This window comes from Ylistrum balloti, unplaced genomic scaffold, assembly GCF_031769215.1.
Source record: "Ylistrum balloti isolate Yb309-2 unplaced genomic scaffold, AGI_CSIRO_Ybal_v1 Utg369808, whole genome shotgun sequence".
NCBI lineage: Eukaryota > Metazoa > Mollusca > Bivalvia > Pectinida > Pectinidae > Ylistrum > Ylistrum balloti.
This window is the reverse complement of record NW_026781982.1, coordinates 116,358-188,446: the sequence shown is the minus strand read 5'-3', so window position 1 is coordinate 188,446 and position 72,089 is coordinate 116,358. Positions and strand designations below refer to the sequence as shown.

General features: G+C 35.2%; 3 protein-coding genes across 3 annotated transcripts; 1 reads left to right on the top strand and 2 right to left on the bottom strand.

The window, feature by feature from the left end:
- Positions 1 to 20,220: 20,220 nt before the first annotated feature.
- Positions 20,221 to 21,675, bottom strand: LOC132544766 (mucin-1-like). Its single transcript, XM_060208415.1, has 2 exons — positions 21,094 to 21,675; positions 20,221 to 21,018 (listed from the first exon to the last, which is right to left on the bottom strand). The coding sequence occupies exons 1-2, from the start codon at positions 21,673 to 21,675 to the stop codon at positions 20,221 to 20,223; spliced, it is 1,380 nt and encodes a 459-aa protein (XP_060064398.1).
- A 1,701-nt stretch (positions 21,676 to 23,376) lies between these two features.
- Positions 23,377 to 50,750, top strand: LOC132544731 (piRNA biogenesis protein EXD1-like). The gene is made up of 11 exons (XM_060208378.1): positions 23,377 to 23,488; positions 26,742 to 26,810; positions 35,091 to 35,160; positions 37,385 to 37,530; positions 38,964 to 39,064; positions 40,157 to 40,348; positions 41,618 to 41,698; positions 42,968 to 43,114; positions 43,398 to 43,589; positions 47,243 to 47,450; positions 48,836 to 50,750. Exons 1-11 carry the CDS (start codon positions 23,377 to 23,379, stop codon positions 49,843 to 49,845), a joined length of 2,328 nt encoding a protein of 775 aa, XP_060064361.1. The 3' UTR covers positions 49,846 to 50,750.
- An 8,766-nt stretch (positions 50,751 to 59,516) lies between these two features.
- On the bottom strand, positions 59,517 to 63,905 carry LOC132544759 (deoxycytidylate deaminase-like). Its single transcript, XM_060208409.1, has 4 exons — positions 63,840 to 63,905; positions 63,444 to 63,579; positions 62,090 to 62,303; positions 59,517 to 59,652 (listed from the first exon to the last, which is right to left on the bottom strand). Exons 1-4 carry the CDS (start codon positions 63,888 to 63,890, stop codon positions 59,517 to 59,519), a joined length of 537 nt encoding a protein of 178 aa, XP_060064392.1. The 5' UTR covers positions 63,891 to 63,905.
- Positions 63,906 to 72,089: the final 8,184 nt, after the last annotated feature.

Below are 72,089 nucleotides of genomic sequence, written 5' to 3'. Positions count from 1 at the left end.
AGATGTTGTCTTAATCGTCAAGTATCCATATCTCTACGACTCCGTTTATCAGGAGTTATCAGGACACAAAACAGTCATCAATCACATCATATCATCTTACTTTCAATGCCGTCTTCTACAGTTGGTTTGATTGGTTAACTAATTCTGAATTTCAGTTTCCTCACTTCAACTTTATATTCATGATAATACAATTTCTTAATTCAATTTGCAAATATTTCTTTACCAAAGAGTGATTTACGGTTAAATTAATTTTAATGGGTTATCGACTTAACGATCCTAACATTGCATTTTAATATAGATAGTTTGCTGTCCTTTTATTAAATCAAGGCCAGGCGTCCTTTAACACACTTCAATTCTTACTGGCGCGGCTGAAGTTTTAAAAAGTCTGACTGCAATATTACAGAGTCAATGCCGAAGAAAGACATCGCGTGGTTTCATGTCTTATTTTATTACTAACTTGGCCAAATTACCGTTACGGTCGATACAATTTTTCGTACATATGTTTCGAAGTAACAATACATTTAAATGTTTGGTAAAGTTTTTAAACATAAAAAACCTAATTATCCGACTTCGTGACAAAGAAAATACGTTATAGAAAAACATTTTCAAATGTTTAAAATCGAACTTCAATTTTGAACGTAACACCTGTCGCGTCCGTTTTCCGGTTGACAATTAGAATGGGTAACTTCCTGTTATTTCAAATTTAAATGCTGACCGGGGCCCTTCACAACTCGCACACCCAGGAATATCTAGGCGACGTGCCCAGAGTACTGATAGAATCAGATCAACTGACGGGATATTTATTCCACTTCTAAACCTTTAATTAAAAGCGTTCCCACTGTGAACTCTTGACATAATTGGAATAGTGTCGTTACAATTACATAATGAAAATATTTGATGCTGTTAAGACCACATACAAACTTTTAACGGTTTACTTTTGGATTTTCTTAAGAAAAGTAGTTAAGAAAAATTAATTTCATTCCACGAATTCGGTATATAATATGCGCTGGTTTTAATAACCTCATTTTTTTCGACGACATGTCGAAATTATTGAACGACAAATTCACCATGAACGTTGGTTATAAAATGAGTTATGGTTTTATTACATTAATGATAATAAGTTTGATATGCATAGTTTGTCACAGCTGTCTAAGTTTGAGTGAGAAAGGGTAATAATATATTTAGAGACGATTGTCATATCAGATGCTACTCACATCAGGATCCCCGGGTCAATCTTGTCTCGACTAATAACCAACAAGTCTCCCAAATTACCCCTATATACGTGTAGATAAACAAGGAATACGGGCAAAACAATTTTCACTTGTAAGCACGTGATACGGAACACTTTCACCTTTCGTCAAAGCATTGTGTGAAGGAGTTGTTTTTAACCAGCGGCCCCAAATCCGTCATATCTTTTACTCAAAAAAAAACAACATATTACCTCCCGACGTTTAGAGCTAGTAGGCATACTATTTACGATGGCTTAATTGGCCCGTGAAACTTCAAAAGAAAGCCGACAAAGACGAGTTTATCGCTCCTTAATGCAGAAACTTATTGACCGTATGTTTTTATGAAAGAGATATCAAACATTTGGCCTTGAGCTATTAAAACATACGAAAGATTCGGATTTAATGGGTTTTTAATCCGCTAGGGGGCAGGGTATCCTTTACTCCTGACGGATTAATTATCTGCGTCATAGATACGATATACAACATTAATTTTCCATTGTTAAATCGATAATGCTTTTTTATGTAAGCAATTACTCCACCATACAAATAAAAATTTGTTCTGTTACCATCCTTTTGAGCTCAAGGGGACGGGACGAACTTGATGGCGTGTGACAAATGTTTTTTCTAATAAAGACTATGAAATGTTAGAATGAAGGTATTTACAAAGAAGAGGAACTGTTGATATTGATATGCAATGTATGGTATCAATATTGTTTTAACACTGTAGTCAGATCATAAAGATAAGGATAGGAATAAAACCAATCATCCTACCGCCTCCAATAACAGTACTAGTTTCCATATTTATTTATCTATTTTTATTTTTTTAAATTAATTTATTTATTTAATCATTTATTTATTTATTACTGGACGGTGATACATTCATATTTCAATTGTGAATATATGTCAACTTTGCCCGTGTTGGGTTCTATCCTTCTCCCCTGGTCCGTATTCTATAGGGGACATTTCAAGAGGGTGAAATGCAAACAACCGAGCAACTACGTCCTGAATTTCACAAGATTTAAGTAGACATTTTTCATCGAATTGTTACACGCAGTTTTAGTATAACTTTCATCATGATATATGTATAGGTAAGTATTGAAAAGTGAAATTTATTCATTTGAAACTTCATTGGAAGCCCGACCGTGAAAGGGGTGGGTACTTCTCGAAAATTCAGATGTATTTTATAGAATAGAAGTTCTTATAATACAACCAGTAGAAGATTAAAGTTTGACGATTCGCTAAGTACAAGATCACCTTCATCAGACAAATGACAAAACAATTATTAAACAAGGATATATAATGAGGTAACACATATAGTCATGTGTATGATAAATGGGCCAGAATTCATTAAATAAACCAGTTTATGCCAATATTTTACGAATATCTTACGTTGTGAAATTATGTCAACAGATGGGATATAAACAGCAGGCCAATATTTAGAATTTTAAATTGTTTTCATCCTTTCAAAAACAAATTTAGTTTTGAAACAATATTTTGATATTTACTGTATACACAAGATACAAAATACACTCAAATGCTTGATAGTGTTAACATACAACTGTCAAAATAATTTGTGGAACAAAAGAGCAAGAAAACTAGTAGAAGTTGAAATAATTTCTTACAATTGTTTCTTACATTCAACATTAAACTTGAACCAATATAACATGAATTTCAAAGCGCATTTGTTTCTGCCGCACTCGTGTTACGATATCACTGCTGCAGAAAGTTTAGGAATAACTTGTAGAGATTATAGGGATTGGGGTTGTCAGTACTACCGTAGTGTACTTCGTCGCCGCCATCTTGAAATGTCCCCTCCGGACCATGCACACAGTGATTTTTACCTTTGAGAAATATTGGTATCATCATCACTAAGATAAGTTTAAATTCAGTCTCCTTTGTTAAAGTCTGTTGCCTAGACACGAATCGAATTTCAACAAACAATTTTGTATCAAACAAGTGACCTACATATTTGGATTCCTTGCATTTTAGTAGTACTTCAATGTAAAGTTGGGTTAGCATCGAGGCGTTATACAAACAAAACCATCTCATTGAAAATACGGAATGTTACAAAAAAAAAGAAAAACGCTCTTTTATTTTCGCGTTACAGTCTAGTCGAATTTACATAGCATTGATTGTTGCCTGTCATTTTCGCGCCAATTTGATATCATTTTAGCAACCTCTAGCCTTTTTATCACATTAAGACTCCTGGAGTGCTGTCTCGTAATACTGCCATGCGACAAAGCCTTTGTTACGGCACAAAATGGCCCACGAAATGTTAATTTAATGTTACGCAATTGTTCTTATTGAAAAGGGAAAATTCGCGGAAAAATATAAATAAAGAAGAAAGACCATTTTGTGTCAATTTGGCTGACCTTTATTGAGCCTGGGGCCTCTGTTGATTTTCTTCTTTGCACGAAAGAACGAAAGCTATCTGATCTAGACTCGAATGAAAGTTTTACAATTAAAGTTCAGCGAAGCGTGACGACATAGCGGGTTGCAGAGGGACTGGGAGCATGAAGGTACCGCTAGCCTACCGTTAGTCACTATACTAGCCTACAGATATCCTGGTCAGTGTATCTGATCATCATACAGATAACACAGTTATGTTAATGGTATATATTGACTTAGAGTATATGTCTATTTTCTTAACGCGTCAATATTGCGAGTTTTCATCCTTTCATCATCATTCCAATGATAAATATTGATTTTTGCGGATAATTATCGGTTTTCACTGCACATGTGTCGATTTTCTTCCACGACAAATCAATACTTACAAAATCAGATGTCTTTGTTAACGTTAAAAGTGACATGAAGAGTTCCAGTCTGTTAGATAGCAATCTTCATTAAACTTGAAAGAAAAAGAAACATTTCTAATAAAGACAATCTTATTTTTTACAGTTGTATCACTTCACGATTTCCAGTCTTTGATATTCATGATTTTACAATCATATCAAATTTTAAAGCAAATATAATTTTTTAGATCAAAGCTGGAGGAAAATGTCTTTTCAAGATATTTGATACTTAGCTAAAATTGGTTTGTTATCCAAGACCGAGTCCTTTATCGATATTAAGGTCTGTGTTTGACAGTAACCTATATCAGTCGTGTTAATTCAGACATGTCATATTGACTTCAATATTTGCTGAATACAGAATGCTTAGGATGAAAAGGTGACACCTTAAAACTAATCCCATTTAACTTTGACACCAATCTGTTCCCCAAAGTATCTCCGAAATCAGCTCAGAAACCCTGTGAGAGAAGTCTAGAACTTAATTATATAAAGTCTATAATACATAAATTCTCAACACAATTGAGGAGCTCGTTTTCTAGACTGATAAATTTCACAGTTTTGTAAACAGTTAAACCAGGTAAATATATTATCTCTAGATCGACAAAACAAATCCCCAAGTTTTATCTGAAATAATTCCTGGAGTTTGTGAGCGATCCACGGAACCAATAGATATTTGAGGTGACTATATATCTAGGGGATACCAGCTCCGACATACTACAGTAATCACGTCGACACCTATTCAGGCCTTAGAAGATCCAGTAGATTAGTACAGTAAATTTCGCCTGTTTGTGTTTTGTTTGGTCAAAGCTTATCTTAATTCAACAAAGTCTCGGCTTTACTTATGATACCTGATGTATCAACCCGCGCGCTTGTTTATAAAGATGACATGGTGGGGGTGCGGTGAGGTGGGAGCGTCAACACGTTAAACATAGACACAAAATGCTATCCCGGTAACCCCTCTTTTGGCAGCTCAAGTCAAGTCAAGTATTTTATTCCTAAAGTCTTTTGACTTATCAGAAGCAAATATTGCATTCATATTACATTAAAATACACAGAGCAGCTGGATTGAATGTGTTATAAGATATAGTTATTCCTTCTGCCCCTCCCCCTCCTCCCCATGGAGAAAAGCAGTGTAATAAGTTGAATTAGATACCCCCACCCCAATCCCCCTCCCCAATGGAGAAAAGAAGGGTAAGAAGTTGAATTATATACCCTGTTGTTGCCATAAAATTCTAAAATCACCAGTCTCCATGACCGTCCCCTCCCATGCTAAAGTTGTTGGGGTCGCATCAAATAACAGCCCACGTGGTACACACCTGTCTCGTTCCCTCCCCTACAGGGCCTTTATGATGCCGGTGTATCTTGTCAAACAAACATTGATTAGTGTCTAATGATAATCATGTCGTATGTTTTATCCAATATCTGTACAGGTAGTCAGTGATTACAGGTAAATTACCCATAATATTGGGCTTTATACCTATTTATTACTAATTTACTAGCGCTATAAATACCTGTCATGTCCCTCCAGTCACCCCTAAATTCTACAATCTCACAGCGGATGATTCGTGTCCAACAATACCTGCCCGGGGGGTCACGATCCGATATAGATACACCTGTTATTATAAATAACCCAGTTTTTTTCTCAGAAGAAGCCACGTACTAAAAATAAAGGCCAGTGACTAAAACAAGTGTATTGGCACGTTCTCTCGTGCACCTGTTCTATATGTCAATTACAATAGTTCAACATCGCACCATATGGTCTCCTTCCGGCACTCAAAAGTGAAAATCACTCCATACACACAAACAGTCTGATTACAGGTAAAATCACGAGCAAATGATTTTAAGTTAGCCAATTAATCCACGAATTTTAAATAAACGGTATATTCATATTTTATAAGAAATCGTTGTACAGTTCGGGTACTTGTTTTTAGTCACAGCAGCTGGCTAATGGAAACAAAAGGAGTGAAAAAAATCATAAAAGAGGGATGTAAAACAATATTCATTCTTAAGCGTCAGAGACCCAGGCCTGTTAATGTCTCTCTATGAATTATTCAGTATTATTTCTAAGGTGTTTTATCAAGGAGACGAATCTTGCCGCTCTTGTAATTTTAATATTCATATTCTATCGGTTTGTTTCCCGCTCAATTGCTCATATTAATATATCGATCCAGTTGTATTTGAAATCATACTGTATACATAAAACCAGACCGAGACCAAAACATTCTAAACTTACACCAAATATCCACATATATATTTGTAAATCTACAGTATTTTAATCTCTTTCCAAAATTACTCAATACAATAATATAAAAAGGAAATTTATCCCGCTACTAGCTCAGTTTTCATGAATAGAGCGATTGCCGTTTTCCCCCTTTTCGCTGTAAAATAACGAGACAGGGATGATGACAATAAAGTCTTTAAGACTAAAATATACAACTATGGTGAATTAATATATAAACGACCCTGACAAAGGCGTTTATTAATGCTGAACAACTCTGAACGTGTAAGAGAACCCAATCTAGTGACAACATATATTTGTCACATCAAACAATAAGCTTATTTACATGTAGGTGTAATAACTTTACGCGTGCATGCTAAAATTCCCTACCCCTCAGACTTGCCCCTTTTCAACACATTTATCTATTTAACCAGACCAAGGGTGCTATTTGCAGACAGGTGAGCTCTCCTATGGAACCCCTGTTGCAATTGTAGACAGGTAGGCGATCAATCGCCTCCATTAATTAAGGTACTGTCCAGGTACGCCAATTGTTCTTTAAAGAAAACGGAGAGGTGTGTGTCATGTGACTCACACCTAATCGGAAAGCCGATTGTGTCCTTAACGGTTTTTTTGGCCCAACATAACACCTCGTTTCATTCAATTGTGACCACAAAGCTGAATCGTGGATTTCTCGGTGGTTTGGAGGATTATGATGACGTAATCTGAAGGTTCCTAACATATGTAGAAGTGTTTTCTACAGGCCAGTTATACTGCTGAATGGAGCAGGTGCCCCGAAGTAGAAAATTATATATACATACGTAGACTGAACAGATCTTTATATAATTATTTAGACAAATATATACTTATTTAATGTAAAAAATCTTCTCTAATCCTCTTGGCGATGTCAAACTTCCTTCAATGAGAAATGGAGACTTAAAACCCCGATAACGTAAAAAAAACCTTCCTACTTTTGACACTACAAAATTTGGCAAATTCTGTAAGAATTTCTATTGATCTGTAAAAAAATTGCTTTAAAACTTTCAAAAAATATTAACTGTTAATTATAAATGTCCTTTAAATAGAATGAATAATTATTTTACATTTCATATATTGAAAATAAGTACATTTCTTTCCATTAAAAACATTGTAAGTAAAACCAATACATTTCATATCATATATGAAAAGATGTATTTTATATCATTAATATCTTCTTTTTTTCAATCTACGTCCTTCAAATATTAACTAAATACGACAACATTTAACACACAGCAGATGTCGTTAAAACCTCATATTTAGGCGCTCTATGTTAACTACTGATTGATTTTGACTCTGAAGCCCTAAAAAATCGATGACACAGCTGTCAACTTTGTGTACCGTACGCACACGTGTGTATCAGATATCCACACATTACACACTCAATTACTATAACTGACAGCAGTTATTGTAGCAAAAACGAGTCACTGTAAAAAGGAGAGTCAAAAACACGCCAAATAAATGCTAGAAAATCTTAATTCGAAAATATGTTTGAATGTATCCGCAGCTGAGACGTCCATGGCTATATTGATTCTGTATCCTCATCGGCGGGAGACTGAGAGTCGGCAAATATCGACCGGTCTATATTTCAAAATATGGACAATGGGACAAGAAAACATGAAAAATCCCCATCTTAGAAAACATGAACATCTTCAAGTTTTCACAGAAGTGACATGTGTATAACGATGTAATAGATATCGCGTGTATATATTTTACCTGTAAACATAAGAGGTCAACTTTCCACTCGGCTGATTCGCCGTTTATACACCTTGACTTACCTGTACAAGTGTCATCAATATTCTCTTTGTTATCATCTTGTAATACTTCTTCATTATCTAGGTCTTGATACAGAGTGTAATTCTCATCTCCAGCACGACGGACAAGAAATGTCCTGGGCATCTTGACCACTGTGTGACCACTGACTTCGCTTTCACGTCTTGTGAGTGTTTCACGGAAAGCTAACTGTGTTTACTTGTTTGTATTCAGCGCCGTTTCGGGCACTGAACGGACTGCGCATGCGTCGCATGAATCAAGCTGTGAGCAAACAAATTGCTCGAGCCTATTTAAATAACAATAAAGATAACGTTATAATGGCGATAAAGTAACGACTCCGCTAGCTGTCAGATGTTCAGCGTGAAAACCGTTGAAGAGACATAAAGCAGAAGAATGATGGGTAAATACTCAGGCGGGTTTCTAATTGTTACGAATTCACGTTCTTTAGAAAGGCCTGTTTGGTTAACTCGATAACAGTGTTTGTTTGCATCCTGACACGGGCAGTCATTGGGAAAACAAAGTTACAAATTTGTCAATAAAACTATTGACTTTGTTTACAGTAAATTACTGCGGAAGAGGAAATACGGCTAAAATTAATTGCAGTATCATCCGAAGTCGAATTGACATCATCTGCCATTAACAGATAAAACCAGGGCCAATTATAATTGGGAATTCGGAGACGGGACATCTTACTTCTTTGTTGATTATACATCAAAGAATTAAAACGAAATACTTGTAACACGAACTCTAAAAATATTTGCAAATTTTGTAAAGTGTTATGTACTTTTACTAGCGTTGTTCATTGTAGGAGAGGCCGATTTACAAGAAATTAATTAAATTCTCTCTCTCTTCGCATAATTATTGTATTTAAACATGTCGTCTTGTCTTGTTAATATGTATTTTGTCAAACTTTATAGGAAAGGACTTAATATAAGTTAGAGAACTTGTGCCCAATCCTACCTGTATATTTGATACCAATAAAATATGTTTGAATAAAGAAAAAACACGGATTTAGATATAGATCTAAGACTGCACATGTAATAATGATTGTTTTTCTGTGTGAAAATGTTACTCTTTTTTAATTTATGTCATAAATTAATTGTACAAAGTTGAGTAGATTTTTGGTTTCAATATCAGAAACAAATATTCAACATTGAGCAAATATGTGAGTGCCATGAAAACGCCAAGTCTGTATAATATTAATCATAAATAGTATATTCCAGGAAAAACCAAACAATATTTGTGGAATAAATATGAGTCAGAAATTCCTCACCGTCACTAACAATAGACCGCCATTTAATCAATTTGGCTATTGTTGAATGTTATCACCTATTTTTATGTATAATAGCTGATCTTAAGAAATAACGATAATGACATCCATTGGTAGTTTTTTTACAGCAATACATAATTTTGTTTAACTGTTAATTTCAACGTATAGGCAGAAAGTCTCATGGAATTAAAGAGCAAATGGGACTCTGAAAAATATATATTTTCGAGGTAACCCAAAGTATTTGTCAGGGTAAAAACCGGAAAACTACATCAAACATACTGAAAAAATGGATTTTATTGTCCTTATTTGTCTCAAGACATGAAACGGAGAATAATGTGCACAACAATTCTATATACTTTACATATAAATGATGAGGTGATTGTTTTGAGGTGGTGCTATATGGAGACAAAACCACTAAGGTACTTTATCATAATTCCAATCATTGACCATTCCAGAGAAATTCGAACAGTAATTAATTTAATTTGGCAAGAACTTTTCCGGGAGGATTAGGAAGAGTTATAGATAAATAATTGAACTGGGAAATTAGAAGTGACTTAATTATGTTAATTCTACCAATAGGATTAAAATTCCGTCTTTGCCACATATCAATAATCAAAAATATCTTTGATAAGTGTAGGTGATATGGTTTTGTATTTGTGTGTGTGAGTATTTTGTTAAGTACACGTAAGTTTGCTATGTGAGTGTAAGTGGGTGTGAATTTTGATGAGTGAGTTTGTGTGCAGGAAGTAGTAGATACATGTGCATGATGATAAAGATGATGGTGATGATGATGATGATGATGCATGTACATGTGTAAGACATATTCAAGTCATAGCACACAAGTGTGAGAGTGCGTGTGTATGTTTTTGTGTGGATTCTCTTGTATATTGTGTAATATGTAAAAAATTGTCGAAAAATAAATTACAAAATAATAATAATGATAATTGCAATCTTTAGATTTAAATCTATTGGTACGAAGTTAACAAGTAAAACGAAAGACATAGTTTCCTCGCGGCTGATTTATTTATTGTCGCTATGTGGTATTTTGTATTAGAAATATTTCAAGTGAAAAAAAATCTTTCTTTATTGAAAGTCTATTAAGTTAGGATAAATAACACAAATTAAAAGTCTTAAACACCCCTTTTCTTGATCTTTTATAAATTGATTTAAATACTCATTTTTTCGGGAGATATTTTTTACAGAATCGTAGCACATGCTTAGATCGATATCGAAAGCGAGAATTCAAACAGAAAAAATAAATCTTTGCTGATTTCAATCTGAGATTCATTGGAAATCCGAAACAAAACGATGGTTTTCCTGAAAACTTACAAGTGTGTCGTATAAAATGTAAGTGTTTAATTATTTAAATCATTCTAAGCCATTTGTAAATTGTATTAAACTTCGATTTTTAATTAAAACACAGAAATTGTGATGTTCGATTTTTAAAGAATATACAAAATTTTACACAAATGTTTAACATTGATTTGGGTTACATAGGAACAAGTAGACTGAGAGAAATGACTGCTTCAGATTCTCAATTACGATCAGCATCAGTTTCGGATTAAGTCAATGTTCGAGCTCGTTTGTACCTTTCCCATAGATGTTGATGTTCAATATTCTTGGCTTGAGATTTCCAATCATGATTACGTCATCCTGAGATTTTGCAGTTGGACGCTTCCACGTAAATAGATAGTTGATAGAATTTTTCCAGTTTTTGTTTTGTTTCGATTTTTTTTTAAGTTGGTGTCTTGGAGAAAGCAAACTTCGATTTTCTGATGTGATGTCAGGGATGGGGTTAATCAGGGGTTTTCTGACTTAGTGTTAGGGGCGGGACTGATTATAGTTCCAGATTTGGTGTTAGGGACGGGGCGGATTATAGTTCCAGATTTGGTGTTAGCGACGGGGCGGATTATAGTTCCAGATTTGGTGTTAGGGATGGGGCGGATTATAGTTCCAGATTTGGTGTTAGGGACGGGGCGGATTATAGTTCCAGATTTGGTGTTAGGGACGGGACTGATTATAGTTCCAGATTTGGTGTTAGGGGCGGGGCGGATTATAGTTCCAGATTTGGTGTTAGGGATGGGGCGGATTATAGTTCCAGATTTGGTGTTAGGGACGGGGCGGATTATAGTTCCAGATTTGGTGTTAGGGACGGGGCGGATTATAGTTCCAGATTTGGTGTTAGGGGCGGATTATAGTTCGGGGCGGGGCGGATTATAGTTCCAGATTTGGTGTTAGGGACGGGGCGGGTGTTAGGGACGTTATAGTTCCAGATTTGGTGTTAGGGACGGGGCGGATTATAGTTCCAGATTTGGTGTTAGGGACGGGGCGGATTATAGTTCCAGATTTGGTGTTAGGGACGGGGCGGATTATAGTTCCAGATTTGGTGTTAGGGACGGGGCGGATTATAGTTCCAGATTTGGTGTTAGGGACGGGACTGATTATAGTTCCAGATTTGGTGTTAGGGACGGGGCGGATTATAGTTCCAGATTTGGTGTTAGGGACGGGTCTGATTATAGTTCCAGATTTGGTTTTAGTTACGGGGCGGATTATAGTTCCAGATTTGGTGTTAGGGACGGGGCGGATTATAGTTCCAGATTTGGTGTTAGGGACGGGGCGGATTATAGATCCAGATATGGTGTTAGGGAACGGGGCGGATTATAGTTCCAGATTTGGTGTTAGGGACGGGGCGGATTATAGTTCCAGATTTGGTGTTAGGGACGGGGCGGATTATAGTTCCAGATTTGGTGTTAGGGACGGGGCGGATTATAGTTCCAGATTTGGTGTTAGGGACGGGGCGGATTATAGTTCCAGATTTGGTGTTAGGGACGGGGCGGATTATAGTTCCAGATTTGGTGTTAGGGACGGGGCGGATTATAGTTCCAGATTTGGTGTTAGGGACCAGATTTGGTGTTAGGGACGGGGCGGATTATAGTTCCAGATTTGGTGTTAGGGACGGGGCGGATTATAGTTCCAGATTTGGTGTTAGGGACGGGGCGGATTATAGTTCCAGATTTGGTGTTAGGGACGGGGCGGATTATAGTTCCAGATTTGGTGTTAGGGACGGGGCGGATTATAGTTCCAGATTTGGTGTTAGGGACGGGGCGGATTATAGTTCCAGATTTGGTGTTAGGGACGGGGCGGATTATAATTCCAGATTTGGTGTTAGGGACGGGACTGATTATAGTTCCAGATTTGGTATTAGAAACGGGGCGAATTATAGTTCCAGATTTGGTGTTAGGGACGGGGCGGATTATAGTTCCAGATTTGGTGTTAGGGACGGGGCGGATTATAGTTCCAGATTTGGTGTTAGGGACGGGGCGGATTATAGTTCCAGATTTGGTGTTAGGGACGGGGCGGATTATAGTTCCAGATTTGGTGTTAGGCACGGGGCGGATTATAGTTCCAGATTTGGTGTTAGGGACGGGGCGGATTATAGTTCCAGATTTGGTGTATAGTTCCAGATTTGGTGTTAGGGATGGGGCGGATTATATTTCCAGATTTGGTGTTAGGGACGGGGCGGATTATAGTTCCAGATTTGGTGTTAGGGACGGGGCGGATTATAGTTCCAGATTTGGTGTTAGGGACGGGGCGGATTATAGTTCCAGATTTGGTGTTAGGGACGGGGCGGATTATAGTTCCAGATTTGGTGTTAGGGACGGGGCGGATTATAGTTCCAGATTTGGTGTTAGGGGAGGGGCGGATTATAGTTCCAGATTTGGTGTTAGGGACGGGGCGGATTATAGTTCCAGATTTGGTGTTAGGGCTGGGGCGGATTATAGTTCCAGATTTGGTGTTAGGGACGGGGCGGATTATAGTTCCAGATTTGGTGTTAGGGACGGGGCGGATTATAGTTCCAGATTTGGTGTTAGGGACGGGGCGGATTATAGTTCCAGATTTGGTGTTAGGGACGGGGCGGATTATAGTTCCAGATTTGGTGTTAGGGACGGGGCGGATTATAGTTCCAGATTTGGTGTTAGGGACGGGGCGGATTATAGTTCCAGATTTGGTGTTAGGGACGGGGCGGATTATAGTTCCAGATTTGGTGTTAGGGACGGGGCGGATTATAGTTCCAGATTTGGTGTTAGGGACGGGGCGGATTATATTTCCAGATTTGGTGTTAGGGACGGGGCGGATTATAGTTCCAGATTTGGTGTTAGGGACGGGGCGGATTATAGTTCCAGATTTGGTGTTAGGGACGGGGCGTGATTATAGTTCCAGATTTGGTGTTAGGGCCGGGGCGGATTATAGTTCCAGATTTGGTGTTAGGGACGGGGCGGATTATAGTTCCAGATTTGGTGTTAGGGACGGGGCGGATTATAGTTCCAGATTTGGTGTTAGGGACGGGGCGGATTATAGTTCCAGATTTGGTGTTAGGGACGGGGCGGATTATAGTTCCAGATTTGGTGTTAGGGACGGGTGTTAGGGACGCGGATTATAGTTCCAGATTTGGTGTTAGGGACGGGGCGGATTATAGTTCCAGATTTGGTGTTAGGGACGGGGCGGATTATAGTTCCAGATTTGGTGTTAGGGACGGGGCGGATTATAGTTCCAGATTTGGTGTTAGGGACGGGGCGGATTATATTTCCAGATTTGGTGTTAGGGACGGGGCGGATTATAGTTCCAGATTTGGTGTTAGGGACGGGGCGGATTATAGTTCCAGATTTGGTGTTAGGGACGGGGCGGATTATAGTTCCAGATTTGGTGTTAGGGACGGGGCGGATTATAATTCCAGATTTGGTGTTAGGGACGGGGCGGATTATAGTTCCAGATTTGGTATTAGAAACGGGGCGAATTATAGTTCCAGATTTGGTGTTAGGGGAGGGGCGGATTATAGTTCCAGATTTGGTGTTAGGGACGGGGCGGATTATAGTTCCAGATATGGTGTTAGGGACGGGACTGATTATAGTTCCAGATTTGGTAGGGACGGGGCGGATTAGAGATTTGGTATTAGAAACGGGGCGAATTATAGTTCCAGATTTGGTGTTAGGGGAGGGGCGGATTATAGTTCCAGATTTGGTGTTAGGGACGGGGCGGATTATAATTCCAGATTTGGTGTTAGGGACGGGGCGGATTATAGTTCCAGATTTGGTGTTAGGGATGGGGCGGATTATAGTTCCAGATTTGGTGTTAGGGACGGGGCGGATTATAGTTCCAGATTTGGTGTTAGGGACGGGGCGGATTATAATTCCAGATTTGGTGTTAGGGACGGGGCGGATTATAGTTCCAGATTTGGTGTTAGGGACGGGGCGGATTATAGTTCCAGATTTGGTGTTAGGGACGGGGCGGATTATAGTTCCAGATTTGGTGTTAGGGACGGGACTGATTATAGTTCCAGATTTGGTGTTAGGGACGGGATTGATCAGGGATTCAGATTTTGTGCTTTTTGATGGTGTGTTCGAAATGGTATTTTACTTAAATGTTACAATTTGTTTAAAAACCTGTGCACATATCTTTTCGTTGAGTAATCGTAAGCATATCATGTTAATTTTCCAACCGTGCTAAAGTAGTAAGAGACAAGTAAAATAAGTCAGGTTTTTGTACTACATGGTTAAACCAACCACATTTTTATTAATGTGTCACAGTTTTTGGAAGAAATAATTGATCTGAACAGCTTTCATTTAGCCTTGTACAGCCAATCAGTCAGTTCCGTTACCCTTCAGTTTTATCTATCTGGTAAGTAAACCCAAAATTAGTCATATTCTGTTCACGCGATTAAGAATTTCTGTATAATTCATTGGCAGAAACAACCCATGATAAGAAAAGGTAGAGAAAGATGCGTCGATATTGTCCATATTGTAAATTAAAGGAAGTGGAAGATGAAAAGACTTTTCTTTTAATCATTCCGGAAGCGTATTTGTGCAACTTTAATTTTCTTGATTTTATATTTTACACACTTTAAACCTGTAACTTGTAAAAAATAAGTAAAATTTACAGATCAAAGTGTAAAAATTACAGATCAAAGTGTAAAATTTACAGATCAAAATGTAAAATTTACAGATCAAAATGTAAAAATTACAGATCAAAGTGTAAAATTTACAGATCAAAGTGTAAAAATTACAGATCAAAGTGTAAAATTTACAGATCAAAGTGTAAAATTTACAGATCAAAGTGTAAAAATTACAGATCAAAGTGTAAAATTTACAGATCAAAGTGTAAAAATTACAGATCAAAGTGAAAAATTTACAGATCAAAGTGTAAAAATTACAGATCAAAGTGTAAAACTTACAGATCAAAGTGTAAAAATTACAGATCAAAGTGTAAAATTTACAGATCAAAGTGTAAAAATTACAGATCAAAGTGAAAAATTTACAGATCAAAGTGTAAAAATTACAGATCAAAGTGTAAAATTTACAGATCAAAGTGTAAAAATTACAGATCAAAGTGAAAAATTTACAGTTTAAAATGGTAAATTTACAGATTTATGTGTAAAATTTACCGATTAATATGCGTAAAAAAAAAAGTTTGAAAGTTGCACTAATACCCTTCCGTAGATTCTATGTTGAAGTCCATGACCTAACACACACACAAATACAGTGTGTAGTGTGATGTAAAACAAATCCCGGAGAAAATCTATTAACAAAATACCGCCCGTCTTTATAGTTATAGATACATAAGTGTCTATGATATCTAGTTGCTTACGAACTTAAGGTTTATTTTCTTTCAGAGATAATTGTTGATCTGTATATACATATATAATCAAATATCTGTATTCATTTTTCGTAATATTATTTGTAGATAAATACATTTGTTATGAATATGGAGTACATGATTCAATGGACTATTTCAAGGGTTTTCATTTATTGTTCAGGGTTGGGATACTTATGGTTATTTAATTTGTTGCTTGGGACGGAGTCACTATAGAGTTAACTGATTTAGGGTCTGGAACGAGGGTAAACATCTTGGTTTTATAATCTGGTGTCTTGAACGAGGTTATACGTATTGGTTTTATAATCTGGTGTCTGGAACGATGGTATACATTTTGGTTTTATAATCTGGTGTCTGGAACGAGGGTAAACATCTTGGTTTTATAATCTGGTGTCTGGAACGAGGGTATCCATCTTGGTTTTATAATCTGGTGTCTTGAACGAGGTTATACGTATTGGTTTTATAATCTGGTGTCTGGAACGAGGGTATACATCTTGGTTTTATAATCTGGTGTCTGGAACGAGGGTAAACATCTTGGTTTTATAATCTGGTGTCTGGAACGAGGGTATACATCTTGGTTTTATAATCTGGTGTCTGGAACGAGGGTAAACATCTTGGTTTTATAATCTGGTGTCTGGAACGAGGGTATACATCTTGGTTTTATAATCTGGTGTCTTGAACGAGGTTATACATCTTGGTTTTATAATCTGGTGTCTGGAACGAGGGTAAACATCTTGGTTTTATAATCTGGTGTCTGGAACGAGGGTATACATCTTGGTTTTATAATCTGGTGTCTTGAACGAGGTTATACGTATTGGTTTTATAATCTGGTGTCTGGAACGAGGGTATACATCTTGGTTTTATAATCTGGTGTCTGGAACGAGGGTAAACATCTTGGTTTTATAATCTGGTGTCTGGAACGAGGGTATACATCTTGGTTTTATAATCTGGTGTCTGGAACTAGGGTATACATCTTGGTTTTATAATCTGGTGTCTGGAACTAGGGTATACATTTTGGTTTTATAATCTGGTGTCTGGAACTAGGGTATACATTTTGGTTTCATAATCTGGTGTCTGGAACGAGGTTATACATATTGGTTTTATAATCTGGTGTCTGAACGAGGTTATACATCTTGGTTTTATAATCTGGTGTCTGGAACGAGGGTATACATCTTGGTTTTATAATCTGGTGTCTGGAACGAGGGTATACATCTTGGTTTTATAATCTGGTGTCTGGAACGAGGTTATACATCTTGGTTTTATAATCTGGTGTCTTGAACGAGGTTATACATCTTGGTTTTATAATCTGGTGTCTGGAACGAGGGTAAACATCTTGGTTTTATAATCTGGTGTCTGGGATGAGGGTTTTACAGGCAGGCAGGTAGGCGGGTCTTTCTTTTCCAGAACCTTTACAATAACTAACATACAAATATGGTTATGTTAAAAGCAAGGTGTTAGGGAAAATTCATGTTCCATACATAATGTAGGGGGCGCTACAGCTCGGTGGGTAGATCGTCGGTCCTATGAAACCTCGTGTTCAGATCCGTGATTCGCAGTCTCATTCCTTCTTGCAGCGGGTTTATTCGGTTTCTCGGGAAAAAGAGATCGGTCAGTGCTCTCGTGGTTGTATCCTCGGGTAAATAATTCAAATTGTTTTGACTGAATTGCGACGGTATATCATGTTGTTCCATGAGGCAGTCACCAGTCCGCAATGACTTTGTCTGTTCACGGGGCGATAGACACAGCAGACAAACAACTTCATCCTCAGTTGTATTGAAAGTGAGATGGATATTGGTGGGAAGATAAGTAAGGGTACCGACAGAGTACTGTTATAGCTATATTTAGTCTGCGAGGCAGTCACGACCGACTTTTTGGGGGCATTTTGTAATATAATCCCCCGTCACCAGTTCCCTGAAAACTTTTCCACCTGTGGACGGCATATTGAAAAGAAATATTACGGTACGATCATAACATGAAATGACATATATTGTGCAAATTTGATCTCATAACCAAGTTTTAATTGTTCTCATTTGCGGTCAAATGTAACGACTGTTCAAGTTCACTCTGATCTGCCAGAGTTACTTCCCTTCGCCTCGCTTTGTCAGTATATCAGCTGGATTGTGATAAACACTTGTCACCCTGTTGGGGACCGCGAATACAAAGTATTTGATCCCATTGGTTTATTTGATAAATTAAATGGACAATAACTCGTCAAGAGGAGATGTATATCATTTGACGAATAAAAAAAACATGATTGTGAGAAAGATCTTAAGAAGATTAATGTAAAAATATTGTTTTGAACAAATTCACAGCTTTATGGCCTTTGCAGAAGGAATGTGGAGGATGAATATCGTTATAATACAGGCTTGTGTGGACATACAGCTTTTTTAACTAAAACAAATGAAGAACACCATACCATATATCCTAAACTGATAAATTCAAAACGGTTATTCACTATGTAGATAGGTAAATCGGTTTGAACATTTCCTCGGGTCACCAGTTAAGAATACTCAAGACAATATGAGTGTAATGACATTTGGTATTATTACTATTGAGTACATTTCACCGTCAGTTTTATTAAGGAATAAAGCACCTTAATGAGACAATAAAACATAATACAATTGGAATTATGACACACACGGAAATGCTCCATTACAAATAAGTATTATTTACAAGTGAGACCTGTTGTTGTACACTATGGAAAACATCGATGAAATTAACGTTTTTTTATGGTTGATAATAACAAAGGTTTTAAGGTACTAGTTTTGTGTTCGAATATCCCCTATTAGAAAGTCCTATATTTTCTGTCGTGTATGTGACTAGCTCTCAGTTCCTTATAGATTGATTGCAATAGATATGCAGGATATCACACACTTTATTTAACATACGTACTTACAATGACCATCAGCTTATGTGAGCTACTATTGCGACAAACACGGGTTTGGGAACAACATACAAATATATTTAGAGTCAATAGAATATTGTTGAATAAATAAAAATAAATAAATAAATATTTGAATAAGACGTAGCTAAAATTATAACTGGTCCATCGGTCTGAAGCTTAAAAAAAATAAAGTACATTCATCTGAACTAGATACAAGTAAAATCTAAGTAAGAAGGATATACAGACCTTATAATTATTTATCCGTGCATATCAAAGTACATTTAACTGTGTAAAGTAAGAACATCTTTCACACTCCTTGGTGGTACTCCAATGTGGGGTATTATTCGTCAGTATATCTATTTTTATGTTGTTTTAATAAGGTGAGAAACTGGCTCGTGAAATGGATCAAAAACGTTATTTGTCAATGTTTCTGATACATCGTCCATTACTTTATAAGTCATTGTTATAATAGTAATCGTAATAGACTTTATTTCATGAGGATTTAAGAACCTGTTTAACCGAGGCTAATCTTCCACAGGGTCCTCTTGTTAGTAAAACATGGAACAGGTAAAAATACATGATTGTTCACAACATAATTATCAATTATGATACATTTATCACTGGCATATAATTAAGAATGTCACAGAATGCACACGAGTATGTGTGAATAGGTTTATCATTAAAGGACAATTTGTGTACCATACATACATACTTATATAGTAAAGTGTAAAAATTAACATAGTTATACGCTAACATAGCATAAAGTAAAACATTACTGGTACTGGAAAGAAAATCTCAAAATTAGTTTGTTAAGTTTTCAAATAATAGCACACTAGTTTTTGTTTGAACATATAAAAGATGCTTCAGTTTTGATTTCATTTGGAGGTTTGTTCTATTCCTGACAGAGATATTATATATATAAATGCTTCGAATAGTAAATTGTCATGTGATTTGGAACCAAAACCTTTTTACTAGATATCTGCCTTGTTGACCGCTGATGAACATTTCCAGCCAAAATGAGTCACTGAAACATATTGTGGTACATTGATACCTTTCTTTGTCATAATTGACTTTTTGAACTGAAACTATATTTGAATTGGCATCCATTTAAAGATTCTAAACATTTCTGCTGAAGGAGCATCATATGATTTGTCTAAAATCAATCTGGCGACACACTTCTGAACTTTTGACAGTTTGTCTAGAGAAGCTTATGTACTTCCAGATCAGACTGTATTACAGTACATGAAATGAGGAAAAACACAAGCACTGTTAAATTTCAAGCGGCCTTCTATTGGTAAAAATTGTTGAATACACCTTAGTAACCCTAAACCTTGGTTGATTTTGGAAACAACCGAGGAAATATGCGCTGACCATGATCAACGGTCATCAATTTTTGTTCTAAGTGATTTTTCACATTTCACCTGGGACACAGTTGCCTCCCTTAGTGAAAGATTGAGTATCCCAAGTTTCTGTTTGGAAGCAGTAGGAATACATTTAGTTTCATTTACATTAACTATCATTTTGTTATCATTACACCAGGGATCCATATTTTCAAGGTCTTTGTGTAGTTCACTTTGTGTATCAGATACAGATGATCCCGAGTTGGTTAAAGTGGAGTCTTTCTGTAGTTCACTTTGTGTATCAGGTACAGATGATCCCGAGTTGGTTAAAGTGGAGTCTTTCTGTAGTTTACTCTGTGTATCAGGTACAGATGATCCCGAGTTGGTTAAAGTGGAGTCTTTCTGTAGTTTACTCTGTGTATCAGGTACAGATGATCCCGAGTTGGTTAAAGTGGAGTCTTTCTGTAGTTTACTCTGTGTATCAGGTACAGATGATCCCGAGTTGGTTAAACTGGATTCTTTCTGTTGTTTACTCTGTGTATCAGATACAGATGATCCCGAGTTGGTTAAACTGGATTCTTTCTGTTGTTTACTCTGTGTATCAGGTACAGATGATCCCGAGTTGGTTAAACTGGATTCTTTCTGTTGTTTACTCTGTGTATCAGGTACAGATGATCCCGAGTTGGTTAAACTGGATTCTTTCTGTTGTTTACTCTGTGTATCAGGTACAGATGATCCCGAGTTGGTTAAACTGGAGTATTTCTGTAGTTTACTCTGTGAATCAGGTACAGATGATCCCGAGTTGGTTAAAGTGGAGTATTTCTGTAGTTTACTCTGTGAATCAGATACAGATGATCCCTAGTTGGTTAAAGTGGAGTCTTTCTGTTGTTTACTCTGTGTATAAGGTACAGATGATCCCGAGTTGGTTAAAGTGGAGTCTTTCTGTAGTTTACTCTGTGTATCGGGTACAGATGATCCCGAGTTGGTTAAAGTGGGGTCTTTCTGTTGTTTACTCTGTGTATCAGATACAGATGATCCCGAGTTGGTTAAAGTGAAAGCTTTCTGTAGTTTACTCTGTGTATTATGTAAAGATGATCCCGAGTTGGTTAAAGTGGAGTCTTTCTGTTGTTTACTCTGTGTATCAGGTACAGATGATCCCGAGTTGGTTAAAGTGGAGTCTTTCTGTTGTTTACTCTGTATATAAGGTACAGATGATCCCGAGTTGGTTAAAGTGGAGTATTTCTGTAGTTTACTCTGTGAATCAGGTACAGATGATCCCGAGTTGGTTAAAGTGGAGTCTTTCTGTTGTTTACTCTGTGTATCAGATACAGATGATCCCGAGTTGGTTAAAGTGGAGTCTTTCTGTTGTTTACTCTGTGTATCAGATACAGATGATCCCGAGTTGGTTAAACTGGATTCTTTCTGTTGTTTACTCTGTGTATCAGGTACAGATGATCCCGAGTTGGTTAAAGTGAAGCCATCGGCAGTCATGTCTGTTTCAGATTGAAAGTGTAATTTTAAATCATTAATTGAAAAGTAAAAACATCAAGGGACCCAGAATTGATCTTTGAGGTACCCCATAGGTAATTTTCTTTATAGTGGATATAATCCCTGCAAAAATTACTTTTTGTGACCTGTCATCAAGATATGAATCAAACCATGTAATGGTATTTGAATCACATTTGTATGTTTTTAGTTTCTCAAACACGGTTGGTAAAATAAAAAATCTAAGAAAATAACACTGTTTACAAGAAATTTATCAAAATCGTTTGTTCATGTATTAACTTTTTTTAAAAGGACTGTTTCACAACAATGCTTTTCATGAAAACTTATTGTGAAGATACAAGGAGGTCATGTGTATCTCAATATTGATAGAGCCATGTACATGTTGTTCTAATATTTTGGGTAAAATTGGTAATACAGGAAGAATAGCACTACAGTGCTAATGTTTGTCCTGTTTGTAATATGTGTCTTTAAATAAAACTTCTTGACTCTTGAGAGATATGTCTGTAATTACAAACTTCAGAGGTGCTTCCAGAAATGTACAAAGGAATTACCTTTTTTTCTCTATTTTATAGGAAAACAACCATTTCAAATCGTTGGATAGTTGGAATGGAAAAAGTACAATCCCCAACTAGATTAATATTTACAAAATTCTTCAAATTTTAAATTGAACAATTAGTATTTCTTAAACATGATGTTAGTTTTCCAGGAACTACTGTAAAATAACTGTTGAATTGATTTGCTATTCATTTTTATCATAGATATTTTCATTTTCTACCTAAATAATTATAGGCGTGGGAGATGATTTTTTACATGCAAGATCAGGAATACATTTCCAGAGATTACTAGGGTTATCCAAATTGTTTTCAATAACATTTTTACAATATGTGGCTTTTACCTCCCTAATCAACTTAGCAATATGGATACGATGTATTCTATATTTGTCAAGTTCAACGTCACGTTTTAATTTGTCTCTCAACTGCACACTTGATAAAATATCATCATCCAGCCATTCTGGTTGTTCTAACTGTTTTATTGGCTTTTCAAGGAAGCACAGGTGCATGTTTATCTACTACATTGAAAAATAATGTTATCCATGCGTTCAATTCATCGTTTACATACGAGAATGTTTCAATCACTGACCAGGGAACATGAGACAGTCGTCCAAACAGGTAATTTCTTCAAACTTTTTAAAAGACCTATACTTAATGCTATAGTGTGAAAAATTTCTCGGGAAAATTGACGGACGATGACGCCTCGGTATGTTGTGACATAAAAGAAGTCGAAAGAACGTCGGAATAATTTGGACAAATAATTGGAAAAGAGTTCCTTTTGAACCCCCCACCCAAAATGACTACCAGTAGGCTATAATAAGTATCTAAAAGAGTTTACTTTAAGGGGTACCAAGAAAAATTAGGACATGGTCTTAAAATTAACCCTTTCAGACACTTGTATTATATTTACCAGGTAGAATAACCCATTGGTAGCCACATTGGGTGGGGGTTCAAAAGGAACTCTTACCAATAATTGTTCGCAAAAACGAAAATGGAATAACTGATTTCAGTTGGTCTACGTCAACCCTTTCAAAACGCTTTCAGTACCCGTCTTATCATCGTCAGGTCTGTGACTACTTTCACTTTCCTTTTAAGATAATTTAGAGTAATCTCCCTTCACGGAAACAACCGAAATATGGCCGAGTTCACGGGGAGACGAGTAAAGATTCTGCTTGAGAATGGGACGGATTATGAGGGATTCGTACATTCAATGGACCAATCAATGGGCAAACTTACTCTTGAGAAAGGTATATTTTGTATTAAATACATTCTGTCTTTCGAAGACTTGTATCGATCAATCGAATACGCAAGTTGTTAACTCCCTTTGGAGAGTCGAGGAGTCTAGATTCTGCTGCTCGTCGTTATATTTTAAAATTTGGTGAACTTTCTGTTTGATAGAAAAAAGTTGGAATATAGTATAAAGTGCTTCATTGAGACCCACATTTTATTTTGTGTTTACATCAAAACATTGTCGAAACAGAGATATTTTTGAAGAATGTTAATGTTTCAGCTTTAAAAAACCCACGGAAAATGCATCTTTTCTTATATTAAATACTTATCATGCTTTTCTTCATCATAGATCGGAGTTTCACGATTCAGATAAGATCGTTACCAAGTGAACTTAAATATAGTCCCAAAAATTATTTATGTACATACTGTTGAAACTCATCTCAAAATCGCTTCAGTCAAAATTCTGTTTTAGTCAAAATAATTTCCAAGTCCCGATTTTTTTCCCTTCTATATCATGGTAATTTTGGATTGGATGACTCAAATTTCATGGAGTTGAAATTTCACTTGAGCGATTTTTCAGTCCCTAAAATGGTAAAGCAAAGAATAAGTCAATGTTTCGCCTTAAAATTAATTTTTGTCAAAATATTGGCATGTCTTCAAAAGAAATCAGTATACAGTCTATTACAGAGTAGAATGTCACCTGTGTACAAGCAGGGACGTATAATACATATGTATTATACGTCCCTGGTACAAGACATGGCTAATTATGGTATATCAGTACATTGTACACACATTTGGTGTCTGATGATTAATTACCAGATTAATTATCCAATTGAAAGTTTGCTTCTTACAAAACATAATTAGTGTCACAATCCTGTAGTAGTGACTTACCTGTATGTTAAACAAGTAGCATATTTACACAAGATGTGACAACAGTTATCTTGATTGCATGCATCTTTAAAAACCTAGAAACGAATCGTAAAACCAGTACAAACTTTTTGATGAAATCTGATCCCCACATTTCCAAGAGAAACATGCTCTTTGTGTTTGTTTACTGAAGGACTGCAATCTGGTACTTTGCTAGATTTAGTACTTGGACAATGCTATGCTCAATGCTCAAAATATTTTTTTCCATTGACAGAGTCTATATCAGTGCATGATTTGTTAAATCTAGACTAGTGCTTTTATGTAACCAATAAAAAAAACTCCAGTGCCACCTTTTTCATGTCTATTCATCAGATGGTGGACTATTCAAATCGCTCTGCATCTGTGGTCAGTTGTCCGTCAGTCTGTCCATCGTCCATCTGTTGTCCGTAAACAATATTTGTTGTAGCTATTCCTAGAAAAGTACAAGATGGATCTTTCTCTAATTGCAATTGTAGGTTCCCCTTGGTCCCTAGTTGTGCCCATGTAATTTTGAGACTGATCAATAAGACAAAAAGGCTGACAGGTGGCCATCTTGGATTTTCACTTTGAAAGATTGTTATTGCTATTTCTTGAGAAGTACTTGATGGATCTTTCTGAAATTTCATATGTAGGTTTCCCTTGGTACCTAGTTGTGCCCATTGGGTTAGAAACAGTCATCTTTGATTTTGACTTTGAAAGTTTGTAATCACTATATCTTGAGAACTACTGTATAGATCTTTCTCAAATTTCATGTATAGGGTTCTTTAGGTCCTTAGTTCTGTCTGTTTGAGTTTGGGACTGATCATAAAAACAAAATGGCTGACAGGCAGCCATCTTGGAATTTTGCGTAGTGAAGATTTTTATTGCTATTTCTTTAGAAGTACTAAATGGATATCTCTCAAATTTCATGTGTATGCTCCCTTTAGTCTCTGTTTGTGCTCGTTTCCTTTTAGGACTGCTGAGTAGAAACAAAATGGCTTCCAGGTGGCCAATTTGGATTTGGCAGGTAAAGTTCATCATCGCTACTTCTGCAATGGAATGTTCAAATGTCTTATCATTAAGAGCAAAAACAGAGAAAAGAAAAGAAGGTACAAAATTCCAACTTTCATGGAGCATATGAAGATCAAACAATGGTGGGTGCCAAGACCCTTCTGAGATCTCTTGTTTATGAGTTTTGGTTGTTACAATGTGTTACAAAAAAGAAAGAAAAATGGGTTGGTTGGCGACTCTAAAAAACAAAAATTTTTGATATGATAATGGTAATTTTTTATGCCATTATGAGGTCATCATGACCTAAAGCCATCGTGCTTCATCTGTTGTCCGCCGTGGGCCATGTATAAACTTTTGATATTTTAAACTTCTTCTCAAGTTCCACAAGTGGGATGAAATGATCCAAGTGTTGTTATTTTTGGGGTATGTCTGAAATCAAGATGGCCACCATCTTGAAAAACATATTCTAAACTTCTTCTACAGTTTCATTTGTGCCATTGAGCTAAACATTGGTGGGAATGTTAAGGAAAGGTAACCAACAAAGTGTTGTTATCTTTCGGCCTTGTCAAAACTTCCACATGGCAACCAGGGAGACCATTTTGTAACATGATTGTGAAATCATGGTTTTCCTGTGCAACATCTATTTCAAACTTTTCAAGTTTCACCAGTTGGATTGAGCTCCAACTTTACTGTCAAAAAAATGGATATTACTTGTTACAGTTACCTGCTCCTCACCAAAACTACCATCTGCATCATGGAAAACAGCTTTTTAGTGAAATTTCATGCGAAGTAGAAAAAAAAACCCTTCTCCCTGCTGAAGGCCTGTGGGCTTCTTGATTTTATTTTTATTTTTTCTTGTCATACAAATGTGACACTGGCTTTAACAAAACTAAACTTAATCATTAAATATGAATATCTTACTATAGAATATCTGTTTACACTGTAATACAGAGAAAGATAAAGGTGTTTTTTTTAATACTTGTAGATAATACTCAGTTTAAATGTTCACAAATATACATCTAAGTCCACAGTGCAAACTTACACAATCTGTTAAATGATGACAGGCTATGATAACATAAAGAAAAAATAGGTTAAGTGTTGTTTATAAGAACTCCAGATTATGTTACAACAAGCTTATAATGTGATGTGTTTGTATTGGTACTACTTTAAATGGACTTAATTAGGCACAATCAAATTATGTCGCGTTGTGACTTTTTGGAAAATTAGTACAATGATGAATTTATACATCCACAATTATTGTTTTATAATATAAACAACACTTAGAAAATAGATAAATTAATGCCAAAATATATTCATTGTGGTATTGTGTTCTTGATGAGTTGAATATTTATGGTTTTGAATATTTCATTTCAGTTATCATTCCGTCATCAGGGAGGAAGTTTCAAGGCCTGAAACATTTCTTCAGGGATGATATCGTTTCAGGTTGGTTTTATATTGAAAGGAAAATGAAGGATCAATAGAGGTTATCTCCCCTTACATTTCCAAATCAATTTTTTTGTATCAGTACATACTTAGTATACATACAATGGCTATTGATGATCATAGGTGCAAAGAGACACATATTTTATGTATCTACATGAATATTGATTATGGTTTTTAAAAATAGAATTTTTTTTAAAAACATCTGAATGTTGGACACAAGAAACAAATTTGTGTTGCTGATAAAAGTAAAATGGCTTCCTTTAGACAAGACATTCAGTTTGATGTTATTTTTCTCTTTATTTCCACCAATTATGAAGATTTTAACAACAGAATAACATATGCATCCTTTTCAATTGATAGCATAAGGTATTGACATCACACTATTGATAGCATGAGGTATTGACATCACACTATTGATAGCATGAGGTATTGACATCACACTATTGATAGCATGAGGTATTGACATCACACTATTGATAGCATGAGATATTGACATCACACTATTGATAACATGAGGTATTGACATCACACTATTGATAGTGGAGGTATTGACATCTCACTATTGTTAGTGGAGGTATTGACATCACACTATTGATAGTGGAGGTATTGACATCACACTATTGATAACATGAGGTATTGACATCACACTATAGATATTGGAGGTATTGACATCACACTATAGTTAGTGGAGGTATTGACATCACACTATTGATAACAGGATATATTGACACCACACTATAGATAGTTAAAGTATTGACATCACAATATAGATAGTGGAGGTATTTACATCAGTCTTTTGAAAGCATGAGGTATTGACATCACACTATATATAGTGGAGGTATTGACATCACACCTTTGAAAGCATGAGGTATTGACATCACACTATATATAGTGCAGGTATTGACATCAAACTATTGAAAGCGTGAGATATTGACATCACACTATTGATAGTATGAGATATTGACATCACACTATTGATAGTGGAGGTATTGACATCACACTATTGATAGCATGAAGTATTGACACCACAATATTGATAGCATGATATATTGACATCACACTATTGATAGTGGAGGTATTGACATCACACTATTGATAACATGAGGTATTGACATCACACTATTGATAGCGTGAGGTATTTACATTACAATATTGATAGCGTTAGGTATTGACATCACACTATTGAAAGCGTGAGATATTGACATCACACTATTGATAGTAGAGGTATTGACATCACACTATAGATAACATAAGGTATTGGCATCACACTATTGACAGCATGATGAATTGACATCTAACTATTATTAGCATGAGGTATTGACATCACACTGTTAATAGTGGAGGTATTGACATCACACTATTGAAAGTATGAGGTATTGACATCACACTATTGATAGTATGAGGTATTGACATCACACTATTGATAGTGGGGGTATTGACATCACACTATTGATAGTATGAGGTATTGACATCACACTATAGATAGTGGAGGTATTGACATCACACTTTTGAAAGCATGAGGTATTGACATCACACTATTGATAACATAAGGTATTGACATCACACTTTTGAAAGCATGAGGTATTGACATCACACTATAGATAGTGGAGGTATTGACATCACACTATTGATAACATGATATATTGACATCACACTATTACTAGCATGAGATATTGACATCACACTATAGATAGTGGAGGTATTGACATCACACTTTTGAAAGCATGAGGTATTGACATCACACTATATATAGTGGAGGTATTTACATTGCAATATTGATAGCGATAGGTATTGACATCAAACTATTGAAAGCGTGAGATATTGACATCACACTATTGATGGTATGAGGTATTGACATCACACTATTGATAGTGGAGGTATTGACATCAGACTATTGATAACATGAGGTATTTACATCACACTATTGATAGCATGAGGTATTGACATCACACTATTGATAGTGGAGGTATTGACATCTCACTATTGTTAGTTGAGGTATTGACATCACACTATTGATAGCATGATGTATTGACACCATACTATTGATAGTGGAGGTATTGACATCACACTTTTGAAAGTGGAGATATTGACATCACACTATTGATAGCATGAGGTATTGACATCACACTATTGATAGTATGAGGTATTGACATCAGGCTATAGAGAGTGGAGGTATTGACATCACACTATTGATAGTGGAGGTATTGACATCAAGCTATTGATAACATGAGGTATTGACATCACACTATTGATAAGAGGATATATTGACACCACACTATAGATAGTGAAAGTATTGACATCACACTATAGAGAGTGGAGGTATTGACATCACTCTTTTGAAAGCATGAGGTATTGACATCACACTATATATAGTGGAGGTATTGACATCACACTTTTGAAAGCATGAGGTATTGACATCACACTATATATAGTGGAGGTATTTACATTGCAATATTGATAGCGATAGGTATTGACATCAAACTATTGAAAGCGTGAGATATTGACATCACACTATTGATGGTATGAGGTATTGACATCACACTATTGATAGTGGAGGTATTGACATCACACTATTGATAGCATGAAGTATTGACATCACACTATTGATAGCATGATATATTGACATCACGCTATTGATAGTGGAGGTATTGACATCACACTATAGATAGTGGAGGTATTGACATCACTCTTTTGAAAGCATGAGGTATTGACATCACACTATATATAGTGGAGGTATTGACATCACACTTTTGAAAGCATGAGGTATTGACATCACACTATATATAGTGGAGGTATTTACATTGCAATATTGATAGCGATAGGTATTGACATCACACTATTGAAAGCATGAGATATTGACATCACACTATTGATGGTATGAGGTATTGACATCACACTATTGATAGTGGAGGTATTGACATCACACTATTGATAGCATGAAGTATTGACATCACACTATTGATAGCATGATATATTGACATCACGCTATTGATAGTATGAGGTATTGACATCACACTATAGAGAGTGGAGGTATTGACATCACACTATTGATAGTATGAGGTATTGACATCACACTATAGATAGTAGAGGTATTGACATCACACTTTTGAAAGCATGAGGTATTGACATCACTCTATTGATAACATGAGGTATTGACATCACACTATTGAAAGTGGAGGTATTGACATCACACTATTGAAAGTGGAGGTATTGACATCACACTATTGATAACATGAGATATTGGCATCACACTATTGATAACATGAGGTATTGACATCACACTATTGATAGCATGAGGTATTGACACCACACTATCGATAATGGAGGTATTGACAACACAATATTGATAACATGATATATTGACACCACACTATAAATAGCATGATATATTGACATCATGCTATTGATTGTGGAGGTATTGACATCACACTATTGATAACATGAGGTATTTACATCACACTATTGATAGCATGAGGTTTTTGCATTACACTATTGATAGTGGAGGTATTGACATCACACTGTTAATAGTGGAGGTATTGACATCACACTATTCATAGTATGAGGTATTGACATCACACTATTGATAATATAAGGTATTGACATCACACTATAGATAGTGGAGGTATTGACATCACACTATATAACTATTGATAACATGATATATTGACAACACTATTTATAGGATTATTGATGGAGGTATTGACATCACACTATTGATAACATGAGGTATTGACATCACACTATTGATAACATCACACTGTTGATAAGATGAGGTATTGACATCACACTATTGATAACATGAGGTATTGACATCACACTATTGAAAGCATGAGGTATTGACACCACACTATTGATAGTGGAGGTATTGACATCCCACTATTGTTAGTGGAGGTATTGACATCACACTATAGATAGTGGAGATATTGACATCATACTATAGATAGTGGAGGTATTGACATCACACTATTGATAGCATGATGTATTGACACCATACTATTGATAGTGGAGGTATTGACATCACACTTTTGACAGTGGAGATATTGACATCACACTATTGATAACATGAGGTATTGACATCACACTATTGATAACATGATAAATTGACATCACACTATTGAAAGTGGAGGTATTGACATCACACTATTGATAAGATGAGGTATTGACATAACACTATTGATAAGATGAGGTATTGACATCACACTATTGATAGTGGAGGTATTGACATCACACTATTGATAAGATGTGGTATTGACATCACACTATTGATAACATGAGGTATTGACATCACACTATTGATAACATGAGGTATTGACATCACACTATTGATAGTGGAGGTATTGACATCACACTATTGATAAGATGTGGTATTGACATCACACTATTGATAAGATGAGGTATTGACATCACACTATTGATAGTGGAGATATTGACATCACACTATTGATAACATGATATATTGACATCACACTATTGAAAGTGGAGGTATTGACATCACACTATTGAAAGTGGAGGTATTGACATCACACTATTGATAAGATGAGGTATTGACATCACACTATTGATAACATGAGGTATTGACATCACACTATTGATAGTGGAGGTATTGACATCACACTATTGATAAGATGAGGTATTGACAACACACTATTGATAACTTGAGGTATTGACATCACACTATTGATAACATGAGGTATTGACATCACACTATTGATAGTGGAGGTATTGACATCACACTATTGATAAGATGAGGTATTGACATCACACTATTGATAACATGAGGTATTGACATCACACTATTGATAACATGAGGTATTTACATCACACTATTGATAGTGGAGGTATTGACATCACACTATTGATAAGATGAGGTATTGACATCACACTATTGATAACATGAGGTATTGACATCACACTTTTGAAAGCATGATGTATTGACATCACACTTTTGAAAGCATGAGTTATTGACACCACACTATTGATAGTGGAGGTATTGACATCCCACTATTGTTAGTGGAGGTATTGACATCACACTATAGATAGTGGAGATATTGACATCATACTATAGATAGTGGAGGTATTGACATCACACTATTGATAGCATGATGTATTGACACCATACTATTGATAGTGGAGGTATTGACATCACACTTTTGACAGTGGAGATATTGACATCACACTATTGATAACATGAGGTATTGACATCACACTATTGATAACATGATAAATTGACATCACACTGTTGAAAGTGGAGGTATTGACATCACACTATTGATAAGATGAGGTATTGACAACACACTATTGATAACTTGAGGTATTGACATCACACTATTGATAACATGAGGTATTGACATCACACTATTGATAGTGGAGGTATTGACATCACACTATTGATAAGATGAGGTATTGACATCACACTATTGATAACATGAGGTATTGACATCACACTATTGATAACATGAGGTATTTACATCACACTATTGATAGTGGAGGTATTGACATCACACTATTGATAAGATGAGGTATTGACATCACACTATTGATAAGATGAGGTATTGACATCACACTATTGATAAGATGAGGTATTGACATCACACTATTGAACACATGAGGTATTGGCATCACACTATTGATAACATGAGGTATTGACATCACACTATTGATAACATGATATATTGACATCACACTATTGATAACATGATATATTGACATCACACTATTACTAGCATAAGATATTGAGATCACACTATAGAGAGTGGAGGTATTGACATCACACCTTTGAAAGCATGATGTATTGACATCACACTTTTGAAAGCATGAGGTATTGACACCACACTATTGATAACATGAGGTATTGACATCACACTATTGATAACATGAGGTATTGACATCACACTATTGATAGTGGAGGTATTGACATCACACTATTGATAACATGAGGTATTGACATCACACTATTGATAACATGAGGTATTGACATCACACTATTGATAACATGAGGTATTGACATCACACTATTGATAGTGGAGGTATTGACATCACACTATTGATAAGATGAGGTATTGACATCACACTATTGAACACATGAGGTATTGGCATCACACTATTGATAACATGAGGTATTGACACCACACTATTGATAACATGATATATTGACATCACACTATTACTAGCATAAGATATTGAGATATCACATTATAGAGAGTGGATTTGATGATGTATTGACATCACACTAAAGCATGAGGTATTGACATCACTCTATTGATAACATGAGGTATTGACATCACACTATTGATAGTGGAGATATTGACATCACACTATTGATAACATGAGGTATTGACATCACGCTATTGATAGTGGAGATATTGACATCACACTATTGATAACATGATGTATTGACACCACACTATTGATAACATGATATATTGACACCACACTATTTATAGCATGATATATTGACATCACCTATTGATAGTGGAGGTATTGACATCACACTTTTGAAAGCATGATGTATTGACATCACACTTTTGAAAGCATGAGGTATTGACACCACACTATTGATAACATGATATATTGACACCACACTATTTATAGCATGATATATTGAGATCACAATATTGATAGTATAAGGTATTGACATCACACTATTGATATTAAAGGTATTAACATCACTCTATTGATAACATGAGGTATTGACATCACACTATTGAAAGTGGAGGTATTGACATCACACTATTGATAACATGATATATTGACATCACACTATTGATAGCATGATATATTGGCATCACACTATTGATAACATGAGGTATTGACACCACACCATTGATAACATGATATATTGTCATCACACTATTACTAGCATGAGATTTTGACATCACACTATAGAGAGTGGAGGTATTGACATCACACTTTTGAAATCATGATGTATTGACATCACACTATTGATAACATGATATATTGACACCACACTATTTATAGCATGATATATTGAGATCACGCTATTGATAGTGGAGGTATTTACATCACACTATTGATAACATGAGGTATTGACATCACACTATTTATAGCATGATATATTTACATCACACTATTGATAGTATAAGGTATTGACATCACACTATTGATAGCATGAGGTATTGACATCACACTATTGACATCACACTATTGATAACATGATATATTGACATCACACTATTGATAGCATGAGGTATTGACATCACACTATTGATAACATGAGGTATTGACATCACAATATTGATAGCATGATATATTGACATCACACTATTGATAGCATGAGGTATTGACATCACACTATTGATAACATGAGGTATTGACATCACACTATTGATAGCATGATATATTGACATCACACTATTGATAGCATGAGGTATTGGCATCACACTATTGATAACATGAGATATTGACATCACACTATAGAGAGTGGAGGTATTGACATCACACTTTTGAAAGCATGAGGTATTAACATCACACCGTTGATAGTATGAGGTATTGACATCACACTGTTGATAGCATGAGGTATTGACATCACACTATTGATAACATGATATATTGACATCACGCTATTGATAGTGGAGGTATTGACATCACACTATTGATAACATGAGGTATTGACATCACACTATTGATAACATGAGGTATTGACATCACACTGTTGATAGCATGAAGTATTGACATTACACTATTGATAGTGGAGGTATTGACATCACACTGTTGATAGCATGAGGTATTGACATCACACTATTGATAGTATAAGGTATTGACATCACACTATTGATAGCATGAGGTATTGACATCACACTATTGATAGTATAAGGTATTGACATCACACTATTAATAACATGAGGTATTGACATCACACTATTGATAACATGAGGTATTGACATCATACTATTGATAGTATAAGGTATTGACATCACACTATTGATAGCATGAGGTAACGACATCACACTATTGATAGCAGGAGGTATTGAAATCACACTATAGATAGTGGAGGTTTTGACTTCACACTATTGATAGTGGAGGTATGGACATCACACTATTGATAGCATGATTTTAACATATTTACTTCAGATAAAACTGAATTTAATCTTAACTCATTTATATCTTCCTCATTTTAATAATATAAGCCATCTCTCCCCTGATGAAAATCCTGCTTCAAGTTTCTGTAATTTTTTTAATGTCCTAGAAACAAATATAGTCATTTAATAACTGATAACAACCATGAATGTAACAAACTTTTTGTCATTTTTTTTTATAAAGTTGATGTCTTGGAAGGACAAATTAAATCAAAGAAAGAAGAAAAAAATGACTGTTTTGTTCCAGATAGGAGGTTTGTATAGTTTTATATTTATCTGAAATTTCTGGTTTTTGTATTGGTTACAATATTTTTATATAAATATATCAAACTATAGATTGATAGGAGGTTTGTAACAATAGATTGATTGGAGGTTTGTAACAATAGATTGGAGGTTTGTAACAATAGATTGATTGGAGGTTTGTAACAATAGATTGATTGGAGGTTTGTAACAAAAGATTGGAGGTTTGTAACAATAGATTGATTGGAGGTTTGTAACAATAGATTGATTGGAGGTTTGTAACAAAAGATTGGAGGTTTGTAACAATAGATTGATTGGAGGTTTGTAACAATAGATTGGAGGTTTGTAACAATAGATTGATAGGAGGTTTGTAACTATAGATTGATTGGAGGTTTGTAACAATAGATTGATTGGAGGTTTGTAACAATAGATTGATAGGAGGTTTGTAACAATAGATTGATTGGAGGTTTGTAACAATAGATTGATTGGAGGTTTGTAACAATAGATTGATTGGAGGTTTGTAACAATAGATTGGAGGTTTGTAACAATAGATTGATTGGAGGTTTGTAACAATAGATTGATTGGAGGTTTGTAACAATAGATTGATAGAAGGTTTGTAACAATAGATTGATTGGAGGTTTGTAAATATAAATTGATTGGAGGTTTGTAACAATAGATTGATTGGAGGTTTGTAACAATAGATTGATTGGAGGTTTGTAATAATAGATTGATTGGAGGTTTGTAACAATAGATTGATTGGAGGTTTGTAACAATAGATTGATTGGAGGTTTGTAACAATAGATTGATTGGAGGTTTGTAACAATAGATTGGAGGTTTGGAACTATAGATTGATGGGAGGTTTGTAACAATAGATTAATTGGAGGTTTGTAACAATAGATTGGAGGTTTGTAACAATAGATTGATTGGAGGTTTGTAACAATAGATTGATTGGAGGTTTGTAACAATAGATTGGAAGTTTGTAACAATAGATTGATAGAAGGTTTGTAACAATAGATTGATTGGAGGTTTGTAACAATAGATTGGAGGTTTGTAACAATAGATTGATAGGAGGTTTGTAACAATAGATTGATTGGAGGTTTGTAACAATAGATTGGAGGTTTGTAACAATAGATTAATTGGAGGTTTGTAACAATAGATTGGAGGTATGTAACAATAGATTGGAGGTTTGTGAGGTTTATAACAAAGATTGATAGGAGGTTTGTAACAATAGATTGGAGGTTTGTAACAATAGATTGATTGGAGGTTTGTAACTATAGATTGATAGGAGGTTTGTAACAATAGATAGATTTGAGGTTTGTAACAATAGATTGATTGGAGGTTTGTAACAATAGATTGGAGGTTTGTAACAAAAGATTGATAGGAGGTTTGTAACAGTAGATTGATTGGAGGTTTGTAACAATAGATTGATAGGAGGTTTGTAACAATAGATAGATTGGAGGTTTGTAACAATAGATTGATTGGAGGTTTGTAATAATAGATTTGAGGTTTGTAACAAAAGATTGATAGGAGGTTTGTAACAATAGATTGATTGGAGGTTTGTAACAATAGATTGGAGGTTTGTAACAATAGATTGGAGGTTTGTAACAATAGATTGATAGGAGGTTTGTGACAATAGATTGATAGGAGGTTTGTAACTATAGATTGATAGGAGGTTTGTAACAATAGATTGATTGAATGTTTGTAACTATAAATTGATAGGAGGTTTGTAACAATAGATTGATTGGAGGTTTATAACAATAGATTGATGGAAGGTTTGTAACAATAGATTTGAGTTTTTTTTTAATTGGTTATGATAGAGGTTTATATAAGGATATATCCTTACCTTATGTGTAATGAATTTGTAGCCACAGGGGTCTATATCAAGTTTTTTCGATGGATGAGGGATTATATGGTTTACTGTATCTACTAGTTATAGCTGTTATCATTCAGAAACATTGTTACAGGTCCCTTTGTCTATAGCTACCATTTACATGTATGACAAGATATAATACATCATATCTCAGCATGTATGGATGCTCATGTAAACTTTGTGATATTAAGAAGAAAGCATGATGCTGTTTGTTTGTGAAATTCAAGTATATTCTGTTAGAAATTCTGTGCTCCACAAATACAAATATATAAAGAATCTATACTGTATTTCCTAAACCGATTTCACAGAATGAAACTCCTGATAAAAGCCTCACATGATAACAACAGTTGATCCATTTGATTATGTAGGGATCCTGGACCACGGATGATGTCTTGTAAATACACTCCATCGTACTTGGACAAACTGCAATCATTTGATCCCAAAGATAAACTGCTGAAGCGGATATCATCAAAAGAGGATCTGAAATCTGATTCTGAACAAACTGTAAAGCCAGGTACATAATCTGGTCTCACTTGTAAGTGTACATCATATATACTTCCTTGTAATATGATGACCTCTTGATACACATTTATGGTACTGTGTATTACTGTATGCATGAAAAGGATAGAAATTATGACCAGTAAACCTTCTCTTGTATATAAATACTAAGAGGACAAGAAAAATAGAAAAGAGGAAGTAATAAAAGTCAGAAAAAAGAAGAAACTGAAACAAGAAAGCGTTTTGAAATTTAAAGATGCAAAATGTTGGTAATATATGTCATTATTGTTTCATTTGTAATTATCTATCCATCCTAGCTTTTAGAAAGGGTGGGAAACAGGACAAAATTTTTAAACTCTGCAGGTTTCCACTACACACACAATTATTTTTTCCTAGGACATACTTCAAACTTTATAAACTTCATGATTGGATTAGCTATCGGAAAACTTTTTTTATTTTAAAAGCTGCACATCTGTTGACTTGATAGTACAAGGGAGATAATTCTATTTCAAAGTACAAGGGAGGTAATTCAATTCTAAAGTACAAGGGAGTTAATTCCATTTAAGTACAAAGTGATCTTGCATAAATTAATACAGTGGCATGTTGAAACATCAAGCACGCATGCGAATTAATATCTCACTATAACAAAAGATTGGAAGTAAGACTTTTTCAATTATATGCATGATTTCTGTTTCCTGGTAGAATTGACATCAACCTCAATAAACCCATCATATCAGTTATAGTCACATTTAGCTCAGTATTCATTGAAAGTAAAAGTACTTGAACAAAAGGACTGGCAAGATGAGTCAGATTAAAAGATAGAGACAAAATTTGCTGCAATGCTAACACTGAGTAAAAAGTTTGTCATTTTGAGGGATTCTAGGAATTAGCAGTTAATTCTAAATTGATGGATTGATTTGAAATTTTGTTCTTGTGCTCATTTTAAACAAATTTAACAATATTTGTACATAAATGTATAATGTAATAAAGGGATGTGATTATACAGGGAAAAAAGGAAGTATCAGAGCAATCCAATTATAAAGGAAGTAGATAGAGTGTGAATAACATTGAATTATAGACTATGTACAAATGTAGGTCTAGGCAGAAAGTTATAGCCCAAAGGTAATAATCAACATTACACATATTTGTAGTTGTTTATCATTTACAATTACAGAAAATGATTTTCATATTGGGTTGGAATGTTTTAAGAATCTTAGACAATGGCTCCAGTGACCGGGAAATTTTAATCTTGAAATGTTTTTAGAATCAAAGGTCTCTGACAGTGACATCAGTAATCAATAAATTTCATTGTTGAAATGTTTTTTAATCAAAGGTCTCTGACCGTGACTCCAGTAATTAATAAATTTTAATCTTGAAATGTTTTTAGAATCAAAGGTCTCTGACCGTGACTCCAGTAATTAATAAATTTCATTTTTTAAATGTTTTTAGAATCAAAGAGCCCTGACAATGAGTCCAGTGACCAGGACATGGAAATTACTGACAATTTGTTTGTGGTCATCAATAAAGTGGATGACAAGTTTGATAAAGTGGTAAGTTTTCATTGTTATCTACAAGGTCTTTAAATCATTCAGGACAACATTTCCTTTCAAGTGCATAGTACCCATTAATACAAATTTAGATAAGATACAGTAGAGCCAAACAATGATTTAAACTCCTTCATACAGATACTTTGTCCTTCAAGGTCTTATCAGTGGTGCTAAGGGGCTAAATTTTAAACTTAAATGGCAACATAGGAAAACCCAAAGTGATCGAAAAAAATATCAAAATGTGCAGTAGCCCCGTTATTCAGTAAATTTCGTAAATTTTTAACTGATAATTTTAGAAGAACGTTAAGTACATGTGTATATTCTGGACTATGCCACGATTTGTATTAATAAAACACAACATCTTTATATTTACAATAGAATGTAGGTTCTTTAAATTCTAAGAACTTTCTGTACTAATGTGATCCATTTCTTTAACCATATTTTGTCATCGACCACCATCTTAATTTGGAATCTGTTATCACTAGGCTATCTTTATAGTACTGACATTAAAAAAAATAGTTCTCATGAACTGACATCAAATTTGTTTGTTGTTTTTTATCACAATTACACAAGAATTAAAAAAAAAAAACAAACAAAAAATTGACAAAAAAAATAGTTTTCATGAACTGACAGCAAGTTTGTTTATTGTTATTTTATCACAATTACACCAAAAAATAAAAACAAAACAAACAAGAAATTAAAAATAATAGTTCTCATGAACTGACAATGAAGTTTGTTTAATGTTATTTTGTCACAATTACAATAGAAGATGGTGAGTGTGAGAGACCTGTGAAAATTACTCTGTGTCTTCCAAATCAAATATTGCCAGGGTGAAATGCTATACTATTCTAAACCTTTGTCCATACTTACTTTAAACATTTTGTAAAAAATTCATAACGAATTGTCGAACAGTTGCATTTTAAAATAACTTATTGACAACAATATTTTTCATACAGTTTTGTTTACTGCTAATCTAATGAAGTGGTCTAGAGAGCTGGGCTACACTTCAAAATGTTTGTTAGAGATCAGGGGATGAGATAACACAATTAGCGGTGTAAACAATGTTGGTGTTAATTCTGACCTTCCATATTTCAGATGAGAGAGATTTACACCCACAAGATAATAGGAGTTGCATTGGAAGGTGTGTGTATAGGAAGGTCAGGAACACTCTGCTGGTTAAATATTGTTGTACGTCAACAAGTCTTTCTGTTTGATGTGCTGAAAATGGGGAAGGAATGCTTTGAGGAAGGCCTGAAGGATCTGTTAGAAGATGGTGGTGTTCTTAAGGTAATGTTGTGGGCGAATCCTTAGATAGGACATTTATGGTTGTTAGGGAGAAGATGGTGGTGTTCTTAAGGTAATGTTGTTGGGGAAGCCATAGATAGGACATTAATGGTTGTTAGGGAGAAGATGGTGGTATTCCTAAGGTAATGTTTTGGAGGAAGCCTTAGATAGGACATTAATGGTTGTTAGGGAGAAGATGGTGGTGTTCTTAAGGTAATGTTTTGGAGGAAGCCTTAGACAGGACATTAATGGTTGTTAGGGAGAAGATGGTGATGTTCTTAAGGTAATGTTGTTGGGGAAGCCTTAGATAGGACATTGATGGTTGTTAGGGAGAAGATGGTGGTGTACTTAAGGTAATGTTGTGGAGAAAGCCTTAGATAGGACATTAATGGTTGTTAGGGAGATGATTGGTGGTGTTCTTAAGGTAATGTTGTGGGGGAAGTCTTAGATAGGACATTAATGGTTGTTAGGGAGATGATGGTGGTGTTCTTAATGTAATGTTTGTATGGAAGCCTTAGATAGGACATTAATGGTTATTAGGGAGATGATTGGTGGTGTTCTTACGGTAATGTTGTGGGGAAGTCTTAGATAGGACATAATGGTTGTTAGGGAGAAGATGGTGGTGTTCTTAAGGTAATGTTTTGGGGGAAGCATTAGATAGGACATTAATGGTTGTTAGGGAGAAGATGGTGGTGTTCTTAAGGTAATGTTGTGGGGGAAGCCTTAGATAGGACATTAATGGTTGTTAGGGAGAAGATGGTGATGTTCTTAAAGTAATGTTGTGGGGGAAGCCTTCGATAGAACATTAATGGTTGTTAGGAGAGTTGTAATAATTTTTTAGCAAAGTTAAGGCAAATGCCAATTGATTTGATTGGTCTAGAGTAGGTTTCAGGAGAAAAAAACTGACTTATCACAGACTGATACACTCCTGTGAAGATTATAAACAAGTGACTCCCAACTTCAAATCCAGTGCAAGGATGAAGATTAAAGTTATTTTCATTTACTATTGCTTTTCCTATGCTAGAGTTATCTCCCCTGACTATTGGTTACCTGTATCAAATGTCATTTCTAAAGATAATAAGCCAGTTTCCATATTGTTCAATAAAGGTAAAATGTCCGACATACTTTCTAAGGAACATAGTAAGGAAACATTAATGATGAGGTTGTCTTTAAGTTTCATGAATTGAAATGTTCACCAGAAACTGTAAGAAAAACAATTTAAGATATAAGTTAAAAAAATTTGTTATCGTATCAATTTTACTAATGTTACAGGTAATGCATGACTGTCGACTTGCATCTGACCTCCTCCACCACCAATTTGGAGTTAACCTCTGTAACATGTTTGATACCCAGGTATGTAACGATGTGTAATATCATGAGTTATTTCACCTTTTCCGTCTTTTTTTCATGGATTTCTATTTTGACTGGTTTATGTATGCATATCTGCAACTGTACAAAATCTTATATGAAATTTATCTTATAAATGGCCAAACATAACGAGATTTGATCTGCTTTCAGTTGGTGTTTATAGACTTATGAATGTCAACTGAAGAAAGACTTATTCCATGAACAATATTAGTGGTTCATGATGATGGATTTGTCCATGAATACCAACTGAAAGCAGTTTAATGATTGTATTTACTAATTGTTCATGTTACAATGTATTGGACTTCTGAAGTATTTTTCTGTCATTTATAATGGAATATAACTTCCCCATGCTTTCTGGTGGCAGTCATAAGATGATGACCACCGATTTCTTTGCAAGGGATATATAGTATGAGAAGTGGATAATAATTACACTATGATTTATGATAATATCAAATTTTACACCTGATTTAATTTTCTTGGTTTGTTGTTTGCTGGGTTTATCTCCCCTTGAACAAACAGAATTATTTTTAGACAAGGTCTTATAGTAGCTGGTTGCTACCTCCCTGAACAACATACAGGAGGACTGTTCACATACCATCTGCATTAACCAAAGTAAAGTGTCTTGCCCAAGAACAAACGACTATATCTGTAGCGACATGTTCATTTCTCAGCTTCCTACTAGCCACAAACTTTACCTGATGTTACATAAGTCACCACTTTACCAACTTTATTGTCATGACTTTGAAAATGTTACTTAGTGGTTAAGATGAAAAGGTGACAGTCTTGGTCACAAAATATAAAGTAAAATGCCTGTATGTAAGATATCTGGTGAATTATTCCACAGACATCAGATAACCAACACAAGGTGGGAACATCAAATGTTGATTGCATTCTTATTATTGTAAAATATGTGACATAATGTATATCATTACTTCTATGGTCATTAAAAATTATTGTAAAATACAGATCATATTTTACATCATGATCTATATTTCCTTTTATCATTAAAAAATCAAAGCTTACATTACTCAGGCTGTTTTTAAATGACAGTGTAATAGACTTAAAATGATCTGGTTCTGAAAATAAATCACAAAAACACAATTGATCAGAAGAACTTAAGCTGATGTCCACTAAAAGACAGATTTAACTAAAATAAAACCTTCAGAAAAAGACAGAGATGAATTCCTGTTCTATGGTTTATGTCCTGTACAAGTTGAATGTCAACAATGTTGTTTTGTTTGTTTACATTTTTAGGTGGCAGATACTTTTGTTTACCGTATGTTTAGAGGACATGGAAATTGGCCACGTTATGTGCAGAGTCTGCAGGCTTCACTGTTTGACAATCTTGATCTTCCACAGGAACAGATACAGCTCATGAAAGTCCGTGCTGCTCACAAAAAGGTAGATGTTATGGTGTTATTGCACAGGTCATTATTGCTTTTTATAGAATTTTTTGTTAGCTCTTATTACTGTACAGAACTATTAATTGGAAGGAACAAAGGAATTGATATCATTTGCGTTTCGTTGTTAAAAAACAGCCAGTGTTTTGATTTTAAAATATTAATCTGAAAATTCAAACTTTGACTTGAAGTGTTTTGGAAAAGTAACCACATGCCAACAGTAGGAAAAAACTATTTTAACATGTTTTGTAAATGAGTTTTGATCAAATTTTATTTACCATCAGGAGGACCAGGAGGTATGGATGGAGAGGCCAGCAGGGCGCCCTCTACTGGAGGCAGCATGTAAAAATGTAATGCACCTTCTTGACTTGCGACTTGTCCTGATGGAGAAAATGATGGCTGAGTTTGTTGCTGGTGTTGATGTCTATCTGTCATACACTAGAGATGCCAATAATGATGAAGCAAAGAAACACCAGGTCTGTACCTGTAATTGGTTCAGCATGGTTATTTTTTAGATATTTACAACCTTATAATATGTATTTTGTTGCTATTCTGAAATATGTAGATTTCATTGGATCATCTGAACTGATGGGTCAAGATGATATAGAGTCATTCTGCTCTGTTTGTCATTGTTTGTAAACTTTTTCTTTAAAACCTTACTCCTCTTTAATGCCTGGATAGATTTCAACTAAATTGGTCTGATGCATTATTGGGTGACGGTTATCAGTTCTTAAATTCAGAATTTTTATTTGACCCCTAAGGGTCGAGAGACAGGGCCAAAAAAGGGGAGGAACTGAAATTAGATTTAAACTCCTTTCTGACTGGGTGGATTTCAAGAAGCTTTTGCCTGATTCATCAGTTAGGATAGGCAATTATTTCTTAAATTCAGTCAAAAACATCACTGAGAGTGGAGAATCATTTCTGAAGTATACGAGGTTTATTTGACTGCTAGTGAAAGGGAATGAAACATCATTTAGAGTGGAGAATTATTTCTGAAGTACACAAGGTTTATTTGACTGCTAGTGAAAGGGAATGAAACATCATTTAGAGTGGAGAATTATTTCTGAAGTACACGAGGTTTATTTGACTGCTAGTGAAAGGGAATGAAACATCATTTAGAGTGGAGAATTATTTCTGAAGTACACGAGGTTTATTTGACTGCTAGTGAAAGGGAATGAAACATCATTTAGAGTGGAGAATTATTTCTGAAGTACACGAGGTTTATTTGACTGCTAGTGAAAGGGAATGAAACATCATTTAGAGTGGAGAATTATTTCTGAAGTACACGAGGTTTATTTGACTGCTAGTGAAAGGGAATGAAACATCATTTAGAGTGGAGAATTATTTCTGAAGTACACAAGGTTTATTTGACTGCTAGTGAAAGGGAATGAAACATCATTTAGAGTGGAGAATTATTTCTGAAGTACACGAGGTTTATTTGACTGCTAGTGAAAGGGAATGAAACATCATTTAGAGTGGAGAATTATTTCTGAAGTACACGAGGTTTATTTGACTGCTAGTGAAAGGGAATGAAACATCATTTAGAGTGGAGAATTATTTCTGAAGTACACGAGGTTTATTTGACTGCTAGTGAAAGGGAATGAAACATCATTTAGAGTGGAGAATTATTTCTGAAGTACACGAGTTTTATTTGACTGCTAGTGAAAGGGAATGAAACATCATTTAGAGTGGAGAATTATTTCTGAAGTACACGAGGTTTATTTGACTGCTAGTGAAAGGGAATGAAACATCATTTAGAGTGGAGAATTATTTCTGAAGTACACGAGTTTTATTTGACTGCTAGTTAAAGGGAATGAAACATTATTTCGGGTATAGAATTATTTCTTCACAATAAAAAACAATTCTTTGTCAAACTACTTCTCAATTAAGACATGTTATTAAAAATTTCAAATAGTACTATTATCGAATTAGGGACTGAAATTATGGACAATAGTGACCAACAGCCTTGTCTACTTAGTCATACTTGTCACTCTGACAGTGAGATCATTTAATGTTAACTATAGACAATAGTGACCATCAGTCTTGTCTACTTATTCATACTTGTCACTCTGACAGTAAGATCATTTACTGTTAACTGTAGACAATAGTGACCACAGTCTTGTCTACTTAGTCATACTTGTCACTCTGACAGTAAGATCATTTAATGTTAACTATAGACAATAGTGACCAACAGTCTTGTCTACTTATTCATACTTGTCACTCTGACAGTGAGATCATTTAATGTTAACTATGGACAATAGTGACCAACAGCCTTGTCTACTTAGTCATACTTGTCACTCTGACAGTAAGATCATTTACTGTTAACTATAGACAATAGTGACCAACAGTCTTGTCTACTTATTCATACTTGTCACTCTGACAGTGAGATCATTTAATGTTAACTATGGACAATAGTGACCAACAGCCTTGTCTACTTAGTCATACTTGTCACTCTGACAGTAAGATCATTTAATGTTAACTATGGACAATAGTGACCAACAGCCTTGTCTACTTAGTCATACTTGTCACTCTGACAGTAAGATCATTTAATGTTAACTATGGACAATAGTGACCAACAGCCTTGTCTACTTAGTCATACTTGTCACTCTGACAGTAAGATCATTTAATGTTAACTATAGACAATAGTGACCATCAGTCTTGTCTACTTAGTCATACTTGTCACTCTGACAGTGAGATCATTTACTGTTAACTATGGACAATAGTGACCAACAGCCTTGTCTACTTAGTCATACTTGTCACTCTGACAGTAAGATCATTTACTGTTAACTATAGACAATAGTGACCAACAGTCTTGTCTACTTAGTCATACTTGTCACTCTGACAGTGAGATCATTTAATGTTAACTATGGACAATAGTGACCAACAGCCTTGTCTACTTAGTCATACTTGTCACTCTGACAGTGAGATCATTTACTGTTAACTATAGACAATAGTGACCAACAGCCTTGTCTACTTAGTCATACTTGTCACTCTGACAGTAAGATCATTTACTGTTAACTATGGACAATAGTGACCAACAGCCTTGTCTACTTAGTCATACTTGTCACTCTGACAGTGAGATCATTTACTGTTAACTATGGACAATAGTGACCAACAGCCTTGTCTACTTAGTCATACTTGTCACTCTGACAGTAAGATCATTTACTGTTAACTATGGACAATAGTGACCATTAGCCTTGTCTACTTAGTCATACTTGTCACTCTGACAGTAAGATCATTTACTGTTAACTATGGACAATAGTGACCAACAGTCTTGTCTACTTATTCATACTTGTCACTCTGACAGTGAGATCATTTACTGTTAACTATAGACAATAGTGACCAACAGCCTTGTCTACTTAGTCATACTTGTCACTCTGACAGTAAGATCATTTACTGTTAACTATGGACAATAGTGACCATTAGCCTTGTCTACTTAGTCACTCTGACAGTAAGATCATTTAATGTTAACTATAGACAATAGTGACCAACAGCCTTGTCTACTTAGTCACTCTGACAGTAAGATCATTTAATGTTAACTATGGACAATAGTGACCAACAGCCTTGTCTACTTAGTCACTCTGACAGTAAGATCATTTAATGTTAACTATAGACAATAGTGACCAACAGCCTTGTCTACTTTGTCACTCTGACAGTAAGATCATTTACTGTTAAAGTCTTGTTTTGTTCCTCCCTAGGTGCTATTCATGTTAAGGTTTCACTGCCAAAGAAACATCATATTATATGTCCACAAAGGCTTTCACTGTAAATGCTGATTAGATGTAAATAGCTCCTGTAACATCAGATTCAGGAAAGAGATATTAACAGTAAAATTAAGAAAAAAAAACAGAACTTAACTACAGCAAAATTCTCTTTCATGCCCAAATGATTTTGGTGTAGTAGTTCTGAACCGATTACTTGCCTAAAAAAAATCTGAACTTGGCAACTCTACCTGATATGAAAACTTAGTCATTGAAGCTCTATTGTTTTAAGGCAGCAAGATTCTGTATGTATCAGAAGTGAAAAATCATTATTCACAAGTGAATTCTTATTTTCTTCACTTTGTCATTTTTTACAGAAAAGAATTCATTTTATTTTTCCCTGCTAATGCAGTATTTTCTTCTTCCAGTCGTCCATTCATCTTCTGCCCTCAGCCTTCAGAGATCTTGATCGCCTTATGTCTCACAATTATGAAAGTTACCGGAAAACATGTTCTCAGGATACCAATGGTTTTAACGAGAACAGTCAAGGTTTGGCTGACCCTGATGTCATTGACAGTCGTGATTCAATTTGGCGTATGACAACGAAGGACAACCCAAACAGATTTAGATTCAAGGGTGAGTTAACCGACAGTCTCGACTTAGCACTGTTAGGGTCAACTGTACTCTGTTTGTCCATCTGATACTTTTAGAAATCTTGATTACTGTAAAATTGTTAAAATAAGTATAGATTTATTGATCTATATATATATATCCAGGAGTTCCTGTGTCCACAAATTGTTAAAATAAATATGGATTTATTGATCTATATATATATCCAAGAAATCAACTGTTTACATATTGTTAAAATAAACATGAATAGATTAATTGAGCTATGTTTATTCAGGAAATTGTCTGTCCATGAAATATTTTTTGAAAAACTGCAAAAGTTTTGCCCAACGAAAATATATGATTTTAAAGTATGTGTATATATGGCAAGTACTTGTTGGGTTGGTCTGGTTTTATGTTCTTACACTAGAAAGACATGTCTCCCCTCCTTTCTTTTCCATGCAGTTTCTTTTCCTATGACATATTTTTGGCTTGTAATTTCCAGAATTTAAATGTAGATTCCTTCAGAAATGTAGTGTCACAAACTGAAGTCAGATTTGCTCATATACAGAGTTGTAGCCATTTGTTCACGTTAAACCAGTTTTTCAGTAGCATGTAATTTTATACAAACTTAAACAATCAAGTGTCAAACAAAATAACATCTTGGTTTACTGGTGTTTATTTTCTCTCAGGTGGATCATTGTTTTCTAGTTTTTGGCACATTGCACAGTTTGGAAAACAGAGTTTGTTGAGATGAATCAAGATCTTGATTAATAGCTTTTGGTTATTTTGAATTTTTTTTTGTAGTGCAAATATATCCATTTTTCACTTATTTGGTGAGATGTTTGGAATACAATGGCTTTTTGTGCAAACACAGTTGAAGATGGAAAAGTAATCAAATACAAATGATGATCTGATCAGGTGATTGATAAAACGATTCCAGTGATCAATTTCTGGATGAAATCTCATTTGTTCTGCTTGTTATTTTGTTTTACAGAACCATTACTAGAATATCAAAAAACATGATAAACATAACACAAAAACAGGCAAGTGATAGCTAATTTTATTTAGATTCTGATTACCAACTGTTATTAGTTGACGAAATCATCTTTGAAGAGTAAAGGAAGAAAAAGAAAGAAATACAATCTAACAGATATGATTGATAGGTTGTTTTAGTGAAATCAGGGATGATTAGACAAATAGAAATCTGCTACCGGTGTAGTATAGTATTGTGAGGCATGGGGAAAAAAACGGGGTCAGAATACCATAACGGTGAAGTGAACCACGGCTCCATTTAATCAGTCACCAGTCTTGCTTTTTTAAGCCAATCTCCACCTTCATCAATGTCATATCACATTGGCTGTTAGGTTTAAAATGGAAAAAAATTGAAAGTAATTTAAGATTAATTGTTTCAGGAACTATGTACATGGGCAAGTTTGAACATCTGAGACTAACAGGTGCCCTTGAGGATAAGATAGGTACATCTGAGGAGGATAGGAGGAAATTTGATGAAAAGCAAAAACCTTCAGAAGAATCTGGGAAAAAAGTACGAGATCCAATTGTACCACATAGACACAGCTCTTCAAATACATACAACCAATCAGACTTTGAACCATCGAAAGTTTTAGAAAATACAACTGACAGTCCCACATCAAATATCTGTAGTGGCATGAACCAGCCATCAACTGGTACGCTTATCCGTTCTTTAGCTAGTAAAAATGGTGACATGTCAGATTCAGATTCACTTGAAGGCATTTCCTTGCGTCCTGCAGGTATTTTGCAGAAAAACAAAATAGACCGTAGAAAAAAGGGTAAAAATTCGGAAATAAGATCACGGTCTTACTATGCAGGACCACCTGACTTCAGAGAGAACCCAACTGAAAAAAGTTACCATTCTGAGAAAGAAAACAGACTGAACAAGTGGTCTCCAGCGCAGTCTTTACAAGAATTGACTTTGTCACCCAAGTCACTGACTAGATCAACTCTGACATCTAACAACACTGAGTATAATAGTTATCATAGACAAGAAACACCAGTGTCACCACCAGTGTTGCCACAGGCCACACCAGTATCACCACCAGTGTTGCCACAGGCCACACCAGTATCACCACCAGTGTTGTCACAAGCCACACCAGTATCACCACCAGTGTTGTCACAAGCCACACCAGTATCACCACTAGTGTTGCCACAATCCACACCATTGTCACCACCAGAGTTGCCACAGTCCACACCATTGTCACCACCAGTGTGGCCACAGGCCATACCAGTATCACCACCAGTGTTGCCACAGTCAATGCCATTGTCACCACCAGAGTTGCCACCAGATACAAAGAAAGTCTCCCCTCTCCAGGCATTACAGAGCAGTCTAAATTCCACAAATAGTATACTAGAAAAACATAGGTTATTAAACAATGCTTTCAAATAGTCCAATCTGATGTTTAAAAAACAGGATTGAAGCAATATCAAGAGGAGTCTCATGCCCAATGTGTTCATATTTAAAGATTAAATTTCTTCTTTATTTTTTCAGTATTTATTTGAAAAGAATAGCTACCTTTTTAGTCGGATCGAAAACCAAGGTTTTTTTTTTAGTTTTAGTCACTCCAGACATGTGACAATTTAGTAAGACCTAGGCACTTTTGAGTCTGTGAAGTTTATAGTTAACAGCAGAGGTAGACGTGGATAGGTCTTACAGAATTTCCAAAGATTAAAACTAACCATGATACCAACATTGGAAATAATTCGAGAGGCAGCTATTGTTTGGCAATCCAGTGTTATTTATTTACAATGTTGTTAAAAACATTCTGTTGGATTACAAATCCTTTAGGGGTTTCATATCTTCCTTGTTTTTGTGAGTACACTTAATAAATTTATGTGTCCACAAAATGATAGACAATTACAAATTGACATGCATATTAAATGAAAGTAAATTTCTAGATTATTGTTCAATACAAAATTAAGTGCCCATAAAGTTTTTGTTTCTTTACTAAAAAATGTTGATAAATTTATTCTGTATTGTATTCATAAAGAAAAAATATATCTTGACTCAAGTCAGACTGCTGATTTCTCAATGCAAAAGTAGCAACTTTCAGCAGGAGTGAAATTTCATTCCAATTGTTTATGAGTGTCGGGAAAAAACAGTGTTTTTATGTCAAAATTGAATCAAATCATAGCATACACGCATAGTTATTAGATAGAACATTTTTTACCTTAAAAGTGATGTTGATTTCCTACTTCGTTGTCAGATAATCAATGGGAAACATTTTAAACTTTTTTTTATTTATTGTTGAAAAATTTTAGAAAATAAAAGAAATGGGTAAAACATAAATCCTAGGTGCTAATCATTTCCTTACTTTTTGTGATGGAGTATTCATTAACTTGATACTGAATTCTATCAAAAATAAACTTTTAGAATGTTCAATTAATGTTTTATTTAGAAAAACGACTGAACAAAATTCTAAAATTTACAAACTTTATTTTTCTTAGTAATGTAACCCTCGCAAAACACTAGCCGCAATATACCACTTGGCTAGAGAGAACTCTTTAGCTTGATTGGTTGAGCGCCAGGGGTCCTGGGTTTTATTCCTAGCGGAGGCATTTAAGTAAATAATGACCTCTGTTACCGTAACCTTTTGTAAGATGAGCAATAACAGGTTATGTTCATCTCTGTGGTTGGCACGGGTGTTACTGCTGTAGGAGGAAATGAGAATATCTGAGATAAATTCTTGTTGTAGGTGTCCCCAAACTGTCCCACATCTGATCTGGAATTGAATCCATAGGATCAAATCCGGGTCGCCTAGGTGAAAGGCAGATATGTTACCAATGTGTCCTTCTGCATTAATTTTGTTTCACACAAGGATTAATACAAGACTATGAATGTTCCTCTTGCAGTGTTGAGTTATGCAAACTCCATGAGCTGATTATGTCAAACGTATTTGTAGTTATTGATATAAATTAAGTTGTTGAATTCAAATTGAAAATAAATACTAAATGGCAATTATATCATGACTTGATTTTTTTTTTCTCCAGAAATTGTCATGTTTTAACCTGATAGCATATTAAAGATATTTCATTTTGTCATCTTGTCATAAAAATGTAGAACTGTCACTGTTGATTGCTTGTAGGTTCACTGATTTGTGAATGCATTTTTACAAACAGTAGAATGATGACATAATAAATATGTAAACATGAATTTTAACAGTATTAACTTGTTGCAACTTCTTGAAAAGTTCTGTGTTGATTGAAGGTCTTACATTCCAAATGTGTGTCCCTGGTTGTACATATGTATTTGGAGCCTGATTAAAACATCAGTTTGATATGGAATGTACTTTTTTGGCGAACAGGCTTGGACATTAACGGTTAAAATTTCTTTTCTCTCCTTTAATTTAGAATTACTCGGTGATATGTATGTTTTCCTTTGTCCTTAAATGTGAGCACATTGACTCCAAAATGTGTGTATTGGATTTTGGAACAAATTTCAAAGAAAAGAAAAATCACACAATTATGTTGGAAATATCTCTCTAGGATCTATTGTTTGGACCACCTGGTGTTGGCTTAAGACATCATCTGTCTCTGAACGTGTTCAACTTGAACCTACCATAGTCACTATTCATTTTTGTGATTGTTTAATCAACCAATGATTCAACATTTTAATTCCACATGTATATATATAGACCTACCTATACCTACCTTAGACAAGCACAATGTAGCACATGTTGAAGTTCAAGGTCTTTTTTTGAAATTAAGTCTCTCCCTAATTTGGTCATAAATGCATGTTTACAGATTCATCGGTGATGATGATACTTGTCATAAGTAGAAAATACCTTTTCCCGTTAATTTCCAGTTGGAGGACAGATTATTTTTACACTACATTAAGACATTAAGTTATATTCTTTAATCAACTCCTCCTAGAGTTTTTGACACGAGGCAGAACATATAACATCATTTTACCTCATTAGACATCACAAAATTGGACTGTTCATCCCACGCACATATCCGCCGATATGACACTTTTTCAGGTTTTGCACACCCACCGCCATGACACTTTTTCAAGTTTTTGTAGATAAAAAGTTTGCGCTTCGTAGGCAAGGTACAATTGGTGCTCATGATTTATGAATAATATGTTTTTAATACTGTACTGATCATGATGTTGACTTTGTTATAACTATATTTTGTCTTTTAGTTTTATTTGATGAAGGTTGATTGTGCTGATTTCTCTAGGTTTGTTAATGTGTATCAAAGTTCCTTGAAATGAAAATATTCCTTCAAACAAAACGCGTATAAAAAACCAAAATATTCATGTTTATAATTTTTAATTAACTAGAACGAAATATTTCCTTAACATATTTATTCATTTTGCGTGTCATGGTGACATTATCTAATGCATTGAAGATCAGAAATAGTAGTAGCTATGGTGAAGATATTGTAAATTTTGTATATATATGGAAGTCTAGTTTAATCTCATAGAACTATGTCTTTATAGATATAATTACTGGAATAAAAATCTAATCATGATACTTCAAGGAAGATAGGCATGTAAATACATTTAATGTAATTATTTACACTTTTATCTATCTGAAATGCTGTGTACACCTTATCTACTTTCCTCAACTACAAATTTAATTATAATAAGTAAGGACTATTTCTTTGCAATACATTTAAAATAGAGAAGTAGGTATAAAGTCCTTTCGATTTGTCTAAATCCTCATATTGATAGGATAGTAATTGCAAGATCTTGGGGATTTCAAAGGTTTTATTTAGTCAACTTCATCATAGAGCTATTTATCATTTGGCTTGTTGGCGATGAATATATGGTTGTGTTTATTTTGTAATTTTATTTTTTTACCTATTTTGATTTGTTCACATTATTGTCGTCAAATTTGAAATAAGAATTTAAGAAGATATAAAATCGCTTAAAATTAAGAAAAATAGCCTCTGGTTCTCTTATTTTAGTAATTTTTGGATTCTAAAGTGTAGGAGTATGGGGAAAGTAATATAGCTTAGCGGTTATTTGTGAATATTGTTCAAAACGTTTAGCCTCTCAGTACTTTCAGTACTTTGATTATATATTGGTTAGGCGGATAAACATGATGTACGCTGTTCAGTGTACAATCAATAAATACCTTGTATTGGTAAAAGTTAACGAGTGAAAAGGCACATTTTTAGCCCACCATCTAATAGATGGTGGGTTATTCAAATCGCCCTGCGTCCGTGGTCCGTCCGTCCGTCCGTAAACAATTCTTGTTACCGCTATTTCTGGAAAAGTACTGGATGGATCTTTCTCGAATTTCATATGCAGTTTCCCCTTGGTCCCTAGTTGTGCATTGTACCTTTTTTGGACTGATTCGAATTCAAGATGGCCGACAGGTGGCCATCTTGGATTTTGGATGTAAAAGTTTGTTACCGCTATTTCTTGGAAAGTACTGGATGGATCTTTCTCAAATTACACATGCAGGTTCCCCTTGGTCCCTAGTTGTGCATTGTACCTTTTTTGGACTGATTCGAATTCAAGATGGCCGACAGGCAGCCATCTTGGATTTTGGAAGTAAAAGTTTGTTACTGCTATTTCTTGGAAAGTACTGGATGGATCTTTCTCAAATTTCATATGCAGTTTCCCCTTTGTCCCTAGTTGTGCATTGTACCTTTTTGGAATGATCCGAAATCAAGGTAGCTGACAGGCAGCCATCTTGGATTTTGAGAGTAAAATCTTGTTACTGCTATATCTGAGGAAGTCCTGGATGGATCCTTCTGATATTTCATAGATATTGGTTTCCCTTGGTCCCTAGTTGTGCATTGTACCTTTTTTGGACTGATTTGAAATGAAGGTGGCCCACAGGCAGCCATCTTGGATGTCGACAGTAATACAGCACAAATATATTGTCCATTATCCACCTGTAACTGACTGCTATCTAATGATACTTTGGGATCTTTTTCAAATGATGTTTGCTAATAGGTGCTTAATAAAAATATCTTGTGCCATCATTGAGTACATTCAATGAAGACCAGTTCATGAACATTTACAACACCTGTAACAAAAAAAAAAAAAAAAAAATAAACAAATCTTCAAGAACTGAAAACAGATCCTCAAATGGTGGGCGCCAAGATCCCTCTGGGATCTCTTGTAATTAATTATGAACACGTCATGGGTTGTTTAACAATCGTTTTGTAATACTGTATACAGCGGGATTTGTTTGACCAGAGTTCTTTTCACCATTATTTCATTATACATGAATGGATGATTATTATAAAGGTTTATGTGAATGCAACAAATTTTCACCCGAATATAGAGTTGTGTACGTGGTACAACCACGGATGTCAACAGACATCCTATTTCAAATGGCATTTATTTCCACGTGGCAGGCCGAAATAAAAAGACAATCTCGGTGACAATTAAAAATACTGAATTACATAACTGAGAATGTACAAGGAACTCCAAAGTGAATAACACCGTTAAGTGCGTATAGAGAATAAAATACATTGTAGCCAAATATTGAAGCTGCATTTTACAGTGATACTAAAGACCTTAATTGTAAAAAACCTATGACAGACATTGTGTAACCAGGCCTGATCCTTTCACTACAAACCTTAACCTTTTAACCTTGTATGTTAAATTCATATTGACACTGGATTTTCTTTAACTGAGTAACAATTCCTGAACTTGATCAAGCGATCTTAAAGCATCAAAAATGAGATGGTGTAATTGTGTCTTTATCAATGTTCCGTTTTAAACAGATTTTCAAGATGTCCCTTGTGACAGCACACGCCCAAACCGCTAGGTGACGTGGTGCTGTAACGGGTACTATATCCTGATCAAGGGGACACAACCACGGAAAAATGGAAATCAGGCTGTAAGCCAAGGGTCGTTTACTGAAGAGTTAAAACAATATAGAGTATCTTCCTACAATTACCAGGTAAACAAGGAAAACGACTCAAAAATTGACACAAATAACTTTGATTCCATAACAGGCCTTCGCAATTTGGGATGAAAACAGACCGCTGATGCTACTTAAATTTAAAAAAAGGAAATCCTTGTTAAAACTGGTCTTGTGATGTTGAAGTGGATAATGTGGGGTTTTGTATATTTCAGAATTATATTTTAGCTTTGTTTTGAAAATTATTGTTTGGGCAGTCTCGCATCTGTGTATACGCACCAAAACCTAGCTTTACAGGAAGTGAAATTTTCAGTGTTTACACGTGATCATGTTGTGAAGGATTTCCGAGTTGGAATTTGCTGAAATATAAGTAGTTTGTTACCATGACAGTGTTGTTGATTTTGAGACAGGTGTTCAGAAATATATTTCTTCTGTAACGTTTTAATGGTAGGTTGGAATTAGCAGTAATTTTGCATTTTTTGAGTTGGTAACTATGGCAATCACATGTCAGAAATCAGAGGATATTTTTGATTCACACAATTTTTTTTCTCTCTACAATTAATGTAATTATTGTGTAGTTTATAAAATATATATAGTGATAAAGAGGGGAGGGGGAGGGTGGAAGGCTAGTGATAAAGACAGTCAGACACCTTAACCACTCGGCCCCCAAGTTTAATATCTTTTAACAATAATAAAAAAAAAATCCGTCAAAGAAAAACATTTTATTAAAAATATGATATATATAGAAAGCAAATATAAAATAAAGGATTAAAACTCCAAAGGCACCTTGGGTTAATGTCTTGGTCAAAGCTTGCATTTGAAATTTCCTATCATCAGAGATTGTTCCGTTTTGTTGATATTTCCTGGAGAATAGATATTAACAGATGTACATTTCTATGTCATAATCTCATTAAAGGTATATAAACGTTATCAATTTTGCGCAATCTTTAAGCGCATTTCGGCAAATTAATGAAATGATAAATTAGTGCATCCATAATGATTGTGATATAAACATACAGTAACTGCAATTGGCGCAGTTTTAGAGCAAACATGTTCAGTGCGAAAACCGATGAGAAAAAGCTACCATTAAGATATGTACATTTACAGTATTCACTGATTTTATGATACGGATATTTTTTAATGGAAGCTAAAATAATTCGCACTTTTAGAAAAAAAAAAATTCTCAAAATATCTATTTTTTGGCTTATATAGATTATACATGACATCATTAATATTTTGGATGAAATATCATATATAACATTAAGGGGAATTTTATACCAGCATAAGTAATTTTTTAACAGGTACCAGTGACATTCTGAAGGTTACGGTGACATTCTGTAGGTTATGGGTGTTATAAGAGCTAAGACTCACTGTAGGTTATGGGTGTTATTATAACTAAGACACTCTGTCGGTTATGGGTGTTATTAGAGCTAAGTCACTCTGTCAGTAATTGGTGTTATTAGAGCTAAGACACTCTGTAGGTTACGGTGATATTTTCAAGGTTATGAGTGCTCTTAGAGCTCAGATACTCTGTCAGTAATTGGTGTTATTAGAGCTAAGACACTCTGTAGGTTATGGGTGTTATTAGAGCTAAGACACTCTGTAGGTTATGGGTGTTATTAGAGCTAAGACACTCTGTAGGTTATAGATGTTAATAGAGCTAAGACACTCTATAGGTTTTGGGTGTTAGAGCTAAGACACTCTATAGTTGTGGTGATATTTTCTAGGTTATGGGTGTATTTAGAGCTAAGACATTCTGTAGGTTATGGGTGTTATAAGAGCTAAGACACTCTGAAGGTTATGGGTGTTATTAGAGCTAAGACACTCTGTAGGTTACGGGTGTTATTAGAGCTAAGACACTCTGTAGGTTATGGGTGTTATTAGAACTAAGACACTCTGTAGGTTACGGTGATATTTTCAAGGTTATGAGTGTTCTTAGAGCTAAGACACTCTGTAGGTTATCGGTATAATTAGAGCTAAAACACTATGTAGGTTTTGAGAGTTATCAGAGCTAAGACACTCTGTAGGTTTTGGGTGTTATTAGAGCTAAGACACTCTGTAGGTTACGGGTGTTATTAGAGCTAAGACACACTGTAGGTTTTGGGTGTTATTAGAGCTTAGACACTCTGTAAGTTATGGGTGTTATTAGAGCTAAGACACTCTGTATGTTACGGTGATATTCTTAAGGTTATGAGTTCTGAGAGATAAGACACTCTGTAGGTTATCGGTGTAATTAGAGCTAAAACACTCTGTAGGTTTTGGGTGTTATTAGAGCCTATTACAGTCTGCCATTTAGTTTTTTTCTGCTAAGATCTAAAATCAAACAGGTAAAACTAAAAATAAAGGTGGATCTGAGATTTGAGGAAGATCCATCCATCACTTAAGAAATAGCAAAAACAAGCTTTTATTATCAAATTCCAAAATGGCCACTTGTCTGCCATTGTTTTTCTGCTCATTTCTAAAATCAAATGGGCACAACTATGAATGAAGGGGAACCCGTACATGAAATCAGATGGGCACAACTAATGACCAAATGGATCAGTATGTAAAAGTTGAGAATGATTCATCCAGTTATACCCAAGAAATAGTGATAACAAACTTCCATTGTCAAAATCCAAGGTTACACCTGTCAGCCATTTTGTTTTTCTGATCACTCCAAAAATTAACCAGGCACAACTACGGACTAAGTGGTAGGAGACTGTAGATAGATATGAGATGTGAAAAAGATTCATTCAGCACTTTTCAAAAAAGAGTAATAATGAGAATTGTTGGAGACAAATCAAAAGAAAGGTCATAGACACAGGGCGATTGGAATAGCCCATCATCATCAGAAACTACACTTGCCTATTGTTGTAACTTTTTTCTGTTGATCATAGTGTTTCTGAGAACAGGGCAATTTCTATATTTGAAAAGAATTGATAATGGAAAGGAAACGGATATTCAAAACAACTGTCTGATTTTCAACACAATATTTTATTTGACAAATGAACGGGGGTCTGGAAACCTGGAGATATAATGCTACCAACAAAAAGGTCCAAGGTCCCTTTAGGCACAACAAACACGGAATGTTTACAAAAATCAAATAAACATCACCCGATTTCATCAGATTATACCAATATTGGCCAAGTCTGAGCTTAAATCATGAGAAATGCCAGGATTACTTGATCTCATCAGATCACACCAATATTGGCCAAGTCTGAGCTTAAATCATGAGAAATGCCAGGATTACTTGATCTCATCAGATTATACCAATATTGGCCAAGTCTGAGCTTAAATCGTAAAAATGCTAGGATCAACAGATATTTCTTTATTTTTTCATCAATTAAAGCAATGTTTAAATAAACGTAGAATACCATCTAAATATATGAACATGTTGTAACTTTACAGCAGAATTGTATAGGTTTATAATCTTTATGACAATTACAAACTCTGTCACACTTCACTTTATAGGCTGTGAGCAGATATTGCACCACTTCCTGGTCAGGTGACATCAGCATGGTATAACAGAAAAGTTTCTCATTCCATGCAAAAAAGGGTTTATAGAGCAATTCCAAAAAATTATGTTTTCCAACCAACAGGTTTCCCAAAGATTTAGCTAAAATTTAGAAATCTGATATCCACATTTTACAACACAATGAGACATGGACCCTCTGATTCAAAGCATCAAATTATCTCAGAAATCAGGTAAAAATGTTTTATTTGGTCACAATTTGAAAATATTCCAAAATGTTTCCACAACTTCATGGGAAATGTAAAACAAATAGCCTAAACAGATATTTTTTTACTAGGTAAATCAGCTTTTTTAAGTTTGAAATATATTCCAACTTTTCACAGATCAACCTTCACAGCCTGCTATTCTATGATGAAATATGACTGCATGTATATAGATACTTGCTCAACAAGAAGACAAGTTTTCAGCACTTTTTATATCTAATAGTCAATATAAACTACATGATGTATTTGAGTATACACTGTATTTTCATATACATGTAAATACTTTTAAAAAAGCTGTTCAGAAAATACTCTTATACCCTTCAAGGTTGGGAGTTTTCAGTAAAGGATAATGAGGTAATATTCATAGTAGTTCTGTTTTTGTGTAGTTACAGTAACGATTCTTTACAACCTGTATAACAGTAGCACATCCTCAGATGGAACAACAGCAGTGTTCACTGATATCATATATAATTATCACCATTTGTCCTCTATGTTGATTTCACAGCAGCCTTCACTAAGCATTTCCGTTAGATATCACCTGTTCATCTTTGACAACCTTGGGTTCTTTAATGGATGTGTCCACTCCGTTGTTCATTATATCTATTGATGAAAAGTCTATAACAATCTGACTATGCTTTGGTCTATATTGTCTGAAAATATAAGAGAAACAAAACAATTATTATAAAACTCAGCATGCATTTTGAAAAGATTTATGTTAAGAAATTTAAGTATACTCCAACATAAAAAATTATTTTGTAGTCAATAGGGAGACAAAGCTGATACAACTGTATATAGGAATATTTCACATTCAAGAACATTTTACAAAACTCAACAAAATAATGACTAATACATCAGAAATAAATTTTCTGAAATCTCTTTTTCCTCATTTGCGATTTAAATGTTTTGGAAATTGTACCAAATTTGCCTTTAACTTACTTGAATGCACACTCCCTACTTTTGTTAAATAACATATCAAAATTCAATTTCTGGAAATTAATGGGTTTTTAAATTTTTTTTTTTAAATTACAAATATCTAACAATAATATAAATCCTTTATGCAGATTCAGAAGTAGAATTCTGAATGAAGACATGTAGCAAATGAAACAGTGGGATTTTGTGTTCCAATAAACATTGTACATCCCCTACCTTCACCTCAAAAGTAGTTGAATGTGCCCTCTGATCCTTTATGTTGACAAACGATTCTGACATAAAGTTCATAAAACATATTTTTACCAACACATGGATACAGGCACTAATGGCCAGCAAGAAAATGCCTACTCGATGCCATTGGTCATGTATAGTATTAGAATTTAGAAGCATTCCAAATTTGTTGATTCTTTTATGATATGCCTTACTATTGAGTGAAATAATGTTTTACATTGGTTTCCACATCAATAAAGCTCCTTTACAAACAGTATAGACAGTGTTAAAAAAACCTTAATATATATCAAAAATGTTGAATAAAGTCCATATCACATCAAGCCCTATGCACATGCACCCAAACATTACTGATTTAAAGTTATATCCAAATATGTTATTAATAAAAAGGGATATTCAACCTAAGTTACTTAATTTCTGGCTGTTTTAAATCTTTTAAGAACTTGTTCTTAAACCTTCAAAATTATTGTTAACATCAAAATATCTCTTCTGAGGTCAGTTTGGACAGGCATTATTTATGTTAATAATCACAGCCACACTGTCTAAAATAGCGCATGGGGAAATCCAGAAATTCTGCAAATTAATTACATATTTGTTTAAATGGTAAATTGAGGTGTACAATTTCCATAAGAACATATGCAGATGATTTTGTAGAGTTTTTAAAAATACATCGTATGAAATCCTAACTTGTGCGGAATATACCATTAGAAAAAGTCTGCACTATCTACAGTCTCCTTCCCTGTCATCTATCTACAGTCTCCTACCTAGTCATCTACCTACAGTCTCCTACCCAGTCTTCTATCTACAGTCACCTACCCTGTCATCTACCTAGTCTCCTACCCTGTCATCTATCTACAGTCTCCTACCCAGTCATCTATCTACAGTCTCCTATCCAGTCATCTATCTAGTCTCCTACCCTGTCATCTATCTAGTCTCCTACCCAGTCATCCAACCTACAGTCATCTACCCAGTCATCTACCTACAGTCTCCTACCTTGTCATCTATCTACAGTCTCCTACCCAGTCATCTATCTACAGTCTCATACCCTGTCATCTATCTACAGTCTCCTACCCAGTCATCTATCTACAGTCTCCTACCCAGTCATCTATCTACAGTCTCCTACCCAGTCATCTATCTACAGTCTCATACCCTGTCATCTATCTACAGTCTCCTACTCTGTCATCTATCTACAGTCTCCTACCCAGTCATCTATCTAGTCTCCTACCCAGTCATCTACCTACAGTCTCCTACCCAGTCATCTACCTACAGTCTCCTACCCAGTCATCTAACTACAGTCACCTACCCAGTCATCTACCTACAGTCTCCTACCCTGTCATCTATCTACAGTCTCCTACCCTGTCATCTATCTACAGTCTCCTACCCGGTCATCTTTCTACAGTCTCCTACCCTGTCATCTATCTAGTCTCCTACCCAGTCATCTACCTACAGTCTCCTACCCAGTCATCTACCTACAGTCTCCTACCCAGTCATCTAACTACAGTCACCTACCCAGTCATCTACCTACAGTCTCCTACCCTGTCATCTATCTACAGTCTCCTACCCAGTCATCTATTTACAGTCTCCTACCCAGTCATCTATCTACAGTCTCCTACCCTGTCATCTATCCACACTCTCCTACCCAGTCATCTATCTACAGTCTCCTACCCAGTCATCTACCTACAATCTCCTACCCAGTCATCTACCTACAGTCTCCTACTCAGTCAACTATCTACAGTCTCCTACCCAGTCATCTATCTACTGTCTCCTACCCTGTCATCTATCTACAATGTATTTTCATGAGCTCTTTTCAACTCTATTGCTAAAAATACTGGGTCCCAGCATGGTAGATTGAGGTAATTTCAGAAATTCTACTAGTCCTTTCAAAATTCTCTATTATCAGAACTTGCGTGTAAATTTATTACTATGTACCTATGTTTGATGCCAGCCATATCTAACATCCTCCTAGAAGCCACAAACTCGACTTTCTCATGATATTTGTCAGAGTAATACACCACCTCCTTTATCCTGGACTGAATAAGCACTTTAGCACACTCATTACATGGAAAGAGAGCCACATACACAGTACAATCCTTGACATCAGTCGAGTTTTTGTTCAGTACAGCATTTAATTCTGCATGGCACACTGAATAAAGAAGGAATTCTGGGTAAAATACAATGTCTATATAAATAAAATCAAATATTATTCATTATACAAGAATATGTGTATTTCATTTTGATATACATCTGTCAACTTTCATTATAATAAAATTTCATTAAGACTTCGATAATTACCAAGAGTCACATTATTTAAGTATTCATTATTTAGTAAGCTGTTTCTACATGAATCAGAAAAAAATATCTTCACGAACAAGAAAAATGTATCTTTATACAAAACCTTATTGTGAAAAACTTTATAAATTTTTCGTTTGTTTTGAAATAAAAGTAACCAACATATATATTAGAATAACTTAAAACAACACGACAAATTAAGCATTAGTGCTTTCATTCCAGAATCTTCATGATGCTTAATAAATTGCCTAGATATGATGTCTGTGGCGTAATAACCAGAGTAATTATGCGACATCATTATTGAACGGGAGATCATTACATAGTTTATATGATTCTTAAACAATACTGTTTACTTTGAGTTCAAAAGTTCTAATAAAATACATTTCCTTTTCTCTTCTTTCAATGGGATTCTCCTAATAGAATTTGGAGAAAGGAAATATTTTAAATGTTTTCTTTTCGCAAATGTCTAAATGTTCACTTAGTTTTAATTTTCTGTATTTTGGAGATTTGATGTGCTGTTTGTGGACTTGTACGTGTGCCTGTAATGTTTTGCCAGTTTCTCCGATATAATATTTGTCGCAACTGGGGCATAATATACAGTATATTAGGTTTTTAGATGACTCATAGAAATTGTAAGTAGCACAATCATATTTTGATGCAATATTTCCAGCATGAAAAGCTATACAATAATGCTTAATAGCAATTCAAGAAACCTTGCTTACAGTATTTGAATAGCATTAAAACTGGTCTATCAAAGACTTTGCAAGTGTTTTTATTGAGGTTTCAAACAAGTTATTGAATTTCAAAAATGGAATTTTGAATGATGAATGGTAACAGTATTTTAAATAATTCAATGTTAATATTAAAAAATCAAAGTTTAAGAAAAAGCATGCTGTTTTCATACAGAAGCAGCTTGCATTGTTAAGGCCTTGTACTAAAGACGGGTGGAAATGATGAAAATGTTTTTGGTTTTCTAAGACTAAGAAACAATCACCATAGAGCTGTTTTGTGTCGAGGATGTTGTCAGCATTTCTGCTCCATGGCATGAGATCATCACTGCAGCCTTGTGGCATTCCATTATAACCTATACCCACGATCTTGTTATCTGTATTTACTATACAGGCTCCAACCTGAAACCAATATCAATTCCTTACTAAGTACAAACATTACATCTGAAATCATTCAGAGTTTAGTTTCGCTGGCTCATTAAAGTCCCCTTCCCTTAATTTTCCTTCGTTGGTCACACTTGAATTAAGAATAATTCTTAAAAATCTCCTTATCCTACAAATACATGTTAATTCTAGTTACCAGGTAATATTAAGTATTGACCAAAGGAACATGTTTTGTATGATAATACATTTCAACTTGAAAAAACTACTACATGTTGTACCTGTGTTCTAGGGTCTTTGCTCCGTTGTGCAGACAGAAAAGCTATTGCCATAAAATAGTCTGGCCATTCTAGGTAACCCTCCCTCTTGTTACCTAGGATTCTAAAGAGAAAAATAAAGTCAGATTTACAGCCATTTTGACTCTATACAAAATACAATGATAGAGCATGAAGTAATTACATGATATTTAAGCAGAGTATAATGAGCATCTCATGGTCTCCTGCTAAACAATGACTCATGCTTAGTTGTGTTAGATATTGAACATGAGATAAAACACCACTTCAAAATAAACATTTCAAGAGCTAAACAAAATGTATAACAAATAGGTAATTTTTAGTCTAGTAAAAGACCTAGAAAAAACTTGAGATTTGGCACAGACAAAATGATAAACACATACATAACCATTTAAAAAGACTTCAAATGTTTTAAATTAAGGGTCATAATTATTATTAAAGTTTTCAAGACGCAGCTTCGACAATGTGGACAAAAGGGTCAAAGTTGACCTTAACATAGTTGTAATTGTATAATGGATTAGACATAATCTGGCCTTTATTTTATGTTAAACTTTCAATAATCTATTTACATATTGTTTGACAACTGTAAGTGATGGAGTGTGTGATAATCATACCGAGCCAAGAGAAGAATTGTGTTACCCACATCCTTTGATCTTTATAAGTTGGATCTTTTCCTTTGTTTTCACTCTTAAATCATATATTTGAAAATTCCATTAGCTATAATAATCTTAACTGTCAAATCCAAAATGTTCACTTGTGGGCCATTTTGTTTTTCTGATCAATCTCAAAATCAAATGGGCACAACAATGGAACAAGGGGATCTACATACAAATATTTGACAAAAGATCCATCCGGTACTTTTCAAAATACACCAACAACAACTTTCATAATCAAAATCCAAGATGGCAACCAGTCTGTCAATTTCTTATATCTGATCAATTCCAAAATCAAATGGGTGCATCTAGGGAACTTATATATAAAATTTGAGAAAGGTCAATTCAGTACTTTTTAGAGATAGCAATCACAAGAATTGATTATAGACAGGCAGATGAGAGGAAAAATAAATGACTGATGTACAAAATGTTGGACAATTTGAATAGCCCACTATCTGATAGTAGTGGGTTGAAAAAAGTCTAAATGCAGGGTTTTCCATAATTTTGTTAGTAGTAGGTTGTGTAGTGAAAGTAGGAGGCTGGCCTGCCGTGTATGTGTATTCGTGTACGGAACATTATTACGGAACTGGATTGGTGTAGGCGGCCAAATGATCAAAGTAGCCGTTCAAATTGGCCGGTAACCGGCTCTTATGGAAAATCCTGAAATGCATAAGAGAATGAACCCTAACCCTAAGCAAATTTTAGTCCCGAAAAATGTTTTGAGTCCGACAGCAATTTTTGAAGGTTTGATGCCAGGACCTAAACAATTTCAAAATATTATTGTTTCATCCATATATTGATTTAGACAAACTTGAGTTTTGAAAAAGAAAAGTGATAAAGCTCATGTGTGAAATATCTGAGCCCCAAAAATGACTTAAATACTTAAAAATCAAGAAAGAGCAGCGACTCCTGAGGTCGGTGTGTGTTTACGATGAAAATGGCATAAATAAAGATTAAGGTGTCATAAATTTCATAACTACATATAAAAAATCATCCTAGGACAGATATGCATGTTCTAAGCTTCATTAATTTATGGATATTCTATCAGTAGTCGATGCTGTTTTATTCTAGTTCAAATACAGCAAGACAAACCATAACAAATTTAAAACCTGTTCTTTTAATTGTGTACAATACATAATGGAAAAAAAAGTTCAAAAAGGACCAGTGACTCAAGCATTTGTATTGGGAATGTAAACAGCCAATAGTAATGTTCACAGTCCACTATAAATTGTGTTGAGTTTATTTACATTCCAGATACAAGGAAGTGTTGCTCGTGAGATGCAACTGGTTGGGATCTATACTGAATGCACGGATGCAATGGTAATTAGTCCAAGAGATATTTCTGACATATCAGTCAATATCACTGACAGTAAATTATCATTTTAGAGACAGAAAACTTTGTAGGTACTTACCTCATCAAACAATTCAATCATGTGGCAGAATTGACTTTTAATATAATGTGAATTGTATTGTGTCCGTAATTGTTAAATCTTGTTTACTGTATCTTGTTCCTTAGTCGTGTATATACTTAAGTGGTTATACTCATTATTGCCCTTTTTCATATAGTGTCCTGTGAGCATTGGTCACCTATCTTATGTCTTATATTATTGGTTCTTTTGATTTCGTGGTTTTTTGCAACTTCTTGTCAATGTTTGACTGACCGACAGATGGATCTGACACTTTAGTAAGTGATCGTGAAATACCCGCAAACCAGTAAAGTAAGTTTATATCAATTTTAATATCCACCACACTCCCATCAATTGTTATTGTGTTTGATCATTAGAATGGACAATAAAATCCAGGTATTGTAAAGATAAAGATTATAATTATCTGTATTATCATATCTTTATGATGTTGCGTTATTCAAATTAAACTATTTGGATCTGCTTGAATGTAATTCATTTAAATCTATATCCTGATATTTTCGTCAGAATTAGTCTATTCATTTATACTCAAAAGTCATATGTTTCATTTGTAACTATGCAGACTTTACCTTTACGACAAATAAAAATGTACACGAACTTCGTGCCACACATAGGTAATTTCACCAGTTTCTTTAAACCTAATGTATTTACCATAACTACCGATACTGTTCATACTTGTACTGTATCTATTATCTATTCTATATAATGTATGTCTGTACTTACCTGGACATATTTCATTTTGATATCATTAGATTTTTTCAAGTCACTCGTTAGTAGTTAATTGTATTATATTCTATTTAAATGATAATGATGTTCCGTACTAATATGTGTTAGTCATATTTGTCTGATGTTTATGTTTAGTGTAGTTATATTGTTTTATTTTTGTATATTCAAAGAGTTCATACTCTTTATGTACACACAGTAAACCATGGCCAGAACTCGCAACAGGTTTCGTGTTTTTATTTAAGCATGGCCCAGCCAACCTGTAACACTCATAATGAGTCAATTGACAGACGAGGCTTAGAATATGCATATCTGTCCTAGACTGATTTATAGCAGTCTTACTTATTTTTTTCATGGTCATAATGTACAATTTCATCCTCCGGCGTTTCTGTCATCTTACTCGTCGACATCGTTTCGGTGGAACTGTTCACAATTTGGCGGGTAATACCGCATTCACTCCTTCCGATTGAAGATGTCTTTATTAAGGGGAATTACTCTCTTCAAATGGACCGACGCTGAGCGGGAGAATGGGGAGGGATGCGTTTTCCCTCTTTTCTCTTTTTCATACGTTTAAACCAGACAACACACCCAATTCTTTCTTTCTGGCACAAAAAAATCGCTTTTTCAAAATATCGATGATTCACCACAACTGAAGACAGTGTAGTAGTAGAAATGCAAATAGAACAATGTTTCTTCGTAGTATCAAGTGTATACGAAACAAGAATAGTGTGTGACAAAACAACATACGCCCTCTCCATGTCATTGGGAAATGTTTTGAAAAATAAAATCTACACAAACATCAAAATGAAACAATTATACTGCCTAATCAAAATGTCACTAATGAAACATAATATCGTCATTATGATTAAGTTAAAAAAAAATGAAACAAATTCCAAACTGATGGAGACGATCGAATCAACAAGCTGCAAAGAACAATGGGAGAACAAAGAGTAATAACTCTACGGTACGGTAATGTTTCCGGTACAGGAATACAGTGTTCCTCTTCACCAAACTCAAAATTATATTGTTATGGTTAAAAGTTCATTTTCCGGTAAGTTTACAGTAGCTCTATAATTATATAAGATATCGTGATTTTCCCAAAACTTATCCAGTTTGTTTTAAAAAGTATTTATGTTTGGAGCAGATACAATGTCTTCTGTAAGATTATTCCATGTTTTTACAGTCCTTATAGCAAAACTATTTCCTCTTCTGTTGGTCCTGTGATGTTGAGGAAAGGGCGTTTTGGAGTGTCCTCGACCACTTCTTATTCCTACGTCCATCTTAATCTTTACAAAATTGCAGAAATCCTTATCATACATACCGTTTGTGATTTTATAAAGTTCTAGCATATCCCCTATAATCCTTCTGTATGATAAAGTTGGAAGATTTAGCTTCTGTAGCCTGTTCTGGTACGACATATCCTTCATTCCAAGTAAACGTTTTGTGGTCCTTCGTTGAACTGACTTTTCTATATCTTTCACTTTTACCTATCTTCTATCAAACCGTGCCGAGTCAAATAACCTTGAAAGAAAGCACTGCCATGTGTTTTGGTGATACAGCATAGAAAGTTGTTACATCAAAACGAAAACGTAAATATTGAAATACCCAACTGAAAATATCAAAGTAAAAACAGCGCATAATTTTAATGAAATAAAACCTCCCTATACAGTCTGTAGTCTAAAAACCATCCCCCATAGTCTGTAGTCTTAAAACCATCCCACTACAGTCTGTAGTCTTAAAACCTCCCCCTATAGTCTGTAGTCTAAAATCCTCCCCCATATAGTGTGAAGTCTGAAAACCTCCCTATAGCCTGTAGTCTTAAAACCTCCCCCTATAGTCTGTAGTCTTAAAATCTCCCCACTATAGTCTGTAGTCTTAAAACCTCCCCCTATAGTCTGTAGTCTAAAAACCTCCCACTATAGTCTGTAGTCTTAAAACCTCCCCTATAGTCTGTAGTCTTAAAACCTCCCCCCTATAGTCTGTAGTCTTAGAACCTTCCCCCATATAGTCTAAAATCCTCCCCTCTATAGTCTGTAGTCTGAAAACCTCCCTATAGCCTGTAGTCTTAAAACCTCCCACCTATAGTTTGTAGTCTTAAAACCTCCCCCCTATAGACTGTAGTCTTAAAACCTCCCTCTATAGTCTGTAGTCTTAAAACCTTCCCCTATAGTCTGTAGTCTTAAAACCTCCCCCTATAGTCTGTAGTCTTAAAACCTCCCCCTATAGTCTGTAGTCTAAAAACCTTCCACTATAGTCTGTAGTCTTAAAATCTCCCCACTATAGTCTGTAGTCTTAAAACCTCCCCCTATAGTCTGTAGTCTAAAAACCTCCCACTATAGTCTGTAGTCTTAAAACCTCCCCCCTATAGTCTGTAGTCTTAAAACCTCCCCCCAAATATAGTGTGTAGTATGAAAACCTCCCTATAGTGTGTAGTCTTAAAACCTCCCCTTACAGTCTGTAGTCTCAAACCCCCTCCCTATAGTCTGTAATCTAAAACCTCCCCCCTATAGTCTGAAGTCTTAAAACCTCCCCCTATAGTCTGTAGTCTTAAAACCTCCCCCCTATAGTCTGTAGTCTTAAAACCTCCCCTTATAGTCTGTAGTCTTAAAACCTCCCCTTATAGTATGTAGTCTAAATGCGTCCCCCTATAGTCTGTAGTCTTAAAACCTTCCCCCTATAGTCTAAAAGCCTCTCCCAATAGTGTGTAGTCTGAAAACCTCCCTATAGTGTGTAGTCTTAAAACCTCCCCCCTATACCCTGAAGTCTAGTCTGTAGTCTTAACCCCCCCCCTATAGTCTGTAGTCTGAAAACCTCCCCCTATAGTCTGTAGTCTTAAAAACTTCCACCTATAGTCTGTAGTCTTAAAGCCTTCCCCCATCTATAGTCTGTAGTCTGTAAACCTCTTAGTCTGTAGTCTTAAAACCTCCCCCTATAGTCTGTAGTCTATAAACCTCCCACTATAGTATGTAGTCTTAAAACCTCCCCTATAGTAGTCTGTAGTCTTAAAACCTCCCCCTATAGTCTGTAGTCTTAAAACCTCCCCCTATAGTCTGTAGTCTTAAAACCTCCCCTTATAGTGTGTAGTCTTAAAACCTCCCCCCATATACCCTGAAGTCTTCAAACCTACCCCTGTATTCTGAAGTCTTAAAACCTCCCCCTATAGTCTGTAGTCTTAAAACCTTCCCCCTAGTCTAAAAGCCTCCCCCTATAGTGTGTAATCTTAAAACCTCCCCCTGACAGTCTGTAGTCTTAAACCCCCCCACCCCATAGTCTGTAGTCTTAAAACCTCCCCCCCTATAGTCTGTAGTCTTAAAACCTTCACCATATAGTATGTAGTATGAAAACCTCCCCGCTATAGTCTGTAGTCTTAAAACCTCCCCCTATAGTCTGTAGTCTGAAAACCTCCCCTATAGTGTGTAGTCTTAAAATCTCCTCTTATAGTCTGTAGTCTTAAAACCTCCCCTTATAGTCTGTAGTCTAAAAGCCTCCTCCTATAGTATGTAGTATGAAAACCTCCCTATAGTGTGTAGTCTTAAAATCTCCCCTTATAGTCTGTAGTCTAAAAACCTCCCCCCTATAGTCTGAAGTCTAAAAACCTCCCCTTATAGTTTGTAGTCTTAAAACCTATAGTCTGTAGTCTTAAAATCTCCCCCTATAGTCTGTAGTCTAAAAACCTCCCCCCTATAGTCTGTAGTCTAAAAACCTCCCCCTATAGTCTGTAGTCTTAAAACCTCCCCTTATAGTATGTAGTCTAAAACCTCCTCTTATAGTCTGAAGTCTTAAAACCTCCCCTTACAGTATGTAGTCTTAAAACCTCCCCCTATAGTCTAAAACCTGTGTAGTCTTAAAACCTCCCTATAGTGTGTAGTCTTAAAACCTCCCCCCTATACCCTGAAGTCTTCAAACCTACCCCTGTATTCTGAAGTCTTAAAACCTCCCCCTATAGTCTGTAGTCTTTAAACCTTCCCTATATAGTCTGTAGTCTAAAACCTCCCCCAATAGTATGTAGTCTTAAAACCTCCCCCTATAGTCTGTAGTCTTAAAACCTCCCCTTATAGTCTGTAGTCTTAAAACCTCCCCCTATAGTCTGTAGTCTAAAATCTCCCCCTGTAGTCTGAAGTCTTAAAACCTCCTCTTATAGTATGTAGTCTAAATGCGTCCCCCTATAGTCTGTAGTATTAAAACATCCGCCCTATAGTCTGTAGTCTTAAAACCTCCCCTTATAGTGTGTAGTCTTAAAACCTTCCCCAATAGTCTAAAAGCCTCCCACCTATAGTGTGTAGTCTGAAAACCTCCCCCTATAGAGTGTAGTCTTAAAACCTCCCCTTACAGTCTGTAGTCTTAAACCCCCTCCCTATAGTCTGTAGTCTTAAAACCTCCCCCTATAGTCTGTAGTCTAAAATCTCCCCCTGTAGTCTGAAGTCTTAAAACCTCCCCTTATAGTATGTAGTCTAAATGCGTCCCCCTATAGTCTGTAGTCTTAAAACATCCGCCCTATAGTCTGTAGTCTTAAAACCTTCCCCCTATAATCTGTAGTCTGAAAACCTCCCCTATAGAGTGTAGTCTCAAAATCTCCTCTTATAGTCTGTAGTCTTAAAACCTCCCCCCCTATAGTCTGTAGTCTTAAAACCTTCCCCCTATAGTCTGTAGTCTTAAAGCGTCCCCCTATAGTCTGTAGTCTTAAAACATCCGCCCTATAGTCTGTAGTCTGAACCCCCCCTATAGTGTGTAGTTTTAAAATCTCCTCTTATAGTCTGTAGTCTTTAAACCTTCCCTATATAGTCTGTAGTCTAAAACCTCCCCGCTATAGTCTGAAGTCTTAAAACCTCCCCCTGTAGTCTGAAGTCTTAAAACATCCGCCCTATAGTCTGTAGTCTTAAAACCTCCCCCTATAGTCTGTAGTCTGAAAACCTCCCCGTATTTATTCCCCCTATAGTCTGTAGTCTTAAAACATCCGCCCTATAGTCTGTAGTCTTAAAACCTCCCCCTATAGTCTATAGTCTTAAAACCTCCCCGTATAGTCTGTAGTCTTATAGCCTCCCCCCTATAGTCTGTAGTCTTAAAACCTCCCCCATATAGTCTGTAGTCTTAAAACATCCGCCCTATAGTCTGTAGTCTTAAAACCTCCCCCTATAGTCTGTAGTCTTAAAACCTCCCCCCTATAGTCTGTAGTCTTAAAACCTCCCCCTATAGTCTGTAGTCTTAAAACCTCCCCTTATAGTATGTAGTCTTAAAACCTCCCCCTATAGTCTGTAGTCTTAAAACCTCCCCCCATAGTCTGTAGTAGTCTATAGTCTGTAGTCTTAAAACCTCCCCCCAACTATAGTGTGTAGTCTTAAAACCTCCCCCCTCTAGTCTGTAGTCATAAAACCGTCCCCATATAGTCTAAAAGCCTCCCAACTATAGTAGGTAGTCTAAAAGCGTCCCCCTATAGTCTG

Excerpts from the sequence above, each read along its gene's own strand:
- LOC132544731 (XM_060208378.1), top strand. The coding sequence starts at position 23,377 with ATGGCCGAGTTCACGGGGAGACGAGTAAAGATTCTGCTTGAGAATGGG. Across the intron at positions 43,115-43,397 it reads TCCGTGCTGCTCACAAAAAG|GAGGACCAGGAGGTATGGAT; the intron begins GTAGATGTTATG and ends ATTTACCATCAG. Across the intron at positions 43,590-47,242 it reads ATGAAGCAAAGAAACACCAG|TCGTCCATTCATCTTCTGCC; the intron begins GTCTGTACCTGT and ends TTCTTCTTCCAG.
- LOC132544759 (XM_060208409.1), bottom strand. The coding sequence starts at position 63,890 with ATGGCAATAGCTTTTCTGTCTGCACAACGGAGCAAAGACCCTAGAACA. Across the intron at positions 63,580-63,839 it reads GCAAAGACCCTAGAACACAG|GTTGGAGCCTGTATAGTAAA; the intron begins GTACAACATGTA and ends TATTGGTTTCAG. Across the intron at positions 62,304-63,443 it reads CGACACAAAACAGCTCTATG|TGTGCCATGCAGAATTAAAT; the intron begins GTGATTGTTTCT and ends TTCTTTATTCAG.
- LOC132544766 (XM_060208415.1), bottom strand. The coding sequence starts at position 21,675 with ATGACTGCCGATGGCTTCACTTTAACCAACTCGGGATCATCTGTACCT. Across the intron at positions 21,019-21,093 it reads TAACCAACTCGGGATCATCT|AGTAAACTACAGAAATACTC; the intron begins GTACCTTATACA and ends TCTGATTCACAG.